Raw genomic sequence first — 72,089 nt, forward strand, 5'->3', positions numbered from 1 at the left:
AAGGCTTCTCGACATGCAGTATCTTGCAAATGTGCAATGTTGAACTTCCATAACCCTCGACTCCGGTAGGTTTCCTGTTGTTTCATGTTGACGGTACAGATATAGGCAGCATGGTCGGAAAATACAGTAGGCCATATTTCGGTCTGTAGCAGGTGTTGCTTTAAATTACACGATATGTAAATTCTATCTAACCTACTTGCCGAATGACTGGTAAAATGTGTAAAACCCACTGCCATTCCGTGCGTGGACGTCCAGGTGTCAGTTAAGCGGAGTTCTTGAATGATCTGTTCTAATTCAACACACCGATTAAAGTGCGGAGTTTGATCTATTTGACTAAGCACACAATTGAAATCTCTGCCAAAAATGACATCAGTGTAGTTGGTCCCGAAGAGGGGAAGGATCTCGTGGCAGAAAAATTCTGCACGGCGTTGCCTATTACTGGACCCCGAAGGTGCGTAAATATTAATCAGTCTGATGTTATTGACAGTTACTGCTATCCCTCTGCCGGTCACAAGTTTTGCCTCACAATTGGCAATGATCCCTTCTTTTAAGAGTAATGCTGTTCCAAGTTCGAAACCGTTGCCAGGGTTTATGAACGCGTTATACCCGGCTATGTGGTCTAACTCGATATCACTCACTTCCTGAAGCATTGCTATATCTATGTCAGCTGCGTATAACAAGTCTTGTAAGTTTTTCAGATTCAAATCGCTACGTATCTTATTGATATTGAGAGTCAGGATCTTGTAGGCCTGCAAGGTGGTCATTGATGTTCCGTACGAAAGGAGTAGACGTTAGGATACGTCAGCTAGCTGTCAATTGGAGGCGCTGACAGTTTCGGTCGTTTGAGTAGCCATGGCCACGTGGACTTTGCTTCCATCAACTGCTGAGAGAGGGGGCAAGGAGCCAGTCGCGGGTGTTGAATCCTCCTGCATCTCTACATCATCTTCATTCGTTTCACACTCGTCTGCCCAATTAGGAGAGGAAAGGGTGCCTACTGGTTCAGGAACTGGTGGATTCGTATCCGGTGGCTCAGTGTTCTGAATCGGCATCTCATCTTGTCTGCTGTCGGACGTCGCGGGCGGCTCCGACACGGTGTTGTCAGATCGTGGTGTGTTACGTGAGCGCGAAGTCGAGGCGACAGCGTCAGCTGGTCCTTCTTTTAAATTCTGGCCGATTAATTTTGCCTTTCCCCGCAAGCTCGGTGCTGTATCTTCCGCACCTTGATGAGCCATCCTCCGTTTTTTATTTTTCTTCGGAGATCTATTACCGCGTATTACTGCGTCAGAGTTCGGCATCGTTTCAGTCACTTGTTCGGACATGGTAGCAGGAGCCACGGACACCTCCGTTAACTCAGCACCCTGTATGGGTTGTTCTACCACCATATCACTGGTCCTGTTAGTGTCATGGGTTTCAGAAACAGCCATCCCGGACGTGACTGGAGTGTCCGGTGATGCTACATTAACTGCGAGACTGGGTCCGGCAGGTGGATCACGAATCGGTTGTATTGCCGGCTCACCGCGAGCAACCGACACGTACGATGCCGGTAATGTTGACATTGCGGGAGGGCGAACACTCTCTCCGGTTGGAAGTTGAACTACACGACGCTGTAAACATTCCGCACGCACATGTCCCGTCGAGTTACATCTAGCACATGTCCTAGGTTGGCCATCATACATTACGACTGCACGGTACCCACAAACCGTGACGTACGACGGAACGTGTCGTTGCAAGTCTACTTTAAGCTGCCTGACGCCATTCAACACCGGATATTTATGAGCCGGAGACCAACGTTCAGCAAAGTTACTCAAAACTTTGCCATATGGCGATATCGCAACATTTATCTGATCAGCTGGTACCTCAAAGGGTAGTTCAAAAATGCGAATTGTTCGAAGTCCAAGCCCTGCGTGGGAAACAGTAACTACACCCACATTGCCATCACCATGCTTGAACTTCAAACCGGAACTGATGGAGTCAACTATTTTGTCACAAAAATCGGCATCTCTCATCTTGATATAAACTATGCTAGACAAAATCGACAAATGTATACCAACAATCTGATCGATTCCAATTTTCATCACGTCTTCGATGAAATCCTCGATTTCGAAAGAGGTTGGTCGAGCAAATGAACGATCGAAAGTTAACTTCAAAGTATCTATCCTCATAGCTTGTGTCATCACTGATTCATCAACATCATTCCTCACACGCAAGAATAACCGCTGCTAGCGAGCGACTTAAACCGCAGAAGTAAACAAGCCAGCCACAGCGCTGAGAACAGACAACCGAACGCCACGGCCGCTGCAGGCAGACAGTCGTCAGTGACCGTGTGGCCTAATGGACGGCAAAGTATAACTTATATACGACTCATCTCTAAACGCTCACACCCCTGAGGAATGGTGTTTTCGTTCTGCACAGCCTCTGCCCCTTGCTCTTTCCCACCCATTCGTTACATTCAACCTCTTACGAGACCGACCAAATATAGACTGGGAAACAAGACCACACACTTTTTGCATTCGGAATCGAAGGCAGGGCGTCCCTCGCCGCATTTGCTACGATGGCCATTTGCTACTACTGCAGAAGCGGCGACGACGACGACGACGACGACGACGACGACCGCGAAAGGCTCTGAGATATGTGAGAAATACATCTATAAAATATAATTCACACTTCCTCGCCTCACCTTACGCTGTACCGCTTTGTCAAATGCTTTATCTGCGCCACTCGCCTTAATCACATCTGAGAGTAATTCTTCATAAAACGCGTGTCGCTATTTGTTGGTCATCCCAGATACTGTTTGGTATACGGCCACGACGCGCAACTGATTTCCAAAATTCGTCTGCCTCCTGTGAGGATCGAACTCACGACCCCTGGTTTACTAGACCAGTGCTCTGCCACTGAGCCAAAGAGGCGCGGCCTAACGGTACTTTTGCGTACTTCGTCCTTACGATCGTCTGGATCATCAGACTTCAGCTGACAGCACTTCATATTACCGACTAATATTTGCAGCTATGGCGACCCATTACTGCTTGGCTACACATCTGTCACGTGACCGATGTGCTGTCCAAACAACACCACTTGCATTTCAGAACATGTCTTTCACACATGTCTACAAAATCACCTCCACCTTCAAATACAGTTTCCTTGCGACAGACGGAGACGTAGGCAAAGTTTAAAGTTGCTATTTCCATTACATCACGTTAATCAGAAAAACGGTAATTTACATCTGCAGCGGAACAAAATTCCGTTCCGCCCATCGTGGGGCTCGAACCCACGACCCTGAGATTAAGAGCCTCATGCTCTACCGACTTTTTTTTTATTTTTATTTTTGGACAGTTCGCACACACTAAATGAAATGCATCCTCTGCAAAAACAAAAACAAAAGAAAATCATTGTACAACAAATCACAAAATGTAAAGGAACAGGGATACAGGGATGTTGTTTTTATTTATTATATTTATATATTTTCCACAATCACCCTGTTACAAGGAACATGTAGATCATTTCATGGTATAGTATGTGCATTACATATGGAGCGTTGAGAGAAGCGTGAGCTTCATTATCAGCTGTCAAATGTGCACACCGACTGCACTTGGCACATCCCAATTGCGTGGGGGGTCGAGGAAGACTGCCTGAAGATAGTTGGCAAAGGTTTTCCGAGAGTGTGACCATCTATGAACCTCATAGTGGGCTTGCTGTAAGAAATACCAGAAGTCGAGTCGCGACTTGGCAGCATCCCCACAGAGGTACGCGATCGTCCAACCTTTGACCCAGATGATCGACTGTGATTTAGTCGCCGGAAAGTAGTCACTCTCCGGATGTAAGAAGGAAGCAGGTGTAATATGTTGCGGGGTCACACGGAGGTAGCAAGCCATCATCTGTCGTCCTAGGAGCCATACGTCCTCCACCGCGACACAAGTTAAGCGGTGATGGTCGTCATCTACTTGGCTACATTTAGGGCACAGTGGAGTGTCCACTAGTCCAATTGCATGGAGTCGTTGGTTGGTGTTGAACTTGCCACAGGTGACAGAGAACCACAGTGCCCGAACGAAGGTAGGAAAGAATTTTTGGTGCACATGTCTCCAAATCTTCGGCCAATGCAACGTGGGGTGTTTCAGTTCAATGACATTACGACTTTTCCGTCATAGCAGTCAAACATAAAAATCCTTCGCGCATGGTGGTCTCGTGCGCGGAAGCTCGTCTCTGATATAACTAAGTTCCACGATAAATGTTGATACATGCGCAAAATGTGGCGTAATGTTGCCCACCGCCACCGGAGGTGTGAGGGACGCTGGAACTAGGAGATCCAGTAGGCGGGATGTAAGGGAATCACGCCCGCTACGCCATTGCTTGTACATCGTGGCTAGAACGAGCGCCGTCGCTCGGCAGCGAACATTCGTAAGTCCGAGTCCCCCCTTGTCCGTAGGGAGCGTGAGCGTTGCGTATCGCACCTTGAGGGGCGACCCAATCATCACAAAATAGCCTAGTGCTGATTGAAGTCGATGCCCGAGCGTGAGTGGTAGGGGCAGGATCTGCGAAATATGCACCATTCGAGAAACCACATAAGTGTTCAGATATTCGACTCGCTGCAAAGGATCAAGGCGTCGTAGGAGATGTTGGCGGACCATGGTACGTGTTGTCTGTAAAATACGTCGGTAGTTAACTGCCGCAGTTTGTTTCACAGATGAGGTAAAGTCTATGCCGAGATAGCGGAATCGTTGCACATAAGGAAACGGACTGATTTCTTCCGGCGTAAGGCCCTTTCCAACCGGCATTGCTGCCGATTTGTTCATGTTCACTGCACTACCCGCCGTTACACTGTGGTCCAACAACAGTTCAAGGACCGTCTTCACCTCTTCCTCAGAACGAACGAGCAGCAGGAGGTCGTCCGCATAAGCACATTTGAAGGTGTAGCCCCGCAGTTCCACCCCAGAAAGAGAATTTGTTAGCCTCCCAATTAATGGTTCCAACGCTATCGCGAACACCAGCATCGAAAGAGGGCAGCCCTGGCGAATGGAACGTCGAATTTGAATGGGCCCTGCTATACGCCCATTAACGTGTACCAAGGATTGTGCGCTCCCATAAATCCTTCTAATGAGACCAGTAAAACAGTCTGGAAATCCCATTTGTTCCAGTACAGCGTACAGATAGTTGTGGCGCACCTTATCAAAAGCACTGTCAAAATCAACCGCCACCATCGCCGCTTTAAGCCGGCACTCCTCCGCCAGCGCTATTACATCACGGCATTCGCCAGTAGCTGTTTGCACATTCACCGATCCACCCGGTGTCGTCTGTTCTGGGGAGAGAACGCTACGAATTAACATACGACATCGGGACGCTAGCATCCGTGCAAAGATCTTATAGTCTGCATTAAGCAGGGTGATGGGGCGATAATGTGTGATCGTAATTCCTGGCTTCGGTTTATGTACTGGCACCAAGAGGCCTTCCATAAAAGCCGGTGGAATAGGCGCATCGGAATTTAACAACTCGTTGTACATTTCCGTCCATCGCGGTGCCATTTCGTTGCGAAATTCTCGATAAAATTCAGCAGGAAGTCCATCAATGCCTGGGGAGCGATTCAACGCACCCTTTGCGATCGCATCATGTACTTCCTCACAGCTAATAGCTTCCAGTAAGGTTCCAGCGTCTTCCACCGTTAGTGTACGGGAGACGGATGTGGCTATACGTGCGAGGTCATCAACACGGGCTGCTTCCTCCCGATAGATGTGTTGGTAATGGTCGACGAATGCAGAGACAATGTCCGCTTGACGCGTCACTCTTCGGTCTTCGCGGGTAATTAACTCCCGTACCAAAACGCGTCGTCGGTGCTTTCGTTCATTCACGACGTGGTGCATGGAAGGAATCTCGTGTCGTATCGTATCGTGACATCTGATAACCATTTATGAAGCCGCCTCAGGAGCGAAAGTCAACTGTAAAAAGTCTGGCGTTATGGCACTTGGTAGGGGACTAGAACTTGTCAATAGCCGTTCACTAAAAAGGATGGCAACTTTTAAATGTCTCGGCATTGAATACACTCGCAGCATCCGCTGCACGGCTGCTCTTAACTATAGGAAATTGTTGGAACAAATTCGGGCCGGCATACGGCAACATCGGTTGCGAAATCTCAACGCCATACAAAGAGTGCTTTTAGTCAATACTTACATCGTTTCAAAAGTCAATTATGTCGCGCAAATGCTGCCAATACCAAAAGTCATAGCACAACACATGCTTGCGGCGCTCGGCCACTTTGTAAGTAGGGGACAAATTTTCAAAGTCGCATTTGAAACCTTGACGCTCCCCATGGGATAGGGCAGCCTCAATCTGACTGATGTTTACCACAAAGCGAAAGCATTATATATCAGCAACGTGTATAAACAATGGCAACGATCACCACATTCCTTAACGGCCCTTCTTCTCCATGAAATTGCACCAGCCACCATGACGCCTCCTGTCAACGTCAGTCACATCCCGACTGCATTATGCCACTTAAGTAATTTTTTCCTAGACTACAGCTATGTTAAATGCACTATACCTGAGAATGATCTTTACAGGGTCAGAGCCCTTTACAGCTGCCTGACGGACAGTAAACCGCGGAACAGAATTGATGTAAAGTATAAAGACCGCATTTGGGCAAAGATCTGGGAAAACATTCACGACGCACACTTACCATCGCAGGTGCGGTCTACGTGGTACATGGCGGTCAATAGGATCATACCGACAAATTCAAAGCTACGCATGATTCACTTGGCCGACACTCCGAATTGCATTCACTGTACTTTACTAGATACCATCGAACGTCGCTTTCTATGCGACGATGTGAAGGACATCTGGATTCTCTTTGCACGGAAGCTCTCAAGTATGCTGCGTACTGCACCTAGGATGATTACTCCAGCTGGACTCCTCACTCCCGATGCCGTTCCATACCCCCCCGCAAAACGACGAGCAGTCAATTGGCTTCAAGGTCAGACGGTGTATTATATATTATCGGCGCCAGAAAAAAATAAAGGAGACTATTGGTTATACCTACTAATTCAACACCAGTAACTTCAACGAATAGACAAATATAGAGAAAAGTATGCGTCTTTCCTACTCCGAACATTAACGTAGAGAAATATTCATCCAGGGCGACGTTTGCAGTACGAAAATACTGCTGGATGGCCCCTTCAGAATTATAATGGCCGCAATTAAGATTCGGATTGCGGGAATCGAACGGTCACTAATATGCGACGGACAACCCCGACAGTGGCGACACTTTAGGGTGCGATGCCTCTCCTGTCGACAGCAATACGAAACTGTTCTACAAGAAAACCGTGGAATTTCGCAGATCTAATACTCACATTAACATTATTCTTTTCTTAATTATTTAGGAAGATTCGTTTACTTGCACAGATGACGTGTTTCTTTTATGATTGAATCTCCGAAAAAAGAGGAGGAGAAGATTTGCTCCTTCTTGCTGCGGAAGACTCCAGCACCCTCCAGTTTATTTTCACATTTGCAGTCTTCCTTGGACGTTGTGATGAGTTACTCACATTCTCGCAGAAGAGTTAATTTGTTTAATCCCCACATGCAATATAGTGGTTTAACCAACTATCCAAATGCATACTGAAGAGCATTAAACTGTTACATGACTATTATTAAAAAAAAAAGAAAAAAAAGGTGGCAGAGCACTGGTCTAGTAAACCAGGGGTCGTGAGTTCGATCCTCACAGGAGGCAGACGAATTTTGGAAATCAGTTGCGCGTCGTGGCCGTATACCAAACAGTATCTGGGATGACCAACAAATAGCGACATGCGTTTTATTAAGAATTACTCTCAGATGTGATTAAGGCGAATGGCGCAGATAAAGCATTTGCCAAAGCGGTACAGCATAAGGTGAGGCGAGGAAGTGTGAATTATATTTTATAGATGTATTTCTCACATATCTCAGAGCCTTTCGCGGTCGTCGTCGTCGTCGTCGTCGTCGTCGTCGTCGTCGTCGCCATCGTAGCAAATGCGGCGAGGGACGCCCTGCCTTCGATTCCGAATGCACAAAGTGTGTGGTCTTGTTTCCCAGTCTATATTTGGTCGGTCTCGTAAGAGGTTGAATGTAACGAATGGGTGGGAAAGAGCAAGGGGCAGAGGCTGTGCAGAACGAAAACACAATTCCTCAGGGGGTGTGAACACGGTAGCTCAGCGTGTTCGGTCAGAGGGTTACCTGCCCTCTGTAATAAAAAAACTGAGTTCAACGATCAAAAAACGAACTGAAACGGATGTCTTACAGCGTCCGCCCCCAGCCAATGCAACGAACAAAAGCGAACAAAATGAGATTTAAAAATAAAAAAATTTTTTTTAAAAAAAATGGGTAAGGCGTCGGACTTCGGATCTGAAAATTGTAGGTTCGAATCCTGTCACGGTCGCCTTTTTCCAGTTCTGAAAAAGAAACATACAGTTTTAGTGTAGCACTTGAGCAGTACGAAACCGTGTGAATGTTGCTGTTGACCATTTTCTGCTTGGAGATGAGCTTGAGCTTGAAACACGCACAACAAGACCGGTGTTAACTAGCGAAATGGTCGACAGAGTGCCGTCGCCGCGAGTTTTGACTGGCACTTGCACATCTAAAACAACGTCGGAAAGTAACTCGTTCGGCTTATGAGTCACATCAAGTATGTGTATTAATTTTGACGAAACTAGCTCTGCAGGTTATCATGCAATTCTTTTACCTCTCAGAAATGATTATGAAATAAAAGTGAACTACGTGACGAGTGTGACGTTAGGAAAACATTAGGCAACATGGAGAGATTCTGTATGGGACCAATCAACAGAAATGAGTACTGTGTGACGTGCTAAGCGGCACATATTCACCGAGGCAGGGCGGCTAGCTCAGTTTACAGTCGTGTTCCGGCACTCGGCCAGTGCACATCGCGCGGTGACGGGCGGTAGCGCGGGCCAGTGTTTACGTCGCGAGCAGTGCTGAGGTGGAGAGCTGAGCAGCGTGTGCGAGCGCTGTTAACGTTTGTTTCTGTATAACTGTTGTAAGTAAGATGTCGACAATTAACAGAGCGAACAGCGTTCAGTGTGTTTTCGATCGCGCTGCCTTGCGACCGACGGCGTTTGAAATTCATGAGTGGATCTTTGAGGATTTGAAATTGCCTGAAGATATAGTTGACACATTCCAATTGGACTTTGTGTAGTACTCGTTATTTATCAAATTTATTTCGAGTGACACTTACGAGAAATTCGCTGAGGAGCATGTTGGTGTGAGACCATTCCGTCATAATGATGGCAGTATTAGTAATGTCCAAATCGTGCCTTCGGGATACGGAGTAAGAACCGTCAGGGTATTTAATGTGCCACCTGAGTGCCCTAATGATCTGATTGCACGTTCTCTGTCACTGTACGGCGCTGTTTTGTCAGTTACAAATGAAAAATGGTCGAGTGGCTATCTCTACCAAGTTAACAGCGGGGTGCGCAGTGTACGTGTAGACTTGAAAAAGCATATACCTTCGTGTGTTGCCATTGGCGGCTGTCGTGCACAGGTCACTTACATTGGTCAACCCAATACCTGTTCGATCTGCCATTCAACTGAACATCTGCGGATGAACTGTACACGTAGACGTCCATTTCAACTTCCACGGGAACGCCCTGCAGACGGTAGTGAAAAGCTAGTACCACTATTGAGTGAGGTGGTCGCGGGGACTGTACCACCACCCCGGCAGCCGGAACATGTCAGCGAGGCGGAGGTGCCAGTTCAGGTGGAATGCAGTGCCAAAGACATTCGCGGTAGGACGGACGTCGATTCGGCACCGTCATCCTCACCGGGGCAGTTACCGCTGGATACCAACGTTGCGCCAGCCACCTCTGAAACTAAGCCGTGTGAGATACAGGAGCGGGTGCAGATCAGTTTGCCTGAACCACCCCTATCGGTAGAGACTGTAGCAGACACGAAGAAAGGCCGCCGAAGGAGAAGCAAAGGGAATAGTAGCAAAGAGGAAAAGTCGAATGATTTAGGACCCGTGCACATGTCAGAAAGTGGCAGCGAGACTGAACCTCAATCTTCTTGCTCCGTGCGCTGCGAGGACACCGCGAGGCAAGAACGCATTCGTGAACAAACCAAACACCTGAAGGCACTACTGAGCGCTGAAAGGGATCAGAGCACCGTAACGGCTAAGAGGAAGAGCGAGCAGAGCAGCGAGCAGCTGCAGCAGCGCTCTCGCAGGAACTCGCTGACGTCAGTCGCAGCCCCGCGTGGTGGCCAGGCGGATGCGACCACGTTGACAGACTCAGCCGGCGGTGGCGGGCAGGGCGGCGCGCGCACCGCGCAGCACCCCGACAGCAATGAGCCGTGGTGGCAGCAGAACGGGGAGATGCAGCAGTAGCTGCTCTCGCGCATGACCATCGCGCTGCGACCTTCCCCTCCCTGGTCCGTTATTGGTTTTGACATTTCGTTTCGTACTCCAAACGTTACCAACGAGTTTGGTTCAAATCCGGAGAGAAGGACGATGCGAAACTCACAGCTCATTGTCCTCTGAACCATCATGGGTGACAGCCAAACCTATAACATTACCACACTTAATGTCAATAGAATTCAAAGTGCGGTGAAACTCCGTTCGCTAAATGATTTCTTGTATGGTACCAGCGTTGACATTGCCCTCCTACAGGAGGTAATCACAGCCTTAGAAGTGCCCGGTTACGTTCTTATTGATAACATCAATCTTCAGGATGCTGTAGGCACTGCCATCCTTCTGCGCGACGGTGTACCCTTTACGGATGTGCAGCGGCTGCCCAGTGGTCGTGGCATTTCTCTTCGAGTGAATGGTGTGCAGATTGTTAACGTGTACGCCCCCTCAGGTAGCACTCATAAGAGAGATCGTTCAAAATTTTATAAAACCGAGGTTCCCATTCTTCTTAGCGGTTATCGTGAACATCTCATCCTTGGTGGTGACTTCAATTGTGTGCTCAACGACAGAGACCAAACTCCTAACACGAACAGATGTATCGAACATTTAATTCATGGCATGCGTCTTCACGATACATGGGAACAACTGCACGGTGAACGGGTAGCGTACACCTTCGTAACCAGTCATTCTGCCAGTCGGCTGGATAGGATCTATGTGTCCGATGCCCTCCAGCGACACACTGTGAACTGTGACATAGCTCCTGTCAATATCTCCGACCATTGTGCATATCAGTGTTACCTCAACCTTCACCGCCAGCCAATTTACCGCGGGAAGGGCTACTGGAAATTGAATGTCAGCCTTCTGCAGGATGCCCAACTTGAAGAGGAGGTGAACTTAACGTGGCAACAGCTCCAGCGGCACCGACGTCGTTACGCTAGCGTTCCACAGTGGTGGATTCAGTGTGCTAAGCCTAAATTACGCCTGACCGTCATGAGCTACGCCCGACAAAGAAGCTTTTGGCAGAAACAGACTATTGAATTTTATTATCGCTGTTTGAGAGAACTGTACAGTCGCACTAACAATCCTTCTCGAGACATCGACGTAAAGATCAAACGATATAAAGCGAAAATCACGGCGATACAACGCCAACGAATGCATGGCATCATCGTGCGAGCCCACCCTAAGGACGTTGCCGCCGAAGAACGGGCCTCTCTGTATCACATCCTGAGAACGACGAAACGGTGTAAAGCCATGTTGATTGAAGCCGTCGTTGATGACGCTGAGAATGCCATCACGAAGCAACGTGACATCATCTCGCACGTCTACGACTATTATAGTCAACTTTACAAGAAGCAACTCGTTGATGAACACTCGTGCGATGATTTTCTTAGGACCTTGAGCTCTCGCTTGTCACAACAGGATAATGCAAAGTTGGAATCTGTTTTCACACAGGACGAAATCCGACTGGCGGTTCACAGTGCAAAGAAAGGGAAATCACCAGGACCTGATGGTCTCAGCGCTGAGTTTTACCAGCGATACTGGAACGTCCTCGGTCCGACACTCCTCGAGATAGCGAATGAACTCTGGCGCCTGGAAGTCATACCCAAGGCATTTACGGAAGGTATCATCCTGCCCTTACCGAAAAAAGGGAACAGCAGGAAGGTCGAAAACATGCGACCCATCACACTCCTGAATGCTGACTTCAAAATCATCACCAGATCGATTAAGCTAAGGATGCAAACAGTTATGTACAAGGTTTTAGGCAGTTACCAGTACAGTGCAGTGCAAGGTCGAAGTGCAATCTCAGCTGCCTGCGATTTGAGGGACATCATCTGTTCATATGCTGAAACTAAAGGACAGGGCGCTCTGATCTTTCTAGATTTTGAGAAGGCTTATGACCGTGAACGTCATAATTTCCTCTTTCAAAGCATGAAGAAACTAGGATTTGGACCTCATCTCATAGAATTAATTCGCAAACTTACTACAAACGCCTCTTCACGGATTCTCATTAATGGCCATTTTACAAAAGAAGTTTCCATCGAGCAGTCCATCCGCCAAGGATGTCCTCTCTCAATGATTTTGTACGCCATTGCAGTAGAGCCGCTCCTGAACAACTTAGTGCATAGCGGGATCGGGCTTAGCGTCGAGTCTGTCACTATCCCATGCATTGCGTATGCTGACGATATATGCGTAACTGTGTCATCATCGCAACAACTTCTGTCACCAGCAACTCTTCTACAAACATTCACGTTTCTTTCAGGAGCAATACTCAATAGAACTAAAACCACAGTTTTGCAGATCGGTGGCGGTATCGGAGACATATCCCATGTTACCTGGTGCAAGGTAAAGGATTCTCACACAACCCTCGGTGTTACTTTTGAAGCCAAACCAGACAAATTCCTGACGAAGAACTGGTCACACATGCTTCATAAATTACGTGCTGCTTTGATGCTTCACTCCGACCGTGACTTGAACATACTACAGAAAGTTAAGACCAACGAGATCGCCATTACGAGCAAGCTGAATTATTTGGCGCAAATTCTTCCAATCTCCGACCACCTAGCCAAGAGTATACAACAAGCGTTATGTTGGTTTATTTTTAGGGGGCATATTTTCAAAGTTCAGTTCGACACCTTAACCTTACCTTCGTCCAAAGGTGGCCTTAACCTCATTAAAGTACACAAAAAATGTGTCACCCTGCTCCTAAATCGCATCAGGAAGGAGTTTCGTACCCGGAGGACCAGTCTCATCAGAAACCTCATTCAGCGGTGGAAACCTCATAGCTTGGACCCACCCGTTAATATCGCCGGCATTCCACTTTCTTACCGACATGTGCGACTATACTACATGGAAATGAGCTACATTCGACACAACATCGTCGATACCGGAAGCCTGACGAACAGGAAGCTTTATGACCTTCTCATGACAACAAACCATCAGGAATCGTCTCGAAGAAAAATATCCACATACACATTGGAGTATAATATGGCGGAATGTGCACAACGACATGTTACCATCACGCGTCATAGCAGACTGGTATCTCACAGTCAACGATAAAGTAGCAACGAATGAAAAGCTACATAAAATAGGCCTTCAACCAACGCCCAACTGTGACGCATGCGGAAGAGTCCATACGCTCCTTCATAGGTTCACTTGCGGACATGCAGAAGAAATTACAACATTTCTTCGTCAACGATTGTCAGTGATAGACCGTACGACGCCCAGTGGTGTAGACCTTTTAGAGATCACTCAGCCACAAAAACTGAGGTATCCACGAGCAAAAAACAACGCTACAACGTGGTTCGTGGGCCACACAGCATCATTTATTATGCAGAATAGGCATGCTACTTTCCTAGACTATTATTCTTACATAGAAATTGAACACTTTAAAATAAGCCAACATTGTGACTACAGGAGGATATTTGGAAATATGCTGAAAATCATAATTAACGGTTAAATGCTTCAAATACAATATTTGGATAGTAGAGGTTGCCAGTTGCCTGTATGTATGAATCCTATTTGCTTCCTGGGACTTTATTTCTTGCCGGAATTTTACGATACTATTCAGATGCTCACCAATGCAGAAGGCATTTTTTTTCCTTCCCATTTTCCTCTCAACATTTTCCTCTCTCGCAGAGCAGCGGAGCAACTTTCCTTTCGACAATGATGTCATAGTCTTTTGTGCACCTCAAGAAGACATTTCCTTTCTTTTCTTATATTGCGCAACGGCAGCCTAGAACACATAAATACTATGTTCATTCTATTTTCATTAAAAAAAAATGGATAAGGCGTCGGACTTCGGATCTGAAAATTGTAGCTTCGAATCCTGTCACGGTCGACTTTTTCCAGTTCTGAATAAGAAACATACCGTATTAGTGTAGCACTTGAGCAGTACGAAACAGTGTGAATGATGCTGTTGACCATTTTCTGCTTGGAGATGCTCTTGAGCTTGAAACACACACAACAAGACCGGTGTTAACTAGCGAAATGGTCGGCAGAGTGCCGTCGCCGCGAGTTTTGACTGGCACTTGCACATCTAAAACAACGTCGGAAATTAACTCGATCGGCTTATGAGTCACATCAAGTATGTGTATTAATTTTGACGAAACTAGCTCTGCACGTTGTCATGCAATTCTTTTACCTCTCACAAATGATTATGAAATAAAAGTGAACTACGTGACGAGTGTGACGTTAGGAAAACATTAGGCAACATGGAGAGATTCTGTATGGGACCAATCAAGCCAAATGAGTACTGTGTGACGTGCTAAGCGGCACGTATTCACCGAGGCAGCGCGGCTAGCTCAGTCGGTAGAGCATGAAGCTCTTAATCTCAGGGTCGTGGGTTCGGGCCCCACGATGGGCGGAACGGAATTTCGTTCCGCTGCAGATGTAAATTACCGTTTTTCTGATTAACGTGATGTAATGGAAATAGCAACTTTAAACTTTGCCTACGTCTCCGTCTGTCGCAAGGAAACTGTATTTGAAGGTGAAGGTGATTTTGTAGACATGTGTGAAAGACATGTTCTGAAATGCAAGTGCTGTTGTTTGGAGAGCACATCGGTTACGTGACAGATGTGTAGGCAAGCAGTAATGGGTCGCCATAGCTGCAAATATTAGTCGGTAATATGAAGGGTTGTCAGCTGAAGTCTGATGATCCAGACGACCGTAAGGACGAAGTACGCAAAAGTACCGCTAGGCCGCGCCTCTTTGGCTCAGTGGCAGAGCACTGGTCTAGTAAACCAGGGGTCGTGAGTTCGATCCTCACAGGAGGCAGACGAATTTTGGAAATCAGTTGCGCGTCGTGGCCGTATACCAAACAGTATCTGGGATGACCAACAAATAGCGACACGCGTTTTATTAAGAATCACTCTCAGATGTGATTAAGGCGAATGGCGCAGATAAAGCATTTGCCAAAGCGGTACAGCATAAGGTGAGGCGAGGAAGTGTGAATTATATTTTATAGATGTATTTCTCACATATCTCAGAGCCTGTCGTCGTCGTCGTCGTCGTCGTCGTCGCTTCTGCAGTAGTAGCAAGTGGCCATCGTAGCAAATGCTGCGAGGGACGCCCTGCCTTCGATTCCGAATGCACAAAGTGTGTGGTCTTGTTTCCCAGTCTATATTTGGTCGGTCTCGTAAGAGGTTGAATGTAACGAATGATTGGGAAAGAGCAAGGGGCAGAGGCTGTGCAGAACGAAAACACCATTCCTCAGGGGTGTGAGCGTTTAGAGATGAGTCGTATATAAGTTATACTTAGTCGTCAGTGACCGTGTGGCCTAATGGATACAGTCAGCCGGCAGCAGCCTTGGCGGTCGGACGCGGGTTGTTTTCGCTCTCGCCTGTGGCGGTCGCGTGCTGTTTGGTGAGTGTGCGCATTGCTACGTTGTTTTATTGTGGCGTGATGAATTGCATTCGACTATAATGGATCAACTTATACGGAAAGACACGTTGAAATTGAGTTTTGACCCTCATTATGCACGACCCAAATCCTTTGAGGTTTAGTTATTTATTAGAGACGTCATGAAAATAACTATTGATGATATGATTGGCATTCACCTATCTATCGTCAGCAGTACGGTGTACCTCAAATTGTTGAATCCCGAGAAATGCGAGCAGGTCGTTCAATCTTGTGGAGGAGTGTTGAAGTTCAACCATTCTGACGGCAATGTTGGTGATGTCAGAATTTCGCTTGCTGGTCTCGGAGTGAGAACTGTTCGCATATTTGAATTACCCTTTGAAATTTCCGCTGACCAGATTAATGCCAAATTGAGGGAATATGGAACAGTTATCAGCAATACGGCAGAAAAGTGGTCGACTATGCATATTTTCCCGGTGCTAAACGGTGTCCGTCAGGTGAAGATAGATATGTTAAAGCACATTCCGTCCTACATCACTGTGTGTGGCTACAGGGCCATAGTGATTTATGACGGGCAGCCTAGAACTTGTGCGGGATGTGGGTCCACAGAACATATCCGTGCTCAGTGTGTCCAACGACGCGTGGCGCAAATACCGGCCGGTGGGCGTGAGTTGCGCGGCGCGACGTCTACGTTGCCATTATCATACGTCGCCGCCGCTCGGGCTAATGTCACCTCGGAACCTAGTTTAGATGTTTCGCTAGAGGGTTTGCGCGCAGTGCACGAAGGCGCTACACCGATGGAAGCGAACGATGTACCGAATGTTCCTTCTTCACACACCCAGAAGGAGGGCAATACTCACTCGCAGATGGGGCACCCACCATGGTTCCCTGAAGATGTTTCCGAGCTAAAGCCACTAGTTTAGCTTTTATCCTTTTGCGTTCGATCCAGACGTCCGGTCCCGGCGGACCATCGTCCAAGTCGCGCAGCGCTGCAAAATAAAAGTCGGTCGTACGGCGGCGCCATTAGGCCATCTCCCTGCTATATGAGATGAACGTACGGCGAAGCGCCGGTTTAGCACAAGTCAGCCACCAATCAAGCTTCGTCGCATACCTTCCAACCTTTCGCTCGCACATCGCCCATGTCTCAAGGATCCGTTGACGACATTCGGGATCATGTAGATGTTGAATGTTTAATTTCCACGGGGCCTTGCTGTTCCACACCTCTCTACGGGGAAGAAGCTCCGTACAGATGTAAGCGCTGTGATCGGAAAATGCCAATGGCCAGCGTTCCGCGTCCTGGACATCATTTTCATGAACCCGTGAGATATAAATGCGATCTAATCTGCTCGCCGAATGACTTGTCACATAGGTGTATCCCGGTGCATCTCCATGTCGTAATTGCCACGTGTCACTAAGTACAAGGTCGCTGACAACGATTCGCAACTCCTGGCTGATGTTTGCTTGCGGCCATTGGTCTTTCTAGCTGAGAACACAGTTGAAATCTCCACCAATTATTACACATTCATAACGTCCATGGAAAAGTGGTGCAATATCTTCTGCATAAAATCGCGCCCTTTCCCGCCGCCGATTGTTTCCCGACGGTGCATAAAGATTGATGATGCGTGTCCCAAACGTCGTGAAAGCCATTCCCCTGGCCGACGGAAGGTAACACACGTTTTCCACGGGGAAGCCATCTCGCACGTAAACTGCCACCCCACTCCCATTGTGATCTCCATGTGACGAATAGGATTTGTAGCCTGCGATGTGTGGGAGTGCAGCTATGTGGACTTCCTGCAGCAAAGCAATATCCGCATCAGATGCCCAAATCGTTTCCTTCAGTAGGTGTATTTTGGTTGGTGAACGCACGTCATTTATATTTAATGTCGCAATACGGTTCGCATGGCGTTGAATCCCACTCTGTCGAGGCGCAACAATATCTCCCTGCATCGGCGCTGGGGGCTGAGTTAGAAGACGTTCTCTCGCCCCTCTCTCTTCACCTTCAGCAATTACTAGGCCGTCTTTGTGAGTGCCGGCTGCCTCTGTATGACGTCCGGCGCCTCCTCAATATCGTCATACCACATCTTTGCAGGCAGTGATATATTCGTGTCCATAGCCACAGCATCTGCGTCTGGAGAGCCAACTGGTTGTGGTTCCTCTTCAGCATCACCACGTCCCACTACCGTCAATGTGACAGACCGCTGCGGGTTTGATCGAACAGTTTCCATTGCCTCATCCTGCTTCGTAGAGGCTGTTGTGTCGTCTTGCTCCACAGGCGCATCGTCGTCGGGGCAACGGGAGTCATCCCTAGGAGATGTCGTGCGACGACGCCGTTTCCTCCTTTTCGGGGAACGTTGTTTGCGTGATCTTCCTTCCGTGTCCTCAGATTGTAGGGAATCACGGCTGCCCGACAGAAAAGCATCCGTAGGAACTGGAAGTGTTTCGAGTCCCATCGTTGTAGTTGGCGGGAGTTCGGTCGAAACTGATGTTGTCGTCACAGAGTGCGTTCCAGACGGAACAGCATCCGTAGTGGCTGGAACTGCTTCGTGTACTATCGGTGTGCTTGGTAGGAGTTCGGTGTCAACTGATGTTGTCGCCGTAGATTGTATGCTCGATGGAGCAGCATCCTCTGTCACCCCGACGTCTGCTACAAGGTTTCGGAGAGTGCCATCGGGAACTTCCACCGGGGTTGTGTCCTTTCGGTCATCAGCGGACGCAGTGAGGGCTTTGGCATAGGTGATCGGTAGTACTGTTATCTCTGGCGACGGCTCCCGCACATCTGAAGGCAGTTGCGCAATCCGCCGTTGCATACAGTTCGACCTGAGGTGTCCCTCCTGGCCACAGCCAGAACATGTACGTAGTTGCCCATCGTAAATCACCACCGCCCTACAACCACCAATTGTCAGATAGGACGGTAAATGCTTCTGAAGATCAATAGTGATCTGTCTCACTCCGTTAAGCACGGGGTACGTGGCGAATTGTGTCCAGCGTTCTGCTGTGTGACCATGTACCGTGCCGTACGGCTTAAAAGCCTCAATAACTTCGTCAGCCGGGAGCTCAAATGGCAGCTCAAAAACACGTATTGTCCGTACACCCAGACCAGCATGTTCTACAGTTACCGTGCCGACATTCCCGTCACTATGGCAAAATCGGAGACCTGCTTTTGTCGCCTGTAGAATTCTCTCACACGCCGCGTCATTTACCATCTTAACATACACCGTGGGACTAACGATGGACAGGTGAAATCTGACAATATCGTTTGGCGGTATCTTGACGTCCTCACGTATGAATCGTTCCACTGCTAAAGCCTTTGGTCTTTCGTAGTCTTTGCAGAAATTGAATCGTAATGTAGTTTTTCTGTACTTGTTCGCCATGATCGTTGTTATTAGCCCGCGCGCAGACTAAGTCCACAAGTAAACAAACACTCGCACAGGCCGCACAGGCGGAAGTATCGGACGTCCGCTACGCACAGCCGCTAGCGCCGAACTGTGTCTGAGCTAGCCGCGCTGCCTCGGTGAATACGTGCCGCTTAGCACGTCACACAGTACTCATTTGGGTTGATTGGTCCCATACAGAATCTCTCCATGTTGCCTAATGTTTTCCTAACGTCACACTCGTCACGTAGTTCACTTTTATTTCATAATCATTTCTGAGAGGTAAAAGAATTGCATGACAACCTGTAGAGCTAGTTTCGTCAAAATTAATACACATACCTGATGTGACTCATAAGCCGAACGAGTTACTTTCCGACGCTGTTTTACATGTGCAAGTGCCAGTCAAAACTCGCGGCGACAGCACTCTGCCGACCATTCCGCTAGTTAACACCGGTCTTGTTGTGCGTGTTTCAAGCTCAAGAGCATCTCCAAGCAGAAAATGGTCAACAGCAACATTCACACGGTTTCGTACTGCTCAAGTGCTACACTAAAACGGTATGTTTCTTATTCAGAACTGGAAAAAGTTGACCGTGACAGGATTCGAAGCTACAATTTTCAGATCCGAATTCCGACGCCTTATCCAATTTTTTTTATTTTTTTTACTTTTTCGGGCCTCCATCCACCCCTTCTAGCCCGTCCTCACGCTCGCCAAAATTGCCTTCAACGGCTTGGCTTCTCCGCCATCAAAAAAGTCACCGTTTATATTAAATAATATTCGTGTGACAGTTTAATGCTCTTCAGTATGCATTTGGATAGTTGGTTAAACCACTATATTGCATGTGGGGATTAAACAAATTAACTCTTCTGCGAGAATGTGAGTAACTCATCACATCGTCCAAGGTAGACTGCATATGTGAAAATAAACTGGAGGGTGCTGGAGTCTTTCGCAGCATGAAGGAACAAATCTTCTCCTCCTCTTTTATGGGAGATTCAAACAAAAAAGAAACACGTCTTCTGTGCAAATAAACGAATCTTCCTAAATAAGTAAGAAAAGAATAATTGTAATATGAGTATTAGATCTCCGAAATTCCACGGGGTTCCTGTAGAACAGTCTCGTATTGCTGTCGACAGGAGAGGCATCGCCCCCCAAAGTGTCACCACTGTTGGGGCGGTCCGTAGCATATTCGTGACCGTTCGGTTCCCGCAATCCGAATCCTAATTGCGGCCATTATAATTCTGAAGGGGCCATCCAGCAGTATTTTCGTACTGCAAACGTCGCCCTGGATGAATATCTCTCTACGTTAATGTTCGGAGTAGGAAAGACGCATACTTTTCTCTATATTTGTCTATTCGTTGAAGTTTTTGGTGTTGAGTTAGTAGGTATAACCAATAGTCTTCTTTATTTTTTTCTGGCGCCGATAATATATAATACACCGTCTGACCTTGAAGCCAATTGACTGCTCGTCGTTTTGCGGGGGGGTATGGAACGGCATCGGGAGTGAGGAGTCCAGCTGGAGTAATCATCCTAGGTGCAGTACGCAGCATACTTGAGAGCTTCCGTGCAAAGAGAATCCAGATGTCCTTCACATCGTCGCATAGAAAGCGATGTTCAATGGTATCTAGTAAAGTACAGTGAACGCAATTCGGAGTGTCGGAGAAGTGAATCATGTGTAGCTTTGAATTTGTCGGTATGATCCTATTGACCGCCATGTACCACGTAGACCGCACCTGCGATGGTAAGTGTGCGTCGTGAATGTTTTCCCAGATCTTTGCCCAATTGCAGTCTTTATACTTTACTTCTATTCTGTTCCGCGATTTACTGTCCGTCAGGCAGCTGTAAAGCGCTCTGACCCTGTAAAGATCATTCTCAGGTATGGTGCATTGGACATAGCTGTAGTCTAGGAAAAAATTACTAAAGTGGCATAATGCAGTCGGGATGTGACTTACGTTGACAGGAGGCGTCATGCTGGCTGGTGCGATTTCATGGAGAAGAAGGGCCGTTAAGGAATGTGGTGTTCGTTGCCATTGTTTATACACGTTGCTGATATATAATGCTTTCGCTTTGTGGTAAACATCAGTCAGACTGAGGCCGCCCTTTCCCATGGGGAGCGTCAAGGTTTCAAATGCGACTTTGAAAATTTGTCCCCTACTGACAAAGTGGCCGAGCGCCGCAAGCATGCGTTGTGCTATAACTTTTGGTATTGGGAGGATTTGCGCGACATAATTGACTTTTGAAACGATGTAAGTATTGACTAAAAGCACTCTTTGTATGGCGTTGAGATTTCGCAAATGATGTTGCCGTATGCCGGCCCGAATTTGTGCCAACAATCTCCTATAGTTAAGAGCAGCCGTGCAGTGGATGCTGCGCGTGTATTCAATGCCGAGACATTTAAAAGTTGCCATCCTTTTTAGTGAACGGCTATTGACAAGTTCTAGTCCCCTACCAAGTGCCATAACGCCAAACTTTTTACAGTTGACTTTCGCTCCTGAGGCGGCTTCATAAGTGTTTATCAGCTGAAACGCGCGTTCTAAGTCTTCATCTTTCGTCACCACGAAAGTGACGTCATCCGCAAATGCCTGGCAGACAATCTTCTGGCCATGTATACGTAATCCCGGAAGGTCTTGCGTCAGGGAGAACAGCAAGGGTTCAAGAGCAACTGCAAACAAAGCCATTGACATCGGGCAACCTTGTCGGACCGACCTAGTGATGGAAATAGGTTTACTTAGTTGTCCGTTGAGACAGATCTATGATGTTCCGTTTCTCAGCAGGAGTGTAACAGTGTCAATAACTTTCCGTGGAAAATTCATTGCTGCCATCGCGCACAGAAGATATGAGTGACTGACTTTATCGAATGCTTTTTCAAAATCTAGCGAAACTAGAGCGCATCGGATGTCACAAGCGGCGGCTGTAGCTATGATATCTCTATATTCGCTTAACGTCTGCTGGATGTTTCTAGTTTTCCCAACGCTCGTTTGATAGGCCCCCGTGACAGTACTGAGTACCGTACTGAACCGCTGCATCATGACCCGCGCGAATATCTTATAATCCGTATTAAGTAATGTAATCGGTCGGAGATTGTCGACTGTCTTGCCCGCTGGGGTTTTGGGGACCAATACCACTATGCCCTCACAGTATTCCCTTAGGATATCATCTCCAGCGTTTAGGATATCATTACAGACCATGGTCATCTTTGGAACTAAATAGTGTCGAAAAGTTCTATAAAACTCGGCCGGTAATCCGTCGGGGCCAGGCGATTTATTCTGTGGGCTCCCTCGAATGGCGTCCGCTACTTCATCGTCAGTTATTACTGCAGCGAGGCCGTCTGCTTCTTCCGTGCTCAATGTCGCAAAACGGCGTGCCATGAGGGCTTGCTGCGCCGCTATATCCACCGGGTGTTCCGTTAACTGTGCTGTGAAATGTTTATAAATCTCGTCTCGTATGGGGCGCTGGTGGTGTAAGTGTCGACCATCTGCAGTGTGCAGTTCTGTCAATATCTTTCTGTGCCCCCTTTTCTGTTCGCGAATAACATGATACATTGATGTCGTTTCGTCCTGTACGGAGTTTTGCAGACGTGTCCTGACTTTACAGCCTTCCAATTGCTTCCGTTTGAGGGTTAAAATCGTAGCCTGTATTCGTTTAATATGCATACGATTTGCTATTACCGTTGCATCTTCTCGATATAAATCCCTTAAACACTGAAAGTAGAATTCCAGGGTTTGCTTCTGCCAGGCACATCGATCTCTGGAATAATTCTTCATCGCTTTTGTTAAGGCGGGTTTTGCACATTTTATCCACCACGTAATGGCAGAGTCGTACGCGGGAAACTTTCGTTCGCATTCTGCCCACGTGTTGCGGAAGACTGTGTGACACTCGGGTTCTGTTAAATGCGCTACATTTAGTTTCCAGGGTCCTCTTGCCCTGTACGTCCCTTGTTTGGCTAAATTGACGGTACATATATATGCCACATGATCTGTAAAGACAGTCGGCCATAGCTCTGCCTGCAAAACATGTTCCCTCATATTTGCTGATGCGTAGATTCTATCGACGCGGCTAGCTGAGTGACCAGTAACGAATGTGAATCCGGGCCTGTCGCCGTGTCTATGCTCCCATGTGTCTATTAAATTTAACTCTTCAATGATGGCGCGAAGCTCGGCGGACGGATTGAAATTTGGTGTCTGGTCTTTGGGACTGAGTACACAGTTAAAATCACCAGCGAATATAAGTTGGTCTGAAGGTGGTGTGAAAAGTGGCACAATGCCATCTTTAAAAAACTCTGCTCTCTGTCGTCGTCTCCCAGAACCGGAAGGGGCCTAGAGATTAATAAATCTGGTAGTATCGATAGTAGTCGCTATACCTCTGCTATTCGCCAGGCGTTCGATATGTGACATCACTATCCCTTCCTTAGCCATGATCGCGATCCCTAGTTCAGTGCCATTTCCAGGATTAACGACGGCATTGTAACCTGTGATACGTTCAAGGTTAATATTGGTCACTTCCTGCAGCATAATGAGATCAATATCAGCGGCATAGAGAAAATCTAGAAGGTTTTTTAAGTTGAGTGGGCTACTGATCTTATTGATGTTCAATGTCGCAATGCGGTAAGCTTGCAAGGACGTCATGAGAACAGAGGTCTAGGTGACAATGTGCCTACTATTGATGTTCATGGCGAACATCATCTAAAAGAAGTCCGCGTCATCAGCCACTGCACCGACGCCGGCGGTAGCCGTTTGTTGCTGGTGGGACACCTCTGCTTGAGCTTCTGATGACGGATTCTCTATACCGCGCCGATCCCGTACTAAATCTTCTTCCCGACCACCCTCTTCAACGTCATCTGACCAATCGCACACGAACTTGTCTGCGTTCATATCGCAATCCGAGAGCTTGGAACATTCAGGCATAGGGTTCGGATCCAATGAATCGGCCACCGCAGGGTCCCCTGAGGGCGATCGTCCGTGATCAGTGTCCGATTCGTCCGTCCGAGATTTTTTTGCCGTTTTGCTGGCTGCCGACGACGATGGGTCAGTTACATCAGTCAGTTTCTGTCTGACGTGGTTCGCCTTTTCACGCAATATTGGCGCCTTTGCTTCTGCCCCTTGATGTGCTAGCCGGCGTTTCTTCTGAGATTTGGGAGACCGCGGGGGCTGGTGGCCAGCCATCTCGTTCGACTCCATCCGGTCCACGTCGGACTTGTCGTCTCGAACCACTACGCCCACCGGAATACTTTCGGTGTCCGGAGGGTGCCCCATCTGCGAGTGAGTATTGCCCACCTTCTGGGTGTGTGAAGAAGGAACATTCTGTACGACATTCGCTTCCATCGGTGTAGCGCCTTCCTGCACTGCGCGCAAACCCTCTAGCGAAACATCTAAACTAGGTTCCGAGGTGACATTAGCCCGAGCGGCGGCGACGTATGATAATGGCAACGTAGACGTCGGGCCGCGCAACTCAGGCTCACCGGCCGGTATTTGCGCCACGCGTCGTTGGACACACTGAGCACGGATATGTTCTGTGGACCCACATCCCGCACAAGTTCTCGGCTGCCCGTCATAAATCACTATGGCCCCGTAGCCACACACAGTGATGTAGGACGGAATGTGCTTTAACATATCTATCTTCACCTGACGGACACCGTTTAGCACCGGGAAAATATGCATAGTCGACCACTTTTCTGCCGTATTGCTGATGACTGTTCCATATTCCCTCAATTTGGCATTAATCTGGTCAGCGGAAATTTCAAAGGGTAATTCAAATATGCGAACAGTTCTCACTCCGAGACCAGCAAGCGAAATTCTGACTTCACCAACATTGCCGTCAGAATGGTGGAACTTCAACACTCCTCCACAAGATTGAACGACCTGTTCGCATTTCTCGGGTTTCAACAATTTTAGGTACACCGTACTGCTGACGATAGATAGGTGAATGCCAATCATATCATCAATAGTTATTTTCATGACGTCTCTAATAAATAACTCAACCTCAAAGGATTTGGGTCGTGCAAAATGAGGGTCAAAACTCAATTTCAACGTGTCTTTCCGTATAAGTTCATCCATTATAGTCAAATGCAATTCATCACGCCGCAATAAAACAGCGTAGCAATGCGCACACTCACCAAACAGCACGCGACAGCCACAGGCGAGAGCGAAAACAACCCGCGTCCGACCGCCACGGCCGCTGCCGGCTGACTACCACTGAGCCAAAGAAGCGCGGCCAAGCGGTACTTTTGCGTACTTCGTCTTACCGTCGTCTGGATCATCAGACTTCAGCTGACAACACTTCATATTACCGACTAATATTTGCAGCTATGGCGACCCGTTACTGCTTGGCTACACATCTGTCACGTAACCGATGTGCTCTCCAAACAACAGCACTAGCATTTCAGAACATGTCTTTCACACATGTCTACAAAATCACCTTCACCTTCAAATACAGTTTCCTTGCGACAGACGGAGACGTAGGCAAAGTTTAAAGTTGCCATTTCCATTACATCACGTTAATCAGAAAAACGGTAATTCACAACTGCAGCGGAACAAAATTCCGTTAAGCCCAGCGTGAGGCACGAACCCACAACTCTGTGGTTAAAAGTCTCATGCTCTACCGACTGAGCTAGCCGGGCAGCCTTGGTGAATACGTGCTGGGTCGCATGTCACACAGTACTCATTTGGGTTGATTGGTCCCATACAGAATCTCTCCATGCTGCCTAATGTTTTCCTAACGTCACACGCGTCACGTACTTCACTTTTATTTCATAATCATTTCTGAGAGATAAAGGAATTGCAAGAAAACCTGCAGAGCTAGTGGTGTCAAAATTAACACACATACTTGATGTAACTCATAAGCCGAACGAGTTACTTTCCGACGTTGTCTTAGATGTGCCAGTGCCAGCCAAAACTCGCGGTGACGGCACTCTGCCGACCATTTCGCTACTTAACACCGGTCTTGTTGTGTGTGTTTCAAGCTCAAGCGCATCTCCAAGCAGGAAATGGTCAACAGCAACATTCAGACGGTTTCGTACTCCTCAATAGCTACACTATAACGGAATGTTACTTTTTCAGAACTAGAAAAACACGACCGGGACAGGATTCGAACCCTCAATCTTAGGATCCGAACTCCGATGCCTTATCCATTAGGCCACACGGTCACTGACGACCAATTAATACTTATATACGACTCATCTCGAAATGCTCACACCCCTGAGGAATTGTTTTTTCGTTCTACAGAGCGGCTGGCCCTTGCTGTTCCCAACCTATTCGTTACATTCAACGCCTTACGAGACCGACCAAATATAGATTGGGAATCAAGACCACACACTTTGTGCATTTGGAATCGAAGGCAGGGCGCCCTTCCCCGCATTTGCTACTTCTGCAGGAGCGGCGACGACGACGACGACGACGACTTCTACCTCGTGAGGTTGATATATGTGAAAAATACATTTATCAAAGATAATTCAGACTGCTTCGTCCCACCTTATGCTGTGCCGCTTTGGCAAATGCTTTATGTGCGCCATTCGCATTAATCACTTCTGAGAGTAATTCTTAATAGACCGCCTGTCGCTATTTGTTCGTCATACCAGATACTGTTTGCTATACGGCCACGACGCGCAACTGATTTCGAAAATTCGTCTGCCTCCTGTGAGGATCGAACTCACGACCCCTGGTTTACTACACCAGTGCTCTGCCACTTTTTTTAACACCATTTTTTTTGTCTTTCTGCTTTACTAAACCAGTGTTCTGCCACTTTTTTTTCTTTTTTTCCCTTTTTGTTTCGTTTTCTTGTGTCATTGTTTAAAAGTTAGGGGTGACTGTCAGATTCAGGCCTGCGGAAACAAAGCGGGCAGGGGTCGAAACCTGAGGCCTGGGCACGATGACTCCACCGTCCTGTTTTCGAATGGCACCTGTACAACGGCGTCGTACTTTCCCCTACTGTCTCGGTTCTTGGTCGACCGTTTGTTTTTCTAGTGCGCCCTTAAGCTCCACGAAAACTTCAGTCCAGGTGTAGAGAAGAATTTTACATAAAGGCGGCAAAACCAGCTACAGTATAAAAGAAATCGGCTCACACAGTCGACCTTAGCCAACACCCTCCCTTTCAAATGTCAGGCTAAACATATTTGCAAAATCTTTACGGAGTCCTGCCAAGCGCAATCGGTTCCAGTAAGCAGTAAGAATGTACTGCCGAAACGTTAGGTGTTCATCCTCTTCATGACAACTATTGACAAAATGTACGAAGTGTCCAAGCAACCACATAACGGTATTGAGCTTCGTTCGCGGATAAATGGAAGAATCGGGCCGTACGATGATGTCAATGGTATAAGCGGCTTCAGCAGTCCTAGTCACAAAAGTCAGTTGTTTCCTGAGCCAACGCCAATTAGCAAGTTGCCCACAGCAGGTGAATCGATGCTCAAGGGTGTCCAGGAGACCACACCGAGTACAGTTGTCCGTGTCAGAAAGACCAATACGGTGCAGTCGTACGTTGGTGGGGACCAAACCATTAATTACCCTATACCACGTGGACGCCACAGCCATAGAGTGGATCGGCAGACTAACATTCTTCCAGACGTTCCTCCAGGACACTGATGGAGAAGCCAGTTCGATTGGATTGGGACCGGCCAGCCCCTCACAACGGGCAATCAAGCTCTTGGTCGTTGGCACCGGTCGTCGCAAGAAGACATCACCGAGGTAACTAACCGCAATATAAAATTGCCGGACGTGTTTCAACTTAAAATTAAGGCGACCGACGTCGACAGGTGGAGCAAGGTTCTCCGGACGCACAACAGTAAAAAGTCTGGATGTAATTAAAGTCACTTCTTGCGTAACAATTAGAGTCGTACGGCGGACGTACAAGGCAGATGCCTTGCGAGTAATGTCACTGAGGCCCAAGCCTCCGGAGATACGCGGTTTCGTCATAACCTCGTAACGCAACTTGAATAGATGACCCTTCCATATAAACCAGCTGGACAATTGGCGCAACCTTTTCGCCACCATAATGGGAAGGGGGAACAGCTGAGCAACATAATAGGCTTCACATAACACGTATGTGTCTAAAATTCTGATTTTTTGCAAAATGGTAGCAGAGCGCTGCCCATGGACCATCAGAGCCCCCTGTATCTTCTCGGTGACAGATTTCCAATTAAGAGCGGCCATTTTTATAGGACACCGATCAATGGTAATCCCCAATGACGTATGGCGATCGACAAAAGTGGCCCAAGGGACATCAGCATCGCGAAACCCTCGAATATCAAGGAACTTACATTTACCCTGATTGAGACGCGCTCCAGAGACACAAAAGTATGCATCAACTGCCCCTTTCAACAATGTGATATCATCACGTTGACGGAGGAGAACAACGACATCGTCCGCGTACGCCTTAACAGTGAGCTTCCCACCAGAGAGGGTCATAGCCTGAAGCTTGAAAGCAAGAGTCCGAAGCAGCGGTTCCAGGGACAATATGAATAGAGACATAGAGAGCGGACTACCCTGAGGTACCCCTCGGCGGATAGCAATGGGCGGCGTCAGCTGCCCATTGACTGACACCCGAGCAGTTATTCCCCTATACAAATTGCCAAGAACACGAATGAAGCGTTAAAACCTATTGTATCTAAAACACGATCTAAAAACACATGACTCACGTGATCAAAAGCCTTGTAAAAATCGAGGAAAGCAAAGGCACAATGAACGTTTGTAACCGCCGCAATCGAGACAACATCCCGATATTCGGCTACTGGGGTCAGAATAGATCTACCAGGAAAACAACATTGATGTGCACCAATCACAGACCGAAGAAGAGAAGACAATCGACTATTGAGCGCTCTAGCAGCTGTCTTGTAATCAAAATTCAGCAATGTGAGCGGACGAAGATTGGCAGCAGATAAATGACCAGTGGACTTCGGAATTAAAACAATTTTCCCTACTTTAAAATCGGCTGGCACATCCATCCCCCTGACAATCTCATTTAAAATCTGCGTAAAAGTGCCACCCAAAAGAGGCCAGAAACGGAGATAAAATTCTTTAGGCAGGCCGTCTGGACCTGGCGATTTACCGGACGGAGAGCGAGCAATAAAATCGAAAACATCATCTACCTCGAACTCCCGGAGAAAGTCGCCGTTCGCGTCAATCGTGATCGTCGCAGGGAGATCCTCAAGGACATCATCAAAAAGTGACGCACCAGAATCATCGGCAGAATAGAGACTAGCGTAATACTGATGAAGAGCACGAGTCATTTCCTCCTGTGCAATAAGCTGTCGTCCATCATCCACCATAAGAGAAGAGATGAAGGAGCGACGACGTCGAGTCTGATGCCGCAGCAGGTGGTACAAAGAAGTCAGTTCACCTTCAACAAGAGAGTGAGGTTTCGACTTTACTCGCAGACCATCCAACTGTCGTCGTTTGAGGGTCAAGAGCTTGGCTTTAATACGACGAACATCATGGATCCGCAGAGGAGAAGGACCCGCCGCGTCATACAGTTCACGCAGGACAGAGTAGTAAAATTCATACGTGTTCTTAAAATCACGCGCCCTTGCGGCACAGTAAAAAATCAAAGACTGACGAATCTTGGGCTTGGCAAACGCAGTCCACCAAACGAGCAAGGAGGGGTAACGCGGGACAGAGCGAAGACATCGCTCCCACACGGCACTTACAACGTCATCAATGGCACTGTCGGCAAGGTGGGAAACATTTAACGTCCACTGGGAACGATAAAGTTTTGCAGGTTGGTGACTAAGATTTACAGTTGCAGTAAAAGCACAATGGTCAGAAAAACTAGTAGGAATAACATCGACAGAAAGAATGTTATCACATAAAAAACCAGAGAAGTAGAATCTGTCGAGTCTACTGCATGAGGACGCGGTAAAAAACGTAAATTTCACCAGGGTTGGATATTTGTGTTCCCAAACATCACGCAGGTGCATCGTACGAACCAAGTCATGTAAATCTCGGCAATAATTAAAATTGGGGGACTGGTCTTCATGGCGTAAAACACAATTAAAATCGCCTCCGAGCAGGAGACTCCGCGGACTCTTGCGCAAAAGATAAATAAGCTCTTCCTTATAAAAGCGCGATCGAGCCACAGTGCGACTCGAACCAGAATGGGCATACAAAACAACTAGGCAGAGATCAAAAAGACGACAACCAATCCCACGGCCAGAGTCAAGGAATTCAATGTCAGTAACAGGAATACCTTCTCGAAAGAAAAGAGCAGTTCCTGTTGAATTTTCCGGTGCGACATTAAAAACAGTTTGAAATCCAGGTAGAGAGAGATCAGAAAACAAAACTTCCTGCAAAAATACTACGTCCGCACAGGAGTCGTAAAGAAACTGCCGCAAAGAGGCAATGCGAACGCCGGACTCAATACGGTTAACATTTAAGGTAATAAAGGTGTATGCTTGAACCATGGAGAGAGAAGCGAGAGAAGAAACCACCTACACCGACGCATCAACATCACAGTCCATAGCAGGGGAGACGGAAGCATCCGAGGGAGGGGGACTGCTATCCCCTTCCGCGGATCCCTTACGTTTTGGTTTTTTACGAACAGCATTGACGTTCGGCTGAACGCGCAACTAGCGTCTGCTGACGGGCAAGGAAGCGGCACCCGCCGGTGACGTAGGAGGGTCAAGTTCTGTATCCGACACCACCCGCGCCGGTCCACAGTCAGGGTCCGGGGTCGCGGGGGAAACATCCGACGAAACGGACTGGTCTACACCAATACTAGATTCCGGCTAACATGGACTACACGGAGGCGAAACGTGAGCAGGAAGCTCCGAAGCTGCTAAGTTGGAAGGAAGCGGAGCAGCTCCGCTGGCAGAGGTGTGGGGCAGCGAAGCAGGCTGTTGTTGCGACTCAACTTGTTGTGGCAACGAAGTCGGTTCGGAAGGCGGCGCCAACAGGCCCGACCGACGAGCCGACTCGAGAGAAGCCGCGTCGGAAGCCGGAGGGGCGTCAGCAGCCGCTACCGGAACAGCTACTTCAGGGGGACAGGGAGCATCTACACTACTCTGTGGCTCGGAGGATGTCGGTCTCTCGGATTGGGGCATCTCGGGGAGATCCTCATCCGTACTATTTCCATCTTGTGCGCGACGCCGTTTATTATTCAAAAGCGGCACACCCACCTGAGGAACAGACGGAACAACATCAGATTTGGCACGCAAAGGAGGGAATTCTGTGTCAGGGGCGTGCAAAACCTGCGGCGGGACGCTACTACGACTGGACTGTTCGACACCAGGAGCAGAACCACCTGCAACTAGGTCAGCGACCGTTAACTTGCGACGCTGTTCGAGAGAATTTTTTAACACAAAAACCCTCCGCGGACAGTCGGTACGCACATGGCCACTCTCATTACACAAAAAACAGGTGCCAACCTGACCACTATATGTTACATGGACACGATATCCACCGATCTGCAGGTGCGAGGGAATATTCTGCTTCACGTGCATTTCGACGGAACGAATACCACTGTAACACTGCAGACGATGTTGGCTGGACCAGCGTTCAAGTCGAATACTCTTAACATCACCATACTTGAGTAAACCCTCCTTAAGATACACATTATCAACCTCCTGCGGAAGGATGTAAACACGAACACTGGTGTACGTAATGGAAGCATTTGAAAGCAGTACGGTACTGACAGAATCATCCCGGTGCCGAAAGAGAACCTGATGACCAAATTTGGAAATAATGTTATCAACCTGAAGGGGGTCAATAAATTTAACAACGATAACATAGAGTTCTCTATCAAAATACGCAGTGTGCACCTGATCGGAATGAATGCCAAAGGTATCTACTAACCAATCATTAATCTCAAGGGAACTAGGTTGCACATGGCGGATGGACTTGTCAAAAGCAAAATTAACTGTAGCCTGACGAGGAATAACCTGAGACGACATTTTCAAAAACTACGCGGTCTAAACCGCTACACAAAAAACACTAAAATACACACAGAAAGTAACACAAGGAACGAAACAACGACGTAGAAAAACTCACAAAAGGTACAACACTACACGTAAACAAACGATATCCCACTATACGTAACGCTACGGCGGAGCGGAAAACTAGGCACGTCTACACTGCACGGCGTCTGAAGCGGAACTGCCACTGAGCTAAAGAGGCGCGGTCTAGCGGTAAGTTTGCGTAATTCGTCCTTACGGCCGTCTGGATCAACAGGCTACAGCTGACAACACTTCATATTACCGACTAATATTTGCAGCTATGGCGCACCATTACTGCTTGGCTACACATCTGACACGTAACCGATGTGCTCTCCAACCAACACCGCTTGCATTTCAGAACATGTCATTCACACATGTCTACAAAATCACCTCCACCTTCAAATACAGATTCCTTGCGACAGACGGAGACCTAGGCAAAGTTTTAAGTTGCTATTTCCATTACATCACGTTAATCAGAAAAACGGTAATCTACATCTGCAGCAGAACAAAATTCCGTTCCGCCCAGCGTGAGGCACAAACCCACAACCCTGATGTTAAGAGTCTCACGCTCTACCGACTGAGCTAGCCGGGCAGCCTCGGTGAATACGTGCTGGGTCGAATGTCACACAGTACTCGTTTGGCTTGGGTGGTCCCATACAGAATCTCTCCATGCTGCCTAATGTTTCCCTAACGTCACACGCGTCACGTACTTCACTTTTATTTCATAATCATTTCTGAGAGATAAAGAAATTGCATGAAAACCTGCAGAGCTAGTGGCGTCAAAATTAACACACATACTTGATGTAACTCATATGCCGATCGAGTTACTTTCCGACGTTGTCTTAGATGTGCAAGTGCCAGCCAAAACTCGCGGTGACGGCACTCTGCCGACCATTTCGGTATTTAACACCGGTCTTGTTGTGTGTGTTTCAAGCTCAAGCGCATCTCCAAGCAGGAAATGGTCAACAGCAACATTCAGACTGTTTCGTACTCCTCAATAGCTACACTAAAACGGAATGTTTCTTTTTCAGAACTGGAAAAACACGAGTGTGTCAGGATTCGAACCTGCAATCTTCGGATCCGAAGTCCGACACCCTTATCCATTTTTTTTGCTAAAAAAATGTACATAAAAAGGAGCGGAACTAGATGAAAACCATGTAAGGACATAATGTTAGTTGAATACAGAGTACGTTGAGCTAAATAAAAATATTGCTTCAGGTGAGGCTCGAACTCACAACCCCGGCATTGCTCACGACTTACTGTCTATAAGTACCGTGCACTAACCGATTGCGCCACTTTTTTTTACCACTTTTGTTTTTCTTTTTTCTTTTTTTTCTTTTTTTTTCTTTTTTCATTTTTTTTCATTAGTTAACCCTTTTATAAAATGGAACTAAAAAAATCCAAGTGCCACCGCCACTTTTCATCCTTAAAAAAAAATACTGTTCCACTTCAGGCGTTGGCTCCTGACTAAACCTACCCCAGAGAGCTGCCTATCTACCAGGTTAAATATAGGAAATCAAGATTAGGGCTATCCTTACAAACAAAACAATATCTCCTTTTTTTCTGAATTTTATTTTTATTTTTATTGTTGTTATGTTATTATTTTTTTTATTTTTGTTTAGTTTTGTTGTGTCATTGATCAGAGGCCTTCTGCGCCCCGCTGGTAATATGTTGAGTCACGTCTTCTCGAAATTGATGTGTTCTGTTCAATTGTTCAGAAATGTTCATTGGTTCAAACAGGAAACGTTCTTCTCTCTTGGCTTAACACATTCCAGCTGCGAGGCGGGTCGTGGAAAGCACTCCCAAGGAAGTTCGAGAAAAATTGTCTGTGTTTTGGGTGACGGACAACGACATAATGACGGTCATTGAGGTATGTCCAAAAATCGAGTACAGAGTCTACAGTTTGTCCAAATAGGTAGTGAATGGCATGTCCGCGAATCCAATTCACAGCATTGGTCTTTGTCCGAGGAAAATATTCACGATCCGGAAATAATAATGAAAGGAGAGTAATCCGATCCAGAATGTCCCGCGTTAGAAAAGCGACAATAAGGCGAATGAAGTGCCAAACCTCCGCCGCCGGTCCGCAAACAAACCGATGTTCATCATTGTCTGGGACTCCACACATGGAACAGAGAGGTGATTGGGCGAGGTGGATACGATGAAGGCGTGATTGATTGATTTGCTTACCATTGACAGTTAGGTACCAGACAAACTGAACACTCGTGTCAAGGTAACGGGCGAAAACCGCGCGCCATACATGACGCCAGTCTACCTGGGGGAACTTTTGTTCAATCGGGTTAGGTGGACGACCTAATTGGAGCACATTGTATACTGCCTTTGTCTTGAGTAAAAGCTGTCTCCGTAAGGTGAGGCGTAGATAACTGAGTTCAAGAAAGAAGTATCGTATATAATGGAACTGGACCGGAACGTCCGAGATCATCACTGGGGCTGACAGTGAGACCGGCGTATATGCCGTCACGAGGAGACCAGTGAGGCTCGTTGGGCATCGTGTCCATACCGTCATCTGGGACCTGACAAATAGGGCGCGAGCTCTATCCGGCACGTGAAACAGACCTATCCCACCTCGTTCACGGGGAAGAGTAAGTGTTGCATAGTTAACTTTGAACAACAGCCCAGAGCTGACGAAAGATGCCATCGCTGCCAACATGCGACGTGCCATAGTAAGCGGGAAAGGTAGAACTTGTGCTACATGGGGCACTCGGGATGCGATATATATATTGACATATCGAGCTCGTTGGAGAATATCTAGGGATCGAAGGCGATGGTCCATAAGACCTGCTCTGATCATTAAAAGGAGGCGTCTGCAGTTGATGGCGGCTGAACGCCGGAGATCAGATGAAAAGTCTATTCCCAAACAGCGAATGGTATCAACGGTGGTGAGAGGTGTAACACACTCCACAGGGAGTCCCGTGCTAATGAACATAACGTGTGACTTACGTACGTTTAAAGAGCTACCTGACGCCTCACCATAAGTCGCTACCCACGTCAAAACAGCTCGAACCTCGTCGGCATTACGTAAACAGAGGACTACATCGTCAGCATAGGCCGTGCAACAGAATCGGTATCGATCTATGAACAACCCTACCAAACGTTGTCTGAGCCCACATAGCAAGGATTCCATGGAAAAGGCGTACAAAATCGCTGATAGAGGGCAACCTTGACGTACGGATCGACCTATTTTTATCGGAGGAGTGAGTCTGCCATTGTACATAATCCTGGAAGAGGCACCCCGCAGAAGGCGCATCACTACCGTGATAACGGCGACTGGGAAACCCATATGGTGGAGAACGGCCGTAAGGAACGAATGGTCAACCCTATCAAAAGCTTGACTAAAGTCCAAAGACGCAAGTGCCCCAGAGAGGCGTTGTGCCTGGGTAACGGCGATCACATCCCTGTAGCGGCATAAAGCCGTGCGGATATTATTATCCCCTCCCAGAGATGCTTGGTCTGGCGACACAACATATCGGGCAACAGTTTTAAGTCGTGCCGCCAGAAGGCGAGTGAAGATTTTCATATCACTGTTAAGGAGGGTGAGGGGCCGATAATCACTGATATTGTTGCCACCATGCGGTTTATGTACAGGAATAATAATTCCTTCCATGAAAGAGTCCGGCACAGGTACTTCCGGAGACATCAGCTCCCGACATATGGAGGTGAAGGTGGACTCTAACAAATCACGGAAGGTGCGATAAAATTCGAGGGGAAGACCGTCGGGTCCTGGGGAGCGATTGATGGTTCCTGATCGGATCGCATCGCGGACTTCATCATCAGCCACCTCTGATACCAAATCAATCGCCGCATCTCCTGGGAGACCACCGAAGCTGAGCTGTGAGACTTCCTCGATCAACTCTGGGGAATGTGGAATTGCGGCGTAGAGCTGCTGGTAGTGGACATGAAGTACATTCCCTATTGCAGATTGGCTTACGTAGCGACGTCCAGCTTGGTCTGTTAGGATGGGAATAAATTTTCGGCGACGATGTTGGCGCTCTTGGTTGATATGGTACATAGATGGATGATCATGAGGCATGCGATCAGCAGTACGAAATCGTACTATCGCTCCTTCCAAGTGCCTTCGCATGAGATTGGAGATTTGGGCCTTAGCATGGTTTATCCTTGTATGGCGCTCAGGGGAGGCTGGCATCGTGGAGCATTCTCGTAGGATCCTGTAGTAAAAGTCCATAGTGCTCTTCCTCCAGGCGACAACATCTTTGCCATATCGGATCAAAGTTTTTCGAAGAGCAGGTTTTGCACACTGGATCCACCAGGATATGGTAGACGGATACGTGGGACGGCGTCTATTACATGTGATCCAAGTGTCTTCTATTAGAAGTCGACAGTCAGGTGAATTAAGAAGTGCCGTGTTCAGTTTCCATAAACCACGTCTGTGCCATACTGCCTGTCTTGTGAGAACAACGTCACAGAAGTAAGCCTCATGATCTGAGAAAGCAACAGGCCAGATTTCAGCCTGTCGTGTGTGTTGAATTAGCGATCGCGAGATGTAGATGCGATCCAGTCAGCTACAGGAGTGCGCAGTGTAGTACGTAAAGCCCAAACGATCATCGTGAACATGTCTCCACGTGTCGACAAATTGTAGCCGCGTCACGACTGTTTCCAGAGCTGCGCATGGTGAGTGACGCGGCAATTGATCCTGAGGTCGCTGGCTGCAGTTGAAGCCTCCACCCATGAACCAGTCATCGTGTGGTCCCATAAAAAGGGGTGTAACTTCATCTGCGAAGAAGGCATTGCGTTCACGACGGTAGCTGGAGCCCGACGGCGCATAAATGTTGACGATGCGTACACCAAAGAGAGTAAGGGCCATACCTCTCCCGTTGGGGAGGTATAGGACATCTTCGGCAGGAAGACCTTCTCGTAAGATGATGGCAACACCACTACCGGTGTCCGAAGCGGGAGAAAGATGCGCCGTGAAGCCATGTGGTGGTGAAAAATCGGCGACATGCACTTCCTGAAAAAGCGCAATATCAATGTCCGCATCATAAATCATATCGCGGAGCAGCGCTAGTTTGTGGGGCGCACGAATGGTCACGAGGTTAATCGTTGCGATACGATAACGCTGGTGTTGGAGTCCCACAGGCACAGGAGGGGCTGCTTCTTCAGGGGCGAGAGGTCGTCGATCTTGCCGGTCCGCTGAAGAGGTTGCTATTGTGGAGAGTTTGCGGGCGCGGGCGCAACCGATGGGGGCGCCCCATCATCAGCACCGTCCACCCCAGTCCCTTCGATCTCCACGTCGTCTGCCCAGGAGACTGATACTGCGGTAGGGTACCGACTGTTTACATCATCCATGTGGAGAGGAGACGTAGTTTTCGGCTCAGCATATAGACTTTCTTCAGCGTCGACCTGTGGGGGCGACGGCGCCAGTAAGGAGAGGTAATCGTTGCCAGTGGTCGCCTGTGGCGGGTCGTTCGCATCAGACTTTTGGACATCATAGAGCGGTTTGTCGTCCATCTTCAGTTCTGCATCTCTGGCATCCATCCGTAGAATGGATTCATCAGGGGGTGTACGGCTACGTTTCTTTCTCTTTCGTGTCGACCCTTGTTTTCGAACAGGTCGTTCCGAGTCTGATTGCGGGTGGTCTTCGTCTGACTCCGGACCTGTCTGAAGGAAAGCAGAAGTAGGTACCACTCCCGGATCAACGTCCATCTGAGCAGCATTTTCAGTCACAGTGCTGCGATGATGTGGAAGGTCAGGATCTGGCGTCTGTGGCACCTCAGAAGGAATCTCAGTAGCGGTTGCATCTGCCTGATCAGACGACGTCAACAGAGCAGGAAGACCCTGTGTAGAGGTGCTACCTTCCTGGGCAACCTTGGCATATGTGACAGGGATCTGAGTGATCACCGCTGGGGACGCTTCCTCGTCGACCGGCGTTTGGATCAGGCGGCGTCGCATGCAGGCGGATCTGACGTGGCCTTCTTGTCCACAACCCGCAGATGTTCGGGGTTGGCCGACGTACATGACAATGGCTCGCACACCGCCAATTGTCAGGTATGATGGTATATGTTTTTTCAGTTCAATTTTTACCTGACGCACACCATTAAGGACATGGTAGGTCGTGAAGGTTTGCCATTTTTCCTCTACGTAACCGATGACGTTACCGTATGGTTGTAACGCAGAGACAACTACGTCCTTCGGCACTTCAAATGGTAGTTCAAACACCCTAATCGTGCGTTGACCGTACTCTGCGAGTTCAAGTGTTACTGCTCCGACGTGACCATCAGAGTATTTGAACTTAAGTCCATTGGTATGGCAGCGAATAACATCTTCACACACCTCGGTGTTTGTCATTTTAATATGAACGACACTACTCGTGATCGAAAAATGGATTCCGATAACGTGGTTAGGATCTAAACGAACTTCTTCACGTAGGAACGTTTCAACTTCATGTGCACGAAGTCGCGCATGTTCAGCTGGGAAGGAAAATTGTAGAATCGCACGGCGGTAAGCGCTCGACATGTTGTTCACGGTGGACGGACGCAAAACCTTAAAGCTACGACGCGGAAGTAAACAAACCTGCAGCGGAGCACGGGGCCGGCGCGCGGGGCCGTCCTGCACGCTGCCACGGCTGAGAGCCGACTTAATCCATTAGGCCACACGGTAACTGACGACCACTTAATACTTATATACGACTCATCTCGAAACGCTCACACCCCTGAGGAATTGTTTTATCGTTCTACAGAGCCGCTGGCCCTTGCTGTTTCCCACCCACTCGTTACATTCAACCCCTTACGAGACCGAGCAAATAGAGATTGGGAATCAAGACCACACACTTTGTGCATTCGGAATAGAAGGCAGGGCGTCCCTCCCCGCATTTGCTACTTCTGCAGGAGCGACGACGACGACGACTTCTACTTCGAAAGGTTGATATATGTGAAAAATACATCTATAAAAGATAATTCAGACTGCCTCGTCCCACCTTATGCTACCGCTTTGGCAAATGCTTTATCTGCGCAATTCGGCTTAATCACATCTGAGAGTAATTCTTAATAAACCGCCTGCCGCTATTTGTTCGTCATACCAGGTACTGTTTGCTATACGGCCACGACGCGCAACTGATTTCCAAAATACGTCTGCCTCCTGTGAGGATCGAACTCACGACCCGCGGTTTATACACCAGTGCTCTGCCACTGAGCTAAAGAGGGGCGGTCTAGCGGTAAGTTTGCGTAATTCGTCCTTACGGTCGTCTGGATCATTAGGCTTCAGCTGACAACACTTCATATTACCGACTAATATTTGCAGCTATGGCGCACCATTACTGCTTGGCTACACATCTGACACGTAACCGATGTGCTCTCCAACCAACACCATTTGCATTTCAGATCATGTCTTTCACACATGTCTACAAAATCACCTCCACCTTCAAATACAGATTCCTTGCGACAGACGGAGACCTAGGCAAAGTTTTAAGTTGCTATTTCCATTACATCACGTTAATCAGAAAAACGGTAATCTACATCTGCAGCGGAAAAAAATTCCGTTCCGCCCAGCGTGAGGCACAAACCCACAACCCTGATGTTAAGAGTCTCACGCTCTACCGACTGAGCTAGCCGGGCAGCCTCGGTGAATACGTGCTGGGTCGAATGTCACACAGTACTCGTTTGGCTTGGGTGGTCCCATACAGAATCTCTCCATGCTTCCTAATGTTTTCCTAACGTCACACGCGTCACGTACTTCACTTTTATTTCATAATCATTTCTGAGAGATAAAGAAATTGCATGAAAACCTGCAGAGCTAGTGGCGTCAAAATTAACACACATACTTGATGTAACTCATATGCCGAACGAGTTACTTTCCGTCGTTGTCTTAGATGTGCAAGTGCCAGCCAAAACTCGCGGTGACGGCACTCTGCCGACCATTTCGCTAGTTAACACCGGTCTTGTTGTGTGTGTTTCAAGCTCAAGTGCATCTCCAAGCAGGAAATGGTCAACAGCAACATTCAGACGGTTTCGTAATCCTCAATAGCTACACTAAAACGGAATGTTTCTTTTTCAGAACTGAAAAACACGACTGTGTCAGGATTCGAACCTGCAATCTTCGGATCCGAAGTCGGACGCCTTATCCATTAGGCCACACGGTCACTGACGACCAATTAACACATATATACGACGCATGTCGAAACGCTCACACCCCTGAGGACTTGTTTTATCGTTGTACAGAGCCGCTGGCCCTTGCTGTTTCCCACCCATTCGTTACATTCAACCCCTTACGAGACCGAGCAAATATAGATTGGGAATCAAGTCCACACACTTTGTGCATTCGGAATCGAAGGCAGGGCGTCCCTCCCCGCATTTGCTGCTTCTGCAGTAGCGGCGGCGGCGGCGGCGGCGGCGGCGGCGACGACGACGACGACGACGACGACGACTTCTACCTCGAGAGGCTGTAAAATATGTGAAAAATACACCTATAAAATATAATTCAGACTGCCTCGTCCCACCTTATGCTGTACCTTTTTTTTCTTCTTTTTTTTCTTTATTGTTATTTTAAAGCCTGTATAACAGGCAGGCTGTCAGCAAGGTTCTATGCTGCTCTTCAGCCAGAGGATACACAATGAGGAAATACAGAAAGACTACACATAGGTTACAGAACGGTGGGCAAGAAAACAGTTGACACAGAAAGGCAAACATGGAGCCGTTCACACTTGACGATAGTACACACTGAAAACTGGTGACGCGGCGCGCAAACACGGAAGACGGCGATGGGACAGGTGAACGATGGAGTGCGACGGTGAACACTGAACACTAAACACGACGGCACACACAAGACACTGATGGCGATGATCTCCGGCGCACGAAAGTCCACGTAGCGTGTGCGTGTCCGGGCACCTGCCAAGAGGGAAAGAGGGGTGGGGGGAGGGGGTGGAGAGGGGAGAACAGAGACTCCAATGGCTGAGGACATGGGAGGAGGAGTAGATGGACAGGGGAGGGGAAACCTGGGGGAGGAGTGGGGAGAAAGGAATGAGCGAGGGAGGATGCCCAAAGGAACAGAGACAGGAAGAGGGAAGGAGGATCAAAGTTGGTAGGAGGGGTATATGGAGGGAAGGAGGACATCATCAGGGAGTGGGAGCTGGCGGAAGCCACATTGGGAGAGGGTAAGGAGGGTAGAGAGATGGAGACCGGGTGGGACATGGGAATACAGTCGCGGCAGCGGGCGGGGGGGAGAGGATGGGCGAGACAAGCGGGCGGGGCGGGAGAGGATGGGCGAGACAAGCGGGTGAGGAGGATCGAGATTGCGTGATATGTACTGGATCCGTAATCTCTCAAGGAAAAGGAGGTGGTGGGGGAATGGAATGAGATCATACAGGATCCACGTGGGGGAGGGATGTGATAGGCGAGGCGGAGACCATGGCGTTCAATGATTTGGGGGGATTTGTAAAAGGTAGCGGAGGCAGAGATCCAGGCCAGATGGGCGTAACAAAGGATATGGCGGATGAGGGATTTTACGCTGTACCGCTTTGGCAAATGCTTTATCTGCGCCATTCGCCTTAATCACATGTGGGAGTAATTCTTAATAAACCGCCTGTCGCTATTTGTTCGTCATACCAGATACTGTTTGCTATACGGCCACGACGCGCAACTGATTTCCAAAATTCGTCTGCCTCCTGTGAGGATCGAACTCACGACCACTGGTTTATTACACCAGTGCTCTGCCACTGAGCTAAAGAGGCGCGGTTTAGCGGTAAGTTTGCGTACTTTGTCCTTACGGTCGTCTGGATCATCAGGCTTCAGCTGACAACACTTCATATTACTGACTAATATTTGCAGCTATGGCGACCTGTTACTGTTTGGCTACACATCTGACACGTAACCTATGTGATCTCCAACCAACACCACTTGCATTTCAGAACATGTCTTTCACACATGTCTACAAAATCACCTCCACCTTCAAATACAGTTTCCTTGCGAAAGACGGAGACCTAGGCAAAGTTTTAAGTTGCTATTTCCTTTAAATCATGTTAATCAGAAAAATGGTAATTTACATCTGCAGCGGAAAAAAATTCCGTTCCACCCAGCGTGGGGCTCGAACCCACGACCCTGAGATTAAAGAGTCTCATATTCTACCGACTGAGCTAGCCGTGCAGCCTCGGTGAATACGTGTTGGGTCGCATGTCACACAGTACTCGTTTGGCTTGGGTGGTCCCATACAGAATCTCTCCATGCTGCCTAATGTTTTCCTAACGTCACACTCGTCACGTACTTCACTTTTATTTCATTATCATTTCTGAGAGATAAAGGAATTGCATGAAAACCTTCTAAGCTAGTGGCGTCAAAATTAACACACATACTTGATGTAACTCATAAGCCGAACGAGTTACTTTCCGTCGTTGTCTTAGATGTGCAAGTGCCAGCCAAAACTCGCGGTGACGGCACTCTGCCGACCATTTCGTTAGTTAACACCGGTCTTGTTGTGTGTGTTTCAAGCTCAAGCGCATCTCCAAGCAGGAAATGGTCAACAGCAACATTCAGGCGGTTTCGTACTCCTCAATAGCTACACTAAAACGGAATGTTTCTTTTTCAGAACTGGAAAAACGCGACCGTGACAGGATTCGAACCTTCAATCTTCGGATCCGAAGTCCGACGCCTTATCCTATTTTTTAGTTTAGCATGATATAACAATCAAATAAATATATTTATTAATCTTTACAAATACATAACAATATATGAACAATAACTTCTCATGTCACAGTTCACGTAATGTATAATTAAATCACATAATATTTCACTTTAGAGTTTGATCTAAATAAATATCACATGGAATGATAAATCATGCAGAAACAGGTTGAGCATTAACTGCATTCTGTATCTCCTTCTCTGTCATTAAGCCCAGATGATGCAGAGAGTATAGCAACTGTTGTTTAGAGTTGCCACAAAATTTATTATTAAGAGAATTTGGAAATCCCCTATAACCATCACCCATTGTGTATAATGGTACCCGCAGAGTTCCAAGAACCTCTGTGCCATAATCATGTGCAAATACAGAATTTTTTTCAATATGAAAAAGTTCCTCCATTGTATCCTCCACAGCATAGAAGTTTAATACCAATTTTGTACTTTTATTCCAATGAGAAACTATGTGGTTTTCATCTTTTATTAAATTTTTTGTAGGAGAGAAGTTCATTTCTTCAACTAATTCTCTATTCAGTCCTGTAATAACATCTTCTGCTTCATCTATGAGTCCTCCAGGAAAGCCAATATATCCATCGAATCGCATCTGCATCAAAACTGCAGCCCTATCGCTGTATAAATCAAAGATCCGCTGCGTATGTGTACAGTATATCATACAGTGAGCAGCCTCTGTACACGTAGCATAGTTGGTCTCCTTTAGATTCTCCTTAGTGAGAACTGCGTAATCTGTAGTTCTAGAAATCCTTCCGAAATATTCTGTATCTTCAAGATGTCCCCATGACCCATCGCCAGTTTCTGTCATTTCTCCTTTTAAACAAATATTTTTCTAAATAAACGTTCAGTGTAAACTCAAAGCTGTCAATGTTTAACGTTGTCACATTTCAGCTGTTCGTTCGACGCTCAGAACTTATTCTTCAGCTGGTCACTGAAATTAAACGTTGCTGAAACATGAAGCAGATGCACAGCTGGAAAAAAACTGCATGTCAGACTATAAAATTAATCAGAAATTGTATATACACATCCTGTGCCAGTCACTTATTTCCCAACCAAAGCAGAATACGACAATAAGCAGCTGCTCCAAAGATTCCATGAATAAGTGCTGTGTGTATCGATTAGGCCTGACGGTCACGGACGACCAAGTATTACTTATATACGACTCATCTCGAAACGCTCACACCCCTGAGGAATTGATTTTTCGTTCTACAGAGCCACTGGCCCTTGCTGTTTCCCACCCATTCGTTACATTCAACCCCTTACGAGACCGACCAAATATAGATTGGGAATCAAGACCACACACTTTGTGAATTCGGAATCGAAGACAGGGCGTCCCTCGCCGCATTTGCTACTTCTGCAGGAGCGGCGGCGACGGCGGCGACGACGACGACGACGACGACGACCACGAAGACTTCTACCGCGAGAGGCTCTGATATATGTGAAAACTACATCTATAAAATATAATTCAGACTGCCTCGTCCCACCTTATGCTGTACTTTTTTTTTCTTTATTGTAATTTTAATCACCTCACACATCAATACAAGGTGGGCTGGCAGCAGCATATTACCCTGCTCTTCAGCCTTGAGTGGTACAATAACATGACATATAGGTGGCACAGACAATACAATAAAAACGGCGGGCAAAAAATGTAGATTCAAAAAAACAGTAACACTTGGAGACACAGCGCACATAACACGGATGACTGCGACGGCACACGTGAACGGTGGTGGCGTGACGGCGAAAGGACACTGAACACAAAAGGAAGGCACACACACGAGACACTGACGGCAATGATCTCCGGCGCGCGAATGTTCACTGAGCATGTGCGAGTCCGGGGACCTGCCAAGGGAGGGGGAGGAAAAAGGGGAGTGGGACAAGGAGAGGGGAGGGCAGATGCCATGGGCAAGGGAGACAGGGGGAGGGGAGGATAAAAAAGGAGGAGCCCGGGGGAAGAGGGGTGGGGGAAGGGGACGGCGGAAAAGGAGAGAGAAGGGAGGGAAGGTGCCAAGTGGAGAGGCCACAGGAAGTGGGGCCGGGTAGGATCAAAGTTGATAGGAGGGGTAGACGGAGGGGAGGAGGACTTCATCAGGAAGGGGGAGCTTCCGGAAGCCACCTTGGGAGAGGGTAAGGAGGGTAGAGAGATGTAGACCGGGTGGGACGTGGGAATACAGGCGCGGCAGCGGGCGGGGGTGGGAGAGGATGGGCGAGACAAGAGGGTGAGGAGGGTCGAGTTTGCGGGGAGGTGTACAGGATCTGTATCCTTTCAAGGAAAAGGAGGAGGTGGGGGAAAGGAATGAGATCGTACAGGATCTGTGTGGGGGAGGGGAGACGGATGCGATAGGCGAGGTGGAGAGCATGGCGTTCAAGGATTTGAAGAAATTTATAAAAGGAATGGGGGCGGAGATCCACTCCGGATGGGCGTAGCAGAGGATAGGGCGGATGAGGGATTTATAGATGTGGAGGATGGTGGCGGGGTCCAGACCCCACGTACGGCCTGAAAGGAGCTTGAGGAGTCACGAGTGTGACTCGCGAGCAAATTACAAACGTGTCGTTGGAGTTGCCGGTGGCATCGTAGTGTGTCCGGGTCACGCGTGTGGAGGAAGGCACGGTAGAGACGGCGGGATTCTTGGAGGAGGAGGACAGCCTGTGGGGGTAAGGTAGGACGGTGGTGGTGGATAGCGACAGTAGGGAAGTGGGCCTCCACGGCCTCAGACAAGGTCTGCTGGAGAAAGGTGGCGGCATGGGTTACATTTGCAGGGCGACGGAAGGTGAAGTGGTGGCTATCGACCTGGGTGGAGAGGGTATCCCAGTAGGCATTCCAGTTGGCACGGGAATAGTTATGGACATACTTAGGGGAGGGTCATGATGAGGGTTGGGGCGGGGGCGACGACTGTCTGAAAGGGTGAGGAGAACAGGGAGATGGTCGCTACCAATAGGGTCCAGGACATCCACCGTTATGCGGCCAAGGAGGTTGGCGGAGGAAAGGACAACATCAGGAGTGGAGTTGGATTCGGGACGGGTGTGCTGGGGGATGGGGATGAGGTCGCCTTGAAGGGAGGAGAGGAACCGATGCCACCGCCGTAGCTGGGCGGCGGAACGACTGTGGATGTTGAGGTCGGCGGCGATCACGTAGGAGGAGAAGGTACGGTCAATGTGAGAAGTCGAAGGGAATAGGGGCGTTAGGGCGGACATAGATGGTGGCGCAGGTAATGGTAAGGCCGGGGAAGAAGAGACTAAGGATCAGGTGTTTGGTGGGGTCGGAAAGGAGAGGTCGATGGAGGGGGCGTGCTCGGAAAAGACCCGCATAAGCCGGGTGGGGCAGCATGAATGTGGCGAACTGCACACATCTCCAGACGAGGATGCGCCTTGAGCTCTGCCAACACCTCCTCCTCTGTGATCGCCAGACTAAGCCGAGTGATCACGGCGGTGAGGGTCGGCGAGTGACGCGGGGGTTGGGGTTGGCGGGAGGGAGATGGCGAAGGAGCAGGGGTGAGGGAGGCATTAGGCCCAAAGCGGGTGACAGGGAAAGGAGGTCCGTGTGGAGGGTAGGGCTGGGGGAAGGGATGAGCACCGAATCACGGCGAGCAGTAAGGAGGGAGATGGGGGCACCAGGAAAATTCTGGCTAAGGAAGAGGGTGAGGTTCCGGGCTTCAAGGAAGGAGGGATCAGGACGGGAGAGGAGCTAGCGGTAGGAGGGGGTGGAGGAGGATGAGGAGGGAGGCAGGCGGGGAGACATCCATGGCATCATGAGTTGGAGAAGGGGGACGAGGCGCAGCCTTTTTGGGAGTAGAAGAGGCAGGGGAGCCACTGGGTCGCTTGACGGCGGCGGAGGAGGTATGGGGGATGGGAACGACTGGAAAGTGGCGGGGAGTGGCAGGTCCCGGTGCTGGAGTCGGCGCCGGAGACAGTAAGGGTGACGGCGAAGGCGACAATGATGATAATGACGACGAGGGCGAAGGGGAGAGTCGAGCATGAGCTGTAGCTCTCCGGCAACCACCCTAGCGGGGGCCACAGAAACGGAAGAAGCAGCGGGATAGTGGGAGGGAAGGGATCGGAGGAGGCACGGGAGGGAGGAGCCGAGGATGGGGCGACGAATAGGGAGGGAGATGGGAGAGTGAGGAGTGGGGGGATGGACTGAGCGGCGAGTGATGCGGCACACCATGTGATAGTGGTGGCAGCGGCTGAGTGGGGAGGTGTAGATGATGGCAGTGGTGGTGGCTGTAGAGGAGCTGGTAGGGTTTGACATTATGATGACAGGAAAAACACATAACAAGACAAGGAAACAAACGAGAGACAGGAAGGGCGACGAGAGACACAGAGTACAAGGTGACGAAGAACGAAGGAGACTGGGGCCAAAGCCTCACTCTGCTGTCGCTGGCGGTGGGGGCGACCCGGTTGGCTGGCTGGTGGTGACGCCTCCGCTGCTGCTGCTGCTGCTGCTGGAGGCAGCTAGGACCACCGCTGGATGCTGGCGGCGACCAGGGCTGGCGGGGACCGGTGCTGGCGGGAACCGGCGTTGGCGGGGGCTGGCGCTGGCGGGCTGCTGGCGAGACCGCTACTGGCGGGGACCGCTCTTACCGGGAACCGCTGCTACCGGGAACCGCTGTAGGCTGCCAGCCGCTCGCTACTCGCTCCTCGCTGCTCGCTGCTGGTGGTGGTGGTGACCGCTGCACGGCGAAGGACGGGCTGGCTGGCTGGCACCTGCAACACCTATCACTGCGATTGGTACCGCAACAGCACAATCAAAGGGCAGTATACAAGCGAATTACCGTCGGAGAATCGTGCTGTACCGCTTTGGCAAATGCTTTATCTGCGCCATTCGCCTTAATAACATCTGAGACAAATTCTTAATAAAACGCCTGTCGCTAATTGTTTGTCATCCCAGATACTGTTTGCTATATGGCCACGACGCGCACCTGATTTCCAAAATTCGTCTGCTCCTGTGAGGATCGAACTCACGACCACTGGTTTACTACACCAGTGCTCTGCGACTGAGCTAAAGAGGCGCGGTCTAGCGGTAAGTGTGCGTACTTCGTCCTTACGGTCGTCTGGATCATCAGGCTTCAGCTGACAACATTTCATATTGCCGACTAATATTTGCAGCTATGGCGCACCATTACTGCTTGGCTACACATCTGACACATAGCCAATGTGCTCTCCAACCAACACCACCGGCAAATACAGCGACACGTACGGAACAACACTTGCATTTCAGAACATGTCTTTCACATATGTCTCTGCGGACTGTCCTCCTCCTTAGCGTATCCCGCGGCCTCTATCACCCCTTCCTGCGCACTCGTGACAGGGATACACTCCAACGCCACAGGTAAATACAGCGACATGTACAGAACAACACTTGCATTTCAGAACATGTCTTTCACATATGTCACCGCTCGCTGTCCTTTTTCTCCGTAAATCGCGTCGCCTCTATCGCCCCTACCTACGCACTCTTGACAGGGATACACTCCAACGCCACTGGCAAATACAGCGACACGTACGGAACAACACTTGCATTTCAGAACATGTCTTTCACATATGTCTCCGCAGGCTGTCATCCTCCTGCGTGAATCCTGCCGCCTCTGTCGCTCCTTACTGGGCACTCGCAACAGGGATACACTCAAAAGCACCCGACAAATACAGCGACACGTACAGAACAACACTTGCATTTTAGAACATGTCTTTCACACATGTCTCCGCGGGCTGTACTTTTCCTCCATGTATCCCGCCGCCTCTATCGCCCCTTCCTACGCACTCGTGGCAGTGATAAACTATAACGCCACCGGCAAACATACTGTCACGTACGGAGCAACATTTACATTACAGGACATGTCTTTCACATATTTCACCCCGGTCTGTCCTCTTCCTCCGTGAATCCCGCCGCTTCTATCGCCGCTTCCTAAGCACTCGTGACAGGGATACACTCCAACGCCATCGGCAAATACAGCGACATGTACAGAACAACACTTGCATTTCAGAACATGTCTTTCACATATGTCCTCGCGGGCTGTCCACCTATGGCTCCTTCCTGCACTCTCGTGAAACTGATACACTCCAAAGCTACCGGCAAATACAGCGACACGTACAGAACAACACTTGCATTTGAGAACATGTCTTTCACATATGTCTCCGTGGGCTGTCCTCCTCCTCCATGAATTCCGCCGTCTCTATCTCTCATTCCTGCGCACTCGTAACAGGGATTCACTCCAACGCCACTGGCAAATACAGCGACACGTACGGAACAACACTTGCATTTCAGAACATGTCTTTCACATATGTCTCCGCAGGCTGCCATCCTCCTGCGTGAATCCTGCCGCCTCTGTCGCTCCTTACTGCGCACTCGCAACAGGGATACACTCAAAAGCATCCGGCAAATACAGCGACACGTACAGAACAACACTTGCATTTTAGAACATGTCTTTCACACATATCTCCGCGGGCTGTACTTTTCCTCCATGTATCCCGCCGCCTCTATCGTCCCTTCCTACGCACTCGTGGCAGTGATAAACTATAACGCCACCGGCAAACATACTGTCACGTACGGAGCAACATTTACATTACAGAACATGTCTTTCACATATTTCACCCCGGTCTGTCCTCTTCCTGCGTGAATCCCGCCGCTTCTATCGCCCTTTCCTAAGCACTCGTGACAGGTATACACTCCAACGCCACCGGAAAATGCAGCGACATGTACAGAACAACACTTGCATTTCAGAACATGTCTTTCACATATGTCTCCGTGGGCTGTCCTCCTCCTCCATGAATTCCGCCGCCTCTATCTCTCCTTCCTGCGCACTCGTGACAGGGATACACTCCACCACCACCGGCAAATACAGCGACACGTACGGAACAACAGTTACATTTCAGAACATGTCTTTCAAAAATGTCTCCGCGGGCTGTCCTCCTCCTCTGTGAATCCCGCCACCTCTATCGCTCCTTCCTGTGCAGTCGTGACGGGGATACACTCCAACGCCACCTGCAAATACAGCGACACGTACGGAACACCACTTGCATTTCAGAAAATGTCTTTCACATATATCTCCGCGTGCTGTCCTCCAACTCCGTGAATCCCGCCGCCTCTATCGCTCCTTCCTGCGCACCTGTGACAGGGAAACTCTCCAACGCCACCGGCAAATACAGCGACACGTACAGAACAACACTTGGATTTCCAATAATGTCTTTCACATATGTCTCCGCAGGCTGTCGTCCTCCTCCGTAAATCCCGCCGCCTCTGTCGCCCTTACCTACGCTCTCGTGATGGGGATACACTCCAACGCTACGGGTAAATACAGCGACACGTACGGAAAACACTTTCATTTCAGAATCTGTCTTTCACCTATATCCCTGCGGGCTGTCCTCTTCCTCCATGAATTCCGCCGCATCTATCGCTCCTTCCTGCGCACTCGTGACAGGGATACACTCCAACGCCACCGGCAAATACAGCGACACGTACGGAACAACACTTGCATTTCAGATCATGTCTTTCACATATGTATCCACGGGCTGTCCTCCTCCGTGAATCCCGCCGCCTCTATCGCCACTTCCTGCGCACTCCTGAAAGGGATACACTCCAACACCACCGGCAAATACAGCGACACGTACGGAACATCACTTGCACTTGAGAACATTTCTTTCACAAATGTTTCCGCATGCTGTCTTCCTCCTCCGTGAATTCCGCCGCATCTGTCGCTCCTTCCTGCGCACTCGTGACAGGGATACACTCCAAAGCCCCTGGCAAATACAGCGACACGTACGGAACAACACTTGCATTTCAGAACATGTCTTTCACACATGTCTCCGCGGGCTGTACTTTTCCTCCATGTATCCCGACGCCTCTATCGCCCCTTCCTAAGCACTCGTGACAGGGATACACTCCAACGCCACCGGCAAATACAGCGACATGTACAGAACAACACTTGCATTTCAGAACATGTCTTTCACATATGTCTCCGTGGGCTGTCCTCCTCCTCCATGAATTCCGCCGCCTCTATCTCTCCTTCCTGCGCACTCGTGACAGGAATACACTCCACCACCACTGGCAAATACAGCGACACGTACGGAACAACAGTTGCATTTCAGAACATGTCTTTCAAAAATGTCTCCGCGGGCTGTCCTCCTCCTCTGTGAATCCCGCCACCTCTATCGCTCCTTCCTGTGCAGTCGTGACGGGGATACACTCCAACGCCACCTGCAAATACAGCGACACGTACGGAACACCACTTGCATTTCAGAAAATGTCTTTCACATATGTCTCCGCGGGCTGCATTCCTCCTCTGTGAATCCCGCCGCTCTATCGCTCCTTCCTGCACACTGGTGACAGGCATACACTGGTGATAGGGATACACTCCAACGCCACCGGCAAATACAGAGACATGTACGGAACAACACTTGCATTTCAGGACATGTCTTCCACATATGTCTCTGCGGGCTGTCCTCTTTCTTCGTGAATTCCGCCACCTCTATCGCTCCTTCCTGCGGACTCGTGACAGGGATACACTCCAACGCCACCGGCAAATACAGCGTCACGTACGGAACAACACTTGCATTTCAGAACATGTCTTTCACATATATCTACGAAATCACTTTCATCTTCAAACACAGTTTCCTTGCGACTGATGAGGAACTAGGCAAAGTTTTAAGTTACTATGTCCATTACGTCACATTAATCAGATGAACTGTAATTTACATCTGCAGCGGAACAAAATACCGTTCCGCCCAGCGTGGGGCTCGAAACCACGACCCTGAGATTAAGAATCTCATGCTCTACCGACTGAGCTAGCCGGGCTGCCTCGGTGAATAGGGGCCGGGTCGCACGTCACACAATACTCGTTTGGGTTGGGTGGTCCCATACAGAATCTCTCCATGCTGCCTAATGTTTTCTTAGCGTCACACACGTCACGTGCTTCACTTTTATTTCATAATCATTTCTGAGAAATACATGAAAACCTGCAGCGCTAGTGGCGTCAAAATTAACACACATACTGGATTTGACTCTAAACTCGCTGTTGGCAAAGGAACTTCGGCAGCGGAAGAAAGCACAGTGGGTTCCGTAGTTGAGGCTACCGGGGCTAAACCGAATTATTTGTTCCTTATTGCGCTGTGGGTCTATTGTCAGTCTCATGGCTTATAGGTGCGGTAGATGCTGTGAAATCAGGCATGACCCGACCAAGTTGTGCCAGTGCAGAACTGGGTCAAATGGTTCAAATGGCTCTGAGCACTATGGGACTGAACTGCTGAGGTCATGAGTCCCCTAGAACGTAGAACTATCTAAACCTAACTAACCTAAGTACAACACACACATCCATGCCCGAGGCACGATCCGAAGCAGCGATCGCGCGCTTCCAGAATGTAGCGCCTAGAACCGCTCGGTCACTCCGGTCGGCTGCGCGCGATCGTCGGGACAGATCGTTTGTTCTGCACCGGCAGACTGAGGCTCAGCGATTGTTTCCTGTAGTAGCGCCCCGCCGGTGACAACTGCATACGACCAAGGGCGTGCGCCCGGCTTGCTAACCTCAGTCCGGTTACAGTAAACAAGCCGTGCAGGTCGCCTGCGAGGATATTGCGCACGGAGGTGCTCCGCGGAAATCCGAACGGAGCACGTACGGGACTGTCCCTCATAGGTCACAAGTGCTTTAATACCCCTTATAGGAATAAAGACCGGCACAAGGGTGAAGGACGTTTCGCACTACCCTGACCCCGTTGTCCACATTAAAGAACATAAGGTTCGTCGAGAGTTCCGATGCTACAGTGTAAACAGTACCCAAGCCGGAGAGCGGGTCCCTCATACTCGTTTCGTCCATTTCAAACGGCAGCTTATATATTCGGGTGTTGCGGAAACCCACAGCAGCAGAAGATATCGTGACAGTACTACCCACACCACCTGTCCAAGTGTAACTTGCAGTCCCATTCGTGCTGGTCACAGCTCTTCTGCAAACTTCATCGTTCCGCAACTTCATTACTGAGAAAATAGTAAGCGATTCCGATAACTCCCTCACCACGGAGAGCGAGATCTTCACGCAAAAAGCAGTCAAAAGCGTAAATTCTTGTCCACGGAGAGTCAAAAATAAAAGTATACTTCACGGTCGATTTAAAACTAAAAAGGTTACTTCACGGTCGGTTTACGGAAGTGCGAATCCATCTTCACGCCTAAGTATAAATAATCGCGCGAAGATAGAGAATGCCCGCAGCAAACAGCGAGCGCTGCAGACGGCTGTACGCCCCGGCGGAAAAGCCGTGACTAACTATTAGGCCACACGGTCATTTGCACACAACGTTCCCTCGTAAACATAACATTTTCAACATTCCTACACCTCAGAAAGTATGTTTCCCATCATTTCCGCAATTCTCCATCTCTATACCCTTGCTGTTTCCAATCCACACGTTACATTCAAGACCTTATAAGACTGACGAAACAGTGTTTCCAAATCAGCCTTCTCAATCGGGTGCCTTTCTTTTAATAACACCATTCGCACTATTCACATTCGACGGTATTTAAGAATACCACTCCCACTGATAATTTTGCTTAGCCTTGCAGCTTTTTTCGAAAGGGCCACGGTAGGTAGTGCTATTACAAAATGCATTTGCCTTCTATAAGGATCGAACTCAAGGATTCAGGTTAACTAGACCTGCGCTCTGCCACAGAACTAATGAGGCGCCTCCTAGCAGAACTGAGCTAGCCGGGCTTCGCGAGCATCCAACCGACGAATTATACGTCACACCTAACTGATGGGACTTGCGATCACTTATGGAAGATTTTCATGGCTCCAATTTCTTTCCTACTTCGAAAAATGTGCTTCAGTTCTATTTCATGAAAATGTCTCTGAGAGGTGGAAAATCTACTTGAACAGCTCCGTGGCTACTAGTACCGTTATTCAACACACATACCCGATTGCACTCACGTGGCAGTCGAGTAGCAATCAGTTCCTGTCTGGGATGAGCTAGTTACACCGAAAACTCTCGCGGACTGCTTTGTGCCGAAAATTTTGCTACAAAACCCGTTTGACTTGCTTGTGTGTCAGGTTCAAGCCGATTTATAACCAGGAAACGGACCGCGGAAATTTCCAAGTGGTTTTGCAGTGCTCAAACACTACAGTACAATGGTATGCCCTTTACGCGACCGTGACAGGATTCGAACCTGTAATATTATGAACCGAAGTCAGACGCCTCATCCATTTCTTTTTTCTTTCTTTCTTTTGGGTACCGCTTTTTTGTCTTTTTTCTCGGTCATAGGAAATATAATGAAACGAAGAAAAAATAAGAAAGTAAGTTTGTTGGTGGTCTTCTTTATGAGTTTACCTCGACGGGGTAGACTTAGTACTTCCAGATGTCAAGTGACAGCTTTCTAGGAAAAGTAAAGTTTAAAACTTGAGATAAGAAAACACTAAAAACCCTTTAAAACGATATATAACGAAACCACCTTTCCTTGTGAAGAAAAAAAAAAACAGGATTAAAAAATTTCTTCCTCATTAGTTGGAAAAGAAATAATAAAACGAAAACTTGTTTTATTATTTCAGACGCACAACTTGTCATTTGTACCCTCTACGGCTTTTTAATGATGGATTTAAGAGTCTGTTTTCCAAAACTGCGAAAAAATATAAATTTAACTTCATGACGCTATTTATATCTTCATGCTTCCGTCAGTAAGTACCTTTTCCGTCTTGGGCAAGTTCTGTTGGGTCAAACGTCTAATAGCATGTTACACAATTACCTTGTTCAAGAAGTTTCAAAATGTGATAGTAGTTTTTCCTGTGTTGTATCAGTTCTTCTGCATGGCCAGGTACATAAAAAATCCTCCTTGTTATTATCCTCGGTACTAAAAATGTAGGACACTGTATGACTCATTATCCAGTTAACAGCATATCGCTTAGTTTTGGGAAATGGCATTGCATCAGGGTTGAGAAAATCGGCTGGCGTTATTGCACACATTGAGGCCCTCCCGATGCTTGACAATTTCTTTCTTACATAAACCCATCTATCTTTTTTGTGATATTGCAGACGAACCTGTGTTCTTTGCTGCGAACTAGGTTACATGTTATGCATATTGGCGAGTCTGTTGATTGAACTGCATGAAGTCCAGTATATATCGGGATTTTTCTGTTGATGGCAGCATACCACGACGCTTTCACGTGTAGAGGAAAGTAAGGACTGTGGATGTTTTCCATGTCGTGTGCTACTTGTAGTTCGGAAATTTCTGTTCTTTTCCATCCCTTGATTAAGTTACCATTAAGGTCTTGTACACGAAAGCGCCATATTCTTTTGAACGGCTCTCGTGTGCACATAACTGCATTCTAAGAGAAAATACCGGAAGTGACAGAGCGTAGTAGGTACGTGTTGGTCATCAATAGGCGGGTGAAAAACAGCCAGCGTAATTTTGTTCAAGGAATGAACAGTCCGACTAGTCGGTAATGTTCTCTACAGTTTATAGGCTTTGCATAAATAAAGGGCTTGGGCCTTTTATTTACACATCGATAAGATTTAGTCCCCCATCTCGTGTCGGGAGAGTACTTTACGAACGTAGCCACGACATAGAAAGTGTCCAAGAGCTGACAGCATACCTTTCCCTATTATCTTTAGGCATGGTCCAAACTTGGGCCACGTAATTTATTTTTGCAGTTTAACCTTTTGAAGCTCGTCTTATTTATGACATTATGTAACTTCGCACAAATGCAAACTTTGGTGAGTAACTGCTTATAATTGGCAGCGATGTTATGGAGGAATGTGCTTTTAAAATCGACACCAAGACATTTGATCTTAGTGACTTCTTTTAATTGACCATGACGAATCGCGCCTATTCCTTGCACAATGTGCTTGGTCCGGGCTTCGCCCAGTTCATTTGTGCCCCGGATGCTCGTTCATATTTTGTTATGACCTGGAGAGGCCTCTCGACCTCAGTGACATTCGTGGTCAGTAAGGCAACGTCGCCAGCGTAAGCTCAGCACACTGTCTTCTGTCTGTTTATTTGAATTGCCTGTAAATGTTCAGTCAAACTGGCCAGCAGTGGTTCTATGGCGACGGCAAACAGCGCCATCTCAGCCTAACAGAACTCTTAATCGGAATTGCGTTACATGGCTGACCGTTAATGATGATATTTTACGTGCTATTCCTTAACAAATTCTGTATGATGCTAGTGACCTGCGGAGGAAAACCCAGCTCTGCATTATCTTGTAAAAGGTAAGGATGGTTCACCCCGTCAAAAGCCTTTTCGAAATCCAAGATCACGATAGAATATTAGATTTTACAGGCGACCGCGACAGATATTACATACCTGTAGTCCGCCAGTGTCTGATTTATGGATCTGTCCTTTCCGACACTCGTATGATGCGGTCCAACGGCTACGTGAATCACAGTTTTCATCCTTGTCGACAGAAAGTGAGCAAAAATTTTGTAATCGCTGTTTAGCAACATAATTGGTCTAAAATTCGCTACGGTGTTTTTACTCGTTGTTTTTGGGTGTAATACCACAAGTTTTTCTCTGAATTGCTAAGGGATGTTGGTATCCGGTTTCAAAAGTTCGTTGCATATCACTGTCAGCTTCGTCTTCAGTTTTGGCCAGAAGGCTTGGTTAAGCTCCACTTCGATAGCGTCACATTTGGGGAATTTGCCTTTTGGACTGTGAAACACCACGTCTACCAGTTAATCTTGTGTCAAATCTGTAAATAGTTCGTCTGCATTTGCAGGACTTAGTCTATTCTTTAAGTTGAGTCGAAACTCTTCAAGTGCCTCTTCGTCGATCATTTTGTTGGACATCAGTTATCAGTACTGTGTAATAAGTCTGAATGGCATTTCTAACATCGTTTTGCCTAATTAAATTTGTGATGTCATGGGATTTCAGTTCATGCTCAGTTAGTTTCCCGTATGAGATGATAAACGGAGGGCTCTTCATCTTTCACTGTATTTGAGATTCTGCAGTGATTTTGATGCTTTCTATCTCTTTCCGTTTTAAAGTAATATTTTCACATCCAGGTTTTTAATTCGGGAATAGCTCTCAATCACTGTAGCATCAAGTATGTATAACTCTCTAAGAGATTGATAGTAAAATTCCACTGTTCTCTTAAACCATCATTTCTTATCCCGTGAATATTTCATTATAGATTTCGGGATTTTTGGTTTAGCGCGTTCTAGCCACCATCCTACTGTCGAGTCGTACATAATAAAATTAGCTTCACTTTCATTCCACGCCCCACTGAAAGCCTCTCTACATTCTGGATCTTCTAAATGTGTGACATTGCGTTTCCACTGTCCTTTGCCTCGGTACGGTTTCTGTTTCTGCGAGTTCAGTGTGCAAAAATAAGCAGCATGGTCTGAGAAACTGGTTGGCACGATCTGTGTAAAATTCTGTGTATGGGAGTGTCCGATACATAAATTCGGTTCAATGTACGTACCGAATGATTCGTCAGGAGAATAAAACCAGGCGTAGATCCAAACTTATGCTCCCACGTATCGATTAAAAGTAATTCCTTAAGAATCTGTTATGATTCCATTAACCTGTCGTAATGTGGCATCCGATGTCTGGCGTTAATTACACAGTTACAATCTACTGCCAGTATTAGTTGGTCGCATTGCGTGGCAAAGAGCGGACGCATTTGGTCTTTAAAAAGCCTGTTGGTTGAGCATATGTAGGTGCATATACATTTACGATTCTATATTATTACGCCAATTCCTCTACAATTAGCATTTTCTTTTTTGGTCATCAGTCTACTCACTGGTTTGATGCGGCCCGCCACGAATTCCTTTCCTGTGCTAACCTCTTCATCTCAGAGTAGCACTTGCAACCTACGTCCTCAATTATTTGCTTGACGTATTCCAATCTCTGTCTTCCTCTGCAGTTTTTGCCCTCTACAGCTCCCTCTAGTACCATGGAAGTCATTCCCTCATGTCTTAGCAGATGTCCTATCATCCTGTCCCTTCTCCTTATCAGTGTTTTCCACATATTCCTTTCCTCTCCGATTCTGCATAGACACTCCTCATTCCTTACCTTATCAATCCACCTAATTTTCAACATTCGTCTATAGCACACCTTCTCAAATGCTTCGATTCTCTTCTGTTCCGGTATTCCCACAGTCCATGTTTCACTACCATACAATGCTGTACTCCAGACGTACATCCTCAGAAATTTCTTCCTCAAATTAAGGCCGGTATTTGATATTGTAGACTTCTCTTGGCCAGAAATGCCGTTTTTGCCATAGCGAGTCTGCTTTTGATGTCTTCCTTGTTCCGTCCGTCATTGGTTATTTTACTGCCTAGGTAGCAGAATTCCTTAACTTCATTGACTTCGTGACCATCAATCCTGATGTTAAGTTTCTCGCTGTTCTCACTTTTACTACTTCTCATTACCTTCGTCTTTCTCCGATTTACTCTCAAACCATACTGTGTACTCATTAGGCTGTTCATTCCGTTCAGCAGATAATTTAATTCTTCTTCACTTTCACTCAGGATAGCAATGTCATCAGCGAATCCTATCATTGATATCCTTTCACCTTGTATTTTAATTCCACTCCTGAACCTTTCTTTTATTTCCATCATTGCTTCCTCGATGTATAGATTGAAGAGTAGGGGCGAAAGGCTACAGCCTTCTCTTACACCCTTCTTAATACGAGCACTTCGTTCTTGATCGTCCACTCTTATTATTCCCTCTTGGTTGTTGTACATATTGTATATGACCCGTCTCTCCCTATAACTTACCCCTACTTTTCTCAGCTTGCACCATTTTATATTGTCGAACACTTTTTCGGGGTCGACAAATCCTGTGAACGTGTCTTGATTTTTCTTTAGCCGTGCTTCCATTATTAGCCGTAACGTCAAAATTGCCTATATCGTGCCTTTACTTTTTCTAAAGCCAAACTGATCGTCACCTATCGCATTCTCAATTTTCTTTTCCATTCTTCTGTATATTATTCTTGTAAGCAGCTTCGATGCATGAGCTGTTAAGCTGATTGTGCGATAATTCTCGCACTTGTCAGCTCTTGCCATCTTCGGAATTGTGTGGATGATGCCTTTCCGAAAGTCAGATGGTATGTCGCCAAACTCATATATTCTACACACCAACGTGAATAGTCGTTTTGTTGCCACTTCCCCTAATGATTTTAGAAATTCTGATGGAATGTTATCTATCCCTTCTGCCTTATTTGACCGTAAGTCCTCCAAAGCTCTTTTAAATTCCGATTCTAATACTGGATCCCCTATCTCTTCTAAATAGACTCCTCTTTCTTCTTCTATCACATCAGACAAATCTTCACCCTCGTAGAGGCTTTCAGTGTCTGCATTTAACAGTGGAATTCGCGTTGCACTTTTAATATTACCTCCGTTGCTTTTAATGTCAGCAAAGGTTGTTTTGACTTTCCTGCATGCTGAGTCTGTCCTTCCGACAATCATATTTTTTTCGATGTCTTCACATTCTTCCTTCAGCCATTTCGTCTTAGCTTCCCTGCACTTCCTATTTATTTAATTCCTCGGCGACTTGTATTTCTGTATTCCTGATTTTCCCGGAACATGTTTGTACTTCCTCCTTTCATCAATCAACTGACGTATTTCCTCTGTTACCCATGGTTTCTTCGCAGCTACCTTCTTTGTACCTATGTTTTCCTTCCCAACTTCTGTGATGGCCCTTTTTAGAGACGTCCATTCCTCTTCAACTGTGTTGCCTACTGCGCTATTCCCTATTGCTGTATCTATAGCGTTAGAGAACTTCAAACGTATCTCGTCATTCCTTGGAACTTCCGTATCCCACTTCTTAGCGTATTGATTCTTCCTGACTAATGTCTTGAACTTCAGCCTACTCTTCATCACTACTATATTGTGATATGAGTCTATATCTGTTCCTGGGTACGCCTTACAATCCAGTATCTGATTTCGGAATCTCTGTCTGACCATGATGTAATCTAATTGAAATCTTCCCGTATCTTCCGGCCTTTTCCAAGTATACCTCCTCCTCTTGTGATTCTTGAACAGGGTATTCGCTATTACTAACTGAAACTTGTTACAAAACTCAATTAGTCTTTCTCCTCTTTCATTCCTTGTCCCAAGCCCATATTCTCCTGTAACCTTTCCTTCTACTCCTTCCCCTACAACTGCATTCCAGTCGCCCATGACAATTAGATTTTCGTCCCCCTTTACATACTGCATTACCCTTTCAATATCCTCATACATTTTCTCTATCTGTTCATCTTCAGCTTGCGACGGCGGCATGTATACTTGAACTATCGTTGTCGGTGTTGGTTGCTGTCTATTCTGATTAGAACAACCCGGTCACTGAACTGTTCACAGTAACACACCCTCTGCCCTACCTTCCTATTCATAACGAATCCTACGCCTGTTATACCATTTTCTGCTGCTGTTGATATTACCCCATACTCATCTGACCAGAAATCCTTGTCTTGCATCCACTTCACTTCACTGACCCCTATTATATCTAGATTGAGCCTTTGCATTTCCCTTTTCCGATTTTCTAGTTTCCCTACCGCGTTCAAGCTTCTGACATTCCACGTAGAACGTGATCCTTTCGTTGATTATTCAATCTTTTTCTCATGGTAACCTCCCCCTTGGCAGTCCCCTCCTGGAGATCCGAATGAGGGACTATTCCGGAATCTTTTGCCACTGGAGAGATCATCATGACACTTCTTCAAATACAGGCCACGTGTCCTGTGGATACACGTTACGTGTCTTTAATGCAGTGGTTTTCATTGCCTTCTGCATCCTCATGTCGTTGATCATTGCTGATTCTTCCGCCTTTAGGGGCAATTTCGCACCCCTGGGACAAGAGAGTGACCTGATCCTCTATCCGCTCCTCCGCCCTCTTTGACAAGGCCGTTGGCAGAATGAGGCTAACTTCTTATGCCGGAAGTCTTCGGCCGCCAATGCTGATTATTTATCAAAATTTAAGGAGCGGCGAGGATCGAACCCGGGACCGAAGACGTTTTGATTATGAATCAAAGACGCTACCCCCTTTTTTTTGAATCTCATTTTGTTGACATTTGTTCGTTGGATCTGCTCGGGGCGGACGTCGTAAGACATCCGTTCAAGTTCTTTGTCGATCGATTAACTCAGTTTTTTATTACAGAGAGCTGCTAACCCTCTGACCGAACACGCTGAGGTACCGTGCCGGCATGAACCATATCCTGGATTAGCTGTCACATTATATCCGGGTATTTGTTCTAAATCAATTTTGCCACCTCTTGAAGCAAGGGAATATCAGTGTCCGCGGCGTATAATGGAGTTTGATGTTGTTAGGCTCGAGGGACCTACGGATCTTATTAACATTTAATGATCAATTTTTTATGCTTGCAGATCTGTCAGTTATGGTTTAGAATAGTGGAAATGAATTTTCTTCATGTTAAAAGAAGTCGGGACCTCTTCTTGTCTTCCTCCTACGTATCGATAATCTCACTATCTTCTGCCTTTTCTGACGTCGTCGAGGTCTGGAATCCACTGTAATCTCATTTGCATGAGCGTCCGTGTGTTCATAGTCTATTCTGTTGCCCAGTTAGTGTTACTGGGGTCCTTTGACACGAGAGAGTGACGTTGTTACCCTTGTAACTGGTGTTCAACATCGTCGTCATAGTTTGTAGACGACTGTCTGGTAGCTTCGTGACAATCCTCAGGTAGTATGAGCGCACTATCCCCCATCATGCAGCATGCAGATGTTGCTTTGTGGATCCTGGTGACTGTACACTGACTTTTTCCATTACTTGCTTGACCTTTTCCCGCAGCGATGGGCTAGTCGTCGTTTCTTGTTCTTCCGTGGGTATTTAGAAGGGTTTTGACGCTCACTGTGATCCAAGATTTCATGTTGGTGTTGTGCAGACAGGCATTCGTCAGTCGCTACTCTTACAAGCGTCTCTTTGCTGGATGAATTTTGTCCAGCTGAGCGATGTTGTTGTCCATACATCTCGAATTTTTCTCGCAAAAAGTAGTTTCTTCCTGTTACGCGCGTTATTTTCAAAGACAGAAGAAATCGGAGCATACACACGTTTTCATATCGCTAAATTATCGTTAACTGTTATCTCTTAGCATGAAAATCCTGTAAAACAGTGTGGCATAGGCTTCATTTCCTCTAAGTATTCTCTCAAGCTGTAAAAAGATCTGTTGGTGTTGGCCTAATATCTATTACATCCTGCATCACAGAGTTAAAATATTAAACTGATTTTCGGCTCTTGAGGGTGTGCTACCTCTGTCAGAGGATACCTCTCTTAAGATAGTCACATACCTCGTCACCTACGAAGCCTCTTAAGATAGTCCAACAGTAGCACAGAAGAGTTGTAAACATCAGGTTAATACTTTGTATCAAATTCGGTAATACAGCAGATTTTATTACGATGACCGTCTCTCTCTGTGTAGATGGTAGATTGACATTTCGTTAAAAGATTTCGCTGCAGCGAATAAAAGTCTGATTACCACTCCAAACTGTGCATCATATCCGTAACACTCTCCTTCGCTTCGACCCGCCCGGCAGTACGTCCGTAACGTCAAACTGATTAATTAGTTAAATTGATCATGAGAGCCCCTTTGCATGGTTACTAATTTTTTCCCCGGTAGTCGAATTACAGTCACCAGGTAACTCAAATGAGAATTCCTGGGCGGAAGACGATGTTCTTTCCGAGGAACGCTGTCAGATAATTTAGAGAGCCGACATCTGAAGCTGACTTCAAAAGGAATCCACTGCCGTCGGCTTGCATTTTGCGTGAGGACCACGTCGATAACACACAAGAAATTAACGCTCATAAGAAGACATTTACGTATTTTTCCCCCGCTGTGTTTGTGAATGGGATAGAATAGGAAATGGCTGGTAATGACATAGGGTATCCACCACACGCACCGTACGATGTCTTGAAACTGTGCTGAAACTTTGGTCTACCTATTAAGATGCCAGTCCGTCCGCTTATGGACACAAAAAACTAACCGAACAGTACTGTCACTTATTTATGGAGAAAAGAAAAGATGGAACTTGTGCTGGTGACAGTCTCTCAGTAAATACTCTAATTAACTCACTGCAGTCACTTCACGATAGGGAGGAAGTGAAATGTTTGCCCACGACACTTAGAAGAAGCGGTAAGGAAATCGCTTCTCAGCCTCTCTTATGTCAGAGTATTGCGTACCCTCCGCATTCGTATGAACCTTACAGTCTTTCAGTGTGAAATGTATGTGAGAGGTGGAAATATGTTTGCTCATAGCACTTACAAGAAGCGGTTAGAGCTCACTTATCAACTCCCGCTTTGCCAGGGCATCGCTTAACCGTCATATTCTCACGAATCTTCCAGGCTTTGATATAATTTGACTCCACCTGATTCTGACGAGTAAGAGATGTGCTCCGACGAGGAGGTTCAATGTTAGCGGCATGTTCAGTACACTATGCTTCTAAGATATACGCTCCTGGAAATTAAAAAAGAACACATTGACACCGGTGTGTCAGACCCACCATACTTGCTCCGGACACTGCGAGAGGGCTGTACAAGCAATGATCACACGCACGGCACAGCGGACACACCAGGAACCGCGGTGTTGGCCGTCGAATGGCGCTAGCTGCGCAGCATTTGTGCACCGCCGCCGTCAGTGTCAGCCAGTTTGCCGTGGCATACGGAGCTCCATCGCAGTCTTTAACACTGGTAGCATGCCGCGACAGCGTGGACGTGAACCGTATGTGCAGTTGACGGACTTTGAGCGAGGGCGTATAGTGGGCATGCGGGAGGCCGGGTGGACGTACCGCCGAATTGCTCAACACGTGGGGCGTGAGGTCTCCACAATACATCGATGTTGTCGCCAGTGGTCGGCGGAAGGTGCACGTGCCCGTCGACCTGGGAGCGGACCGCAGCGACGCACGGATGCACGCCAAGACCGTAGGATCCTACGCAGTGCCGTAGGGGACCGCACCGCCACTTCCCAGCAAATTAGGGACACTGTTGCTCCTGGGGTATCGGCGAGGACCATTCGCAACCGTCTCCATGAAGCTGGGCTACGGTCCCGCACACCGTTAGGCCGTTTTCCGCTCACGCCCCAACATCGTGCAGCCCGTCTCCAGTGGTGTCGCGTCAGGCGTGAATGGAGGGACGAATGGAGACGTGTCGTCATCAGCGATGAGAGTCGCTTCTGCCTTGGTGCCAATGATGGTCGTATGCGTGTTTGGCGCCGTGCAGGTGAGCGCCACAATCAGGACTGCATACGACCGAGGCACACAGGGCCAACACCCGGCATCATGGTGTGGGGAGCGATCTCCTACACTGGCCGTAAACCTCTGGTGATCGTCGACGGGACACTGAATAGTGCACGGTACATCCAAACCGTCATCGAACCCATCGTTCTACCATTCCTAGACCGGCAAGGGAACTTGCTGTTCCAACAGGACAATGCACGTCCGCATGTATCCCGTGCCACCCAACGTGCTCTAGAAGGTGTAAGTCAACTACCCTGGCCAGCAAGATCTCCGGATCTGTCCCCCATTGAGCATGTTTGGGACTGGATGAAGCGTCGTCTCACGCGGTCTGCACGTCCAGCACGAACGCTGGTCCAACTGAGGCGCCAGGTGGAAATGGCATGGCAAGCCGTTCCACAGGACTACATCCAGCATCTCTACGATCGTCTCCATGGGAGAATAGCAGCCTGCATTGCTGCGAAAGGTGGATATACACTGTACTAGTGCCGACATTGTGCATGCTATGTTGCCTGTGTTTATGTGCCTGTGGTTCTGTCAGTGTGATCATGTGATGTATCTGACCCCAGGAATGTGTCAATAAAGTTTCCCCTTCCTGGGACAATGAATTCACGGTGTTTTTATTTCAATTTCCAGGAGTGTATATCAAAATGTTTGAAGTAGTCACAATCAGGGTACAGTAGCACATTACAAACACTATTTTAAGGTGCTTAAAATGTTATTAGGAAGGCAAAGAGTATGTGGTACACAAATAGAATCTGATAAATCAGCTATATGTACAGTATTTAACAATCATTTTCTGAGCATTGTTGGTAAATTAAATAAAAATTTAGCTTCTACAGGGGATTATAAACTTTCTTGGCAAATGCCTTTCCAAGATTGATGTCTGAAATACTCCTCTGTGATACAGACAAGACGAAGATTGCGTCAATAACTAAATCACTGAAGACCAAGGACTCTTATGATTATGATGCAGTGCCTAGCAGAATATTGAAGAAGTGTGCCATACATGTTAGCCCTTTATTTATCCACATTTGTAAATTTTCCTTTAGAAATGGTCAGTTTCCTGAACGATTAAAGTACTCATTAGTAAAGCCGCTTTATTAAAAGGGAGAAAAGGATAATGTAGATAATTTTAGACCTATTTATAAGACATTAGTGTTTTCAAAAGTTATTTAAAAGGCTATGTATGTAGGATAATTGATCATTTTACATCACAAGATTTGCTGTCAAATGTACAGTTCGGCTTTAGAAGTCGGTTAACAACTGAAAATGCTATATTCTCTTTTCTCTGTGAGGTGCTGGATGGGTTAAACAAAAGGTTTTGAACGCTTGGCATATTTTTTTTTTTATTTGACTATAGCATTTGATTGTGACGATCATAAAAATTGCTCCAGCACTTGGATCATTACGGAATACGGAAAGTAGCTCACAATTGGTTCACCTCTTTCTTTAGCAACAGACAGCAAAAGGCCATTATTCACAATGTAGAGAATGGCTCTGATGTGGGGTCTGAGTGGGGTACTATCGAGTGGGGTGTGCCCCAGGGATCAGTGTTGGGGCCACTCGTGCTCCTTATTTATATAAATGATATGCACTCTAGTATTACGGGTAATCATAAAATATTTCTGTTTGCTGATGACCTAGCTTGGTAGTAAAAGATATTATGTGCACATTGGCTCTGTTTCAAATACTGCAGTTCATGACCTAAGTTCATGGATTGTAGAAAATAAATTAACGCTAAACGACAGTAACACTCAGTTTTACAGTTTATAACATACAATTTAACAAAACCTGACGTTTTAACTTCACAGAGTGGCATAAGATTAGCGAAACTGAGCAGTTCAAATTTCTAGGTGTTCAGATAGATAGTAAGCTGTCGTGGAAAGCGCAAGTTCAGGATCTTGTTGGAAGACTTAATGCTGCCATGTTTACTATTTGAACGGTATCTGAAGTGAGTGATCATTCGACACGAAAATTAGTCTACTTGCTTATTTTCATTCGCTTATGTCGTACGGTATTATATTTTGGGGTTACTCTTCCCATTCTAAAATGATGCTTTTTCTCAGAAACGGGCGGTTCGGGCAATAAGTGGTGTAAGTTCAGTAACCACTTGTGGACCACTGTTCACGAGTCGGGGTATTTTGACATTGGCCTCTCAATATATATATGGGAATGACACAGTTTTAGATCCCTATCACCTGTCCATAATGTTGGATTCAAAACATCTGGTCAGATTTTGTCAAAGGTAAAGATGAGACTCAAGAAACATGCACAGCAACTTCTCATCACATCTGTTTCGCAGCACAACAGAGATTGCTTCAAGAAGAATAGCTGTTCCGAAAGTGGAAGAGGAAGAAGAATATAGACCAAGAAGAAGAAGGCAAAGACGTTGAAGTTGAAGAAAAGAATATATTTATGGAAGCAGAGGATGGAGATACTGGCGGGTAAGAAGAAGAGGGTGATACCAAGACGATGATGACTGTGATGAGTTAGTAACGCAGTTGCAAGCTTCCATTGGACACTGGCAGCTGTCGCGCAGCAGCTGAACCACACCTCCAGTGTCTCTGTACTATGAGCGTCCTCAGCCGTCACGAAATAGGATGGTTGGCAGCAGCCACTCATCCCACTTTGCATCTGGATACCCGGCACCATGACACCATCGTTCGTGCTCAGTACAACGAGCCTCAACGTAGTTGCTGCTTTATGAGCTGGCCTCTAACTGCTGCTGCATTATTTGTAATGAGCCTTTGTACATTTGAAGAAATTTTTCTTTCTTTCTTTCTTGGGGCCTTAGTCCCGCTTTACCCGGGGTCGGCCTTGTTACTGTTGATTTGGCAGTTCTAGGTGTAGAGTGTGGCCACATGCCCTTGCTTCCCCCACCTCGAACCCCCAGGGACGGTCTGAGTGTGCCCCAGCTGTCTGCGTCTAGTGTAAGCCATGGAATAGTGGGAACGTTTTCAAAAGTCTCTAAGTCGTGTAACGTAGGCGGAACGTGGGGATCAGCCGGTATTCTCCTAGTAGGATGCGGAAAACCGCCTAAAAACATCCAGTCTGGTCGGCATACCAGCTCTCGTCGGCAATCCACCAGGCGGATTCGATCAAGGGCCAGCGCGCCTACCCGAGTCCTGGAAGCAGCGCGGTAGCACTCTGGGCTAACTGACGGGTGTACTTTTGGAGAAATGCAAGTTAGGTAAATCTTCTGTTTGTTTTGTTAAACTGTTCGCCAATCATTTCTGCTCCTAGCCAGCTCTCCTCCGACGACAGTAGCCATATGACTCTGTAGTCCACTTCTTCCTGTTGTGTATGGTTCAAATGGCTCTGAGCACTATGGGACTCAACATCTTAGGTCATAAGTCCCCTAGAACTTAGAACTACTTAAACCTAACTAACCTAAGGACATCACACACATCCATGCCCGAGGCAGGATTCGAACCTGCGACCGTAGCAGTCCCGCGGTTCCGGACTGCAGCGCCAGAACCGCGTGGCCACCGCGGCAGGCCCGTTGTGTACCAAGTCATAAATAACAATGATGACGATGATGATGACTTAGGAGAAGAGAATGATCATTATGAGGAAGATGAAGATGGTGAAGAAGAGGAGCAGAACAAGAGGAAGAGTAGAATTACGATGACGAAATGGAAAATGACGTTGATGACTGGGAAAGCGTCTCCAACAAAGCACTAACAAACATCGATTCTGTTCGATCCAGATTAATTAGTAGAGTGATTAGTTTTCTTGTTAGCTTTCAAAGTGGTAGACAGTAATTGTGAAATAACGCCTATTCAAGAGGAATTTCATTCTAATGATTTCTAAAAAATGTTCGGAGCACTGCTATCTTAAACACTGCCAATGGTTGTTTCATTCTTAATGAATGGTTAAAAAATAATTTGTCAGCAATATCAAGCGATTTCTATACCCCACTGTGCTATCATCGATTTTTTAATTTCCTGCCAACGCGAATTTGTATACTCTGAAATTTCCTGAAAATGCCATCCTGCACATTTTTTAAATTTCCCCTGCACCATCATCTTGTATATTTTTATATATTCCACCAGCACCATCTTGATTTTTAAATTTCTTGCCATCTACCATCGGGGATTTTTTAATTTCCCGCCATCCGCAACCATCTATATAAAAATCTGGCGAAATTCGGCTCAGTTTGTTCCTACATGAGAGTTGTAGCATTGTAGACAGTGGCGATCTGCTTCATACCGTATTCCTCGATTTCAGGAACGCATCGGACACTGTCCGGCACTGCTGTTTCGTGAAAAAAAACGAGCTTATCCAGTATAGGACCCGACTTGCGACTGGATTCAAGACTCCGTTGCAGATAGAAGACAAGAAGTCGCTGTTAATGAAACAAAATCGGCAGATGTAAATGTAATTTCTGGAGTACCCCAAAGAAGTGTGATAAGACTGTTACTATTTACAGTGTATGTAAATGACATAAAAGAAAGTGCTGGAAGCTATTTAAGACTCTCCGCAGATGATGCAGTTATGTATAAGAAAGTAGAATGCCAGAAAAGAGTATCGATTTTTCAGAATGAAGTAAAGCGGACTGACGAGTGCTACGGGCTCTCGCAGCTGACCCCGAACGCAAATAAATGTAACACGTTGCGCATGCAAAGGAAAAGAAATCCAGTACTGTACAACTAATGACAAATTACTGGAAACAGTAGCTACCGTAAAATATACTCCATGAAAAAGAAGAAAGACGCACCACGAACGAACAATCAGAATGGGACGGAAATCGAAAAAACAGACGATTTATTCAAAAGAAAAGCTTCACAAATCGAGCAAGTCAATAACACATTGGTCCTGCTCTGGACTTTATCTAAGCTGTTATTCGACTTGACATTGGTGATGGGCGTCCTCCTGAAAGATATCGTGGCAAATTCTGTATAGATGGCGCGTCAGAGCGTCAGATTCCCGAGCTTCCTTTAGGGCCCTGCCCATAATGCACTGGAATCCCCACTGGTGCCAGACTGAGATTCATAAGAATAATTTTAAGAAAATGCAGCTCATCCACTAAAGAAACGGTTTACAAGGCGTTTGTTCAATCGGTTCTTGCGTATTGTTAATCTATCTGGGATTCTCACCAAGTAAGACAGACGGAGAGAGGATTCAATGGCGCGAGGGCCTTACACAGACGCTCAGCAAACTGAAATAGCAGACGTTACAGGAAAGGCGTTGAGCACCACTTCCCTGGAAGAGTCGGACAAAAAATTACTTCCACCAACATACATCTCACGAAATGACTACGGCGAGAAAATTCGAGATATTAGAGCTGCTACAGAGGCTTATCGCCTTTGAATACATACCAGTTAGACTCTAGAGTGTGCTGATTCAATAACTACGTACTTAACAATCAAATAAAGCCGCCCGCCCGGCGAAAGATCCATGTCCAAAGACTGGAAAGCTGCAGAATTCAGACCAGTATTCAAGAAAAAAATGGTTCAAATGGCTATGAGCACTATGGGACTTAACTTCTGAGGTCATCAGTCCCCTTGAACTTAGAACTACTTAAACCTAACTAACCTAAGGACATCACACACATCCATGCCCGAGGCAGGATTCGGACCGTAGCGGTCGCGCGGTTCCAGAGCCTAGCGCCTAGAACTGCTCGGCCACTCCGGCCGGCAGTATTTAAGAAACGCAATAGGAGTAATCCATTAGATTACAGGCTCATACCATTAATGTCCATATATTGTATTCCAACATCATGAATTACCTCGAAGAGAACGGAGTATTGACACATAGCCAACACGTAGTTAGAAAATATCGTCCCGGTGAAAGACAACTAGCTCTTTACTTTCACGAAGTGCTGAATGCTATAGAGAAGTGATTCCAAATTGATTCCATGTTTATAGATTTCCAGAAGGCACAAAAATACTGTGCCTCGTAAGCGGCTTGTAATCAAATTGAATGTTTATGGAATATCGTCACAGTTAGGTGACTGGATTTGTGATTTCCTGCCAGAGAGGTCATAGTTCGTAGTAATTCACAGAAAGATATAAAGTAAAACAGAAGCAATTTCTTGCGATTCCCAAGGTAGAGTTATAGGTCCTCTGCTGTTCCTCATCTATATAAACGATTTAGGAGACAATCTGAGCAGCCGTCTTAGATTGTTGCAGATGATCTGTCGTTTATCGTCTAGTAATGCCATCAGAAGAACAAAACCAATTACAAAACGATTTACTTAAGATATCTGAATTATGCGAAAATTGGCAATTGGACTTAAATAATGAAAAGTGTGAGGTCATCCACATGAGTGCTAAAAGGAATACGTTTAAGTTCGTTTACACGATACATCAACAAAATTTAAAAGTGGTAAATTCAACTAAACACCTAGGAATTAAAAATACGAGCAACTTATATTGGAAAGAACACATTAAAAAACGTTGTGGGGAAGGCGAACCAAATACTAGTATTTACTGGACGCACAGTTAGATCTAAGAGAGCCTGCCTACACCACACCAAGTTTTGTCCGTCCTCTTTAGGATTACTACTGCGCGGCGCGTGTGCATCGAGGAAGCTGGAAGAAGAGCAGCACCTTTTGTATTGCAGAGAAGTAGGGGAGGGGGTGCCACGTGCATGGTACACGATTTGGGTGGAAATCATTAAAACAAATGTTTTTTCGTTGCTGAGGGCACTTTCACGAAATTTCATCACCAACTTTCCCCTCCGAATGCGAGAATATTTTGTTAACGCCGGCCTACGTAGGGACAAACGATCATCATAATAAAATAAGGGAAACAGAGCTCGCACAGAAAGATATAGCAGTTCGTTTTCTCCGCACGCTGTTCGAGAGTGGAGTAACAGAGAATTATTGTGAAGGTGCTTTGATGAATCCTCTGCCAGTCACTTAAATGTGATTTGCAATCATTGTAGATGTAGATGCAAAAGCACTCTTCACACGCGTTCATGAGTGGACCACACAAAGCAGGAGGGAAGGCGGGCGGGGATGAATCTTCACTCAGTGGTGCCGGATGTACCCTGTGCCACACACCAGCACGTGGCTTGCGGAGTGGGGTGTGAATGTATGTGACGTCCGAATGTTACGGGTAGACGCGGCCCATGGCACGAGCGCAGGCACGATAGATGATCAGTCTGTTGCAGACAGGTTTGCAGTGAACGAGGCAATGAGTTACGAGGTTACCGCCTTTCAACGGCCACAGCACATAAGAGTCTATCACAGAATTCGGGGCTTCCAGGTCGACATAGTTTGATTTTTTAACGTTTTCCACAGGACGACCGTAACTTCACAGTGGAGTAAGAGGCGAAAGAGTGTGTACCGCGAGTTAGACCGCAGCCAATTTGAATGTAGGGAGTCAGCCAGCCATCTCCAGCAGAAATGCCCCACACTGGATTCAGAAGCCGACGACCGCACTGGCTTCAGCAGCCGACGACCGAAATCACTTCCACTCCCATCGTACGACTTTTTCTCACTTACTGAAATCAACCGGTGGTATATAATTTTTTGCCGAAGGGGCTCCAGACGGGTTGGAAAATTTCTATCTTAAGCAACATAAAATTGACTCAAACGTAATGTACCTTTTCTTTGAAACGAAAGTTTGCAAAAAGGTAACTCCTAGGTTACACATTTCTAGCCACTTTAACAGACGGATTTTTAAAAGTATTGATTAGTTTAAAGATAATAATTATCTTTGTAAAAAGTGAACATAAAAATAAGAAACTGTCTACATTTTTTTAATGTATGTAAGACTGTAACTTCTTTGAAATTTACAAAATAATAAAACCTCTGTGTTAAAATATGCACAATACTCCAATGAAGAGACCTTGCAATTCTGAACAAATTCTGGCACGTAGAAACTGAGAAAAAGTTCTTTATGCTTAGAAAATGCAACTCACAGGAAGCAGCCACTAAACTTCTCGATGCATCACCGTTTCATACGACGGTTTGTCTGCTTCCTCTTTTATCTCATCTTGCAATATTATTTTTCGTGCATGTCTTCTTTGTTTCTCCTTGTTTCAAAGCCTCTAACAGCTCTATCTGCTGCCATAAGTCTTTTTTATCTAAATTTAACATTTGATTTACTGTGAAACGAAAAATGGTAGTAAGGAGAAGTTAGGACAGAATTAGTTAGTTCCGAGACGGCGAGCTGGATGGCTGCTGCGCCGACCGCTGCCCCCCTGAAGCTGCCTAACCAACGACAAGGTAATGAACGCACGCGATGCCGCATAACAGCGCATAAAGCTTCACTCAAAAATGCAGAAGTCTCATCTGTTACACCCCCTTTTTTGCGTAATGCTAGTGTCGATCGTAAATTAAAG

At 47.2% G+C, this 72,089-nt stretch overlaps 4 non-coding genes across 4 annotated transcripts; 1 reads left to right on the forward strand and 3 right to left on the reverse strand.

Annotated features, from left to right (window-relative positions):
- Window positions 1-2,834: 2,834 nt before the first annotated feature.
- Window positions 2,835-2,906, reverse strand: Trnat-agu (transfer RNA threonine (anticodon AGU)). The gene has a single exon. It is a non-coding gene; the product is annotated as a tRNA-Thr (tRNA).
- A 12,164-nt stretch (window positions 2,907-15,070) lies between these two features.
- Window positions 15,071-15,142, forward strand: Trnat-agu (transfer RNA threonine (anticodon AGU)). The gene has a single exon. It is a non-coding gene; the product is annotated as a tRNA-Thr (tRNA).
- A 26,489-nt stretch (window positions 15,143-41,631) lies between these two features.
- Window positions 41,632-41,703, reverse strand: Trnai-aau (transfer RNA isoleucine (anticodon AAU)). Its single transcript has one exon. It is a non-coding gene; the product is annotated as a tRNA-Ile (tRNA).
- Window positions 41,704-51,364: 9,661 nt separating this feature from the next.
- Window positions 51,365-51,437, reverse strand: Trnak-cuu (transfer RNA lysine (anticodon CUU)). Its single transcript has one exon. It is a non-coding gene; the product is annotated as a tRNA-Lys (tRNA).
- Between the last annotated feature and the right edge of the window lie 20,652 nt (window positions 51,438-72,089).

The sequence above is a fragment of the Schistocerca gregaria genome, chromosome 7 (assembly GCF_023897955.1).
Source record: "Schistocerca gregaria isolate iqSchGreg1 chromosome 7, iqSchGreg1.2, whole genome shotgun sequence".
Classification (NCBI taxonomy): domain Eukaryota; kingdom Metazoa; phylum Arthropoda; class Insecta; order Orthoptera; family Acrididae; genus Schistocerca; species Schistocerca gregaria.